Genomic DNA, 72089 nt, shown 5'->3' with positions numbered 1-72089 from the left:
GTTAAATAAATTTTTAAAAAATCAGATTTCAATTATCATTGCTCATGTTGCAAATTTGATATCAGTCGCTTTATTAAAGAGGAAAAACACATTGAAAAAAGAAGATTTTTGTGAACCATTCTTAAAAAAAATGATATTTCACTTTTTTCATGTGTATAAAATATCTGCTGCAAAAATAATATATTAAACTGCTATTTTGACACATTTCAAGTAAAAGAAATGTTGCAGCTTCTGCGATTTGTAAATTGCAGTGGGCCATATTGGGATTTAATTTTTTTTTTAATTGATGATAAAGTGAAAACACAACAAACACACAAACAAACAAACAAAAAACAAAATTAAATGATTAATAAAAATAAAAACAGATGTTATTATGGCCTTGGTGTTTGATAATCTGTGTTGTGGGAAGGTGTCCTGCCTTATACAGTATGTATTTGGCTATAAAGAAAGAACTGTATAGTTTTCCTGAAGAAATAAAAACACAAAAAAAGAGGGGGGTGAACTAATTAAACTGGCAATTTATTTTGGAAACAATAATGATAATAACAATAGCAGATATAGTAATAATAGTAGGTTAAATCATAAATGGAATTATACTCATAAGGTAAATCATAATAATAGTAATTATATATACATAGATATACACACACCTTCATGCATGCACCTGTACGCACATATAAAAACATATTTACACACACACTAAAAATCACCCATTATTGGGTGTTTTGGACGCCAAGTTTTGTTCAGTTGGAGTTTATAATCTGGTATTTCGACAACCATCGTGGCTTCTTTAACCAAAACTATCAAGATTCATATCCATGCTGTATGGCCTAAAAATATCTAGACATTATTTTAGTCCATATCACTCAGCCCTCATCCTCCTTTTACTTTAAATTAAATTTAGAGCACATCGGCTCTTATTAGTCCCTGTAATTGATTCTGTGATGACTACATGATTGAAGTTATTAATGAGGTGACAACTCTGGCTGATTGTACCTGTCATGCTTAAAACATGCAAACATGCAAGTTAGAAGATTTCCTAAAAAAACGTTTAAGAAAAATAAAGTAAGACGTGCACATGTCTGCACACCAGGAAGCTCCCATTTCAAGCATTTATTAATTGAATTATATATGTACTTACCTTTTTAAGTTTTCTTATTTTTTGTTCAATTTTCTTTCCTTGTAGATCCAAGGACTGCTGGGGGTGATAGGTGGGTGACCTTTTTTCACAGTAACTTTATGTCATCACATACATTATTACTGATGTACCCAATATATAAAACCCAATAAAATTTTCAAAGGCAATTTTAAAAAAAGGCATCAGGCATCTGCAAACTCGCCTGTTCTTTTTTTTTCACTTACTTTATGGCACCACAGACTCTTTCCTTGTGTCTCTACTGATAAATCCTCCTAATCAGGGAGTGAGCTGCAGTGAAGACATTTTAACTGGCTGTCACCAGATGATTCAGCACCAATCAAACCATGACACCGCTTCTGACTATCAGACAGAAAACAAGATAAAAAGCTGACATGCAGGTTCAGTATCCGTCTGTTTCATTAATCCTGGGATTTTTTGAAGATGTAAACATGTAATCTAGTATTTCACAATAAATTAAATAAATTGCTTATGGTTTTTATTTATTGTAAATGGCCACCTGCCACCTGCCTGCAGTACCTCCAGGGCCCATTAGAGGGCTGCGGCCCACACTTTGGGAAGCACTGGGCTTGAAATGTGTAGATAAAGGACCATGTGGAGTTTTCTATGCATTCTTTTACCGAGCTTTAGGAATAATATCTGTTTTTCTTTACCAAATCAACATGAATATATTGTTCATATATCTCTATATTAGCTACATAGCCTGTTTAAAATTATCTCAATATGATAAAAACAGACATTATTTCCCCAGCCTGGAGAAAAAAGAGTTTTCAGGAAAGATTTCCTGCAAGATCCAGCATGCAGACTGCTTTTCTGCTTCCTAAATCTCACATATTCTGTGCTAAATTTTCACCCATGTCCTTGCCTTTTTTTAACATGCTGCTACTTTAATGTTTGCATCTTATTTTATTAAGATGCTAAATGTTGAGTTTCAGGTGCAGCCCGACAGCCCCGAGAGATGCAGAAAAAAATTGTGCAAAGAAATGCAAACTCACCTCCAGTAAAGACTGGATATTTCAGGGGTAAATGATTTATTATTTTGGTGTTTGGATGTGTAAAGATCTTAGCTGATAAAGGGTCAGAGGGGGAGGAAATGCAACCCAGAAAATCTGGAAACTTCTCTGTGAATAAGCTGTGAAACACTTAGATTTTTTACATCGTCTCAGTGATTCTAGTGTGAAGCGAGTGATGCCCACCACAGAAGCCCTAATAACTCTGTGCATGAATAAATAACACACACAAACACACACTCGCACGGAGCGATCGGCCAAGCAGCAGAGCGCTCGTCTTGATTCCTAGACAGACACACTCATGCACTTTTAATGGGATCCTTCTCTAAAACGGCGGGATTCCTCCAGCGAGCACCGGCCCGTTCCTCTCAGTGTGTATGTGAGAGGAGAGTGAGAACACTGTGAGCCATCAGGGGTGGGAGTGAGGGTCAATCACCGGCCCTGGGGTGCGTTTTCAGCTTGCCGGAGGGAGGGATGGTGAGTGGTCCCAAGACCCTGAAAACCCCAAGGCTTGAAATCAAACCTCTTTACTCACAATCATCTGTAACACAGCGCACTGAGAGAGCAAAGGAAGACATCACTGAGCTGCTGCTACACTCACAGGTTTTAATATCTGAAGGAGGAAAATCTTGATTTGAGGTGTTTCTCTTTCATTTAGCTCCTTTAATTTCACCCTCTAGTTGCTTAAAGGAGCAGAAATCAGATTCCTCCCATTAAACAACATCACCCATTCTGGGTCTTTGTAAATGAAGAGCAATGATTGGTGTATACTGGGAGAAATATTCAACATTCATCAATTATCCCTCCATCTTTCAGTCTATAGAAGACATTTATAGATATCTTAAGCATCACAGATCTGCTGAACTGTCACAAATGCATCGTGCTGTCCCATGGATTTAAGTCCAAAGTGTTCAAAAATATCAAACATGTTAGGCTAATTCTGGGGGAGAATTGCTGCAATCAAACACATTTCACCTGCAAAATTGCAGCCTCAAAAATCATGAAATCTTAGCTCAGAAAATCAGTTCAGCAGCTCTTTTTTTCTTAACTACGATGATCTTCATCACATGGAAGAGTCTGACAAGTTGAGGAGTTTTCCACTGAAATATCAATAATTAAAAGTATGGAAATCTTACAGCGAGGAAGTTTTGTCAGTGAGGGTAGGTGTGCCCACGGAGCTGATAAACCCAGAGAATGGACCCTCCACAGTCCTGATTATCAATGCATGTGTGTTGGACCAGTAGCATTGATGCTAGCAGTTACTTCATTTAGGAGCCCAAGTTCTGATGGTCAAATTAATTCCTTACTTTAAGCCATTTTCACTGCTGTCTCCACCCATTTCAGGTTATTTTTGGCCATTTTGCCATGTTTGACCCATTTTCACTCATTTTAACCCATTTTTAATAACTTTAATCGCACATTTTTTGCCACTTTTTTGCCACTTTTACCTCGTGATCCATTTTTGCCACTTTTCACCCATTTTTCCCCTTTTGACCCATTTTTGACACTTTTAACCTGTGTTCACCAATTTAACCTATTTTTTCTTGAACTGTTTTTGACACTATTTTTCCACTACCACCCATTTTTGCCCCATTTTGACTTTTCTTTGCCACTTTTAACCCATTTTTGACTCACTTCTGCCAGTTTTACTCTATTTTCACAACTTTTAAACCATTTTCATTATCTTTAATCTCACGTTTTTGCCACTGTTTTGCCTCCGTAACTCATTGTTGCTTCTCTTACACCCATTTTTGCCCCCTTTTGACTTTTTTTGCCACTTTTTAACCACCTTTCACTCATATTTGACCCTGTTTTGCCTTACTGAATCCATTTTTGCCACTCTGTGTCTATTTTTAGCCCAATGTTTCTGCTAGTGTTTGCCACTTTGATCCCATTTTTGCCCGTTGTTATTCTCTTGTCTCTATTTATTTTCTCCTTAAAGTTATTTCAGTTTCTTCTGCGTTATTCTCTGGCATCCCGACATTTGTCTACGAAGTCTGAAATGACTGTCCTAATCATTTAGTTCAGTGTGTCCATCCACATTTTCAAAATCACTGATAAAAATGTAATTCTGTTTAAGAAAAATGTGTTAGATTTTAAAACAAGGCTTGACCCCATGAAAAAATAAATCATATTTTGTTTCTTTGATAAAAGTGATTCATATTCAGGTTAAAAATAAAACATGGTAAACACAGATTAACTTAATAATGGGCTGTGATTTTCCCCACTTCCATGGGTGTTTTGCCGCCTCCTATGGGTTTGGATCAAAATCATTTAGCAAGCTGGCCTTGCTTTGAAGATGTGTCCCAAGATTTATGATAATTATTACAAATATTCATTGAGTTATGATCATTTTCTTTTTATACCAACAAGTCAAAAATCTGGGAGTCATCAGGTTTTTTAAACATATTTCATTCTCGTTCAAAATTCAGCCCAACATATTTACAGACCTTGAAATCTCCTCTAGATTATGAATGAAATGATGGCAGTCACCAGTCTTTGATATGAACTAATGGTTTAAAAGGTCCTCAGGTAAGTAAGAGGAACGATGAAGAAGGTTCCTAAAACAATCTCTGCAAGCATTGGTCATGATTAGGAGGAAATTTCTTTACCAAAAATTTAATCAGTACTTCTGACTGTTTGTTTGTTTGTTTGTTTGTTTGTTTACTGTTTCCTTCAAGAAGTTGTAGAAACTGAAGTGGCTGAAGGCGAGTCAAATAGAACAACTCACTCCATAAATGACTGAAAAATCAGTGACTGAACTCTGCACAGAGTTAAGGATGTGTTTTAAAAATGAATCATTTCACAGTTCATGTTTTCAAAGACACTCATTACAGAAATATGAGGGGGAAAATGGACCAACGTTATAATGTCAACTTTGATTATTTGTGGTAAGAACCCTCACAGGTCTCCAGGTTTCTGGACTCTGTGGTCGGGGTCAGATTTATATCATGGAAAAATAAAGCGGTTTGGATCTCAGAACGCAAAAACCATGCAACAGAAGAAAGAGATGAAGCAAAGCAACAGGTTTTTCATTTGCATTTGACATGGTTTCTTTTGGACACCCCAGGGGCGCAGCTAGGGATTTAGGGCCCCTAGAAAGAATATTACACAGCCCCCCCCCCCCCCAACTGGCCAGCCAAGCAGAAAATGTTACCTCATTTTTACAAATAATCCTGCATTTTAATGTATTTTCGAACCATAATTTCCCCATTTATGAGCAATATTTTTACTAAATTTACTTGTACTTTTCTGCAGCATTGGACTATACCATTTGGACATTTTTAAGGGGGGAGCAGGGCCCCCCAGTATTGTATTTTACTTTATTTGATACTAGTTTCAGTCTGTTGCCCGACTCATTTAGCCACTTTTGATTCAATAATGACACTAAATGCTAAGGAAAAATAAATAAATAAAAACACCTTTTTCATTGCAGGCCTCTTAAGGGCCCCTCCCCACTGTGGGCCCAAGTAATCAGCACCCTTTCCCCCCGTGTTACGCCCCTGGGACACCCTCACAGCCCACTGAAAATTGCACCATGACCCACTTTTGGGTCTCGACCACTACCAGGTAAATATAATTTGAAAGACTGGATCCCTTTTATTTTTAATCAGAAGTGTATTTTAACGGCAAAGACCATTTAAACATATGGTAAAGCGTCTAATTCAGTGGTTTTTCAACTGGTGGGTCAGGGCCCAAAAGTGGGTCATGGAGCTATTTTCAGTGAGTTGGATATGTGCTCAGAGTCCACACTGTACAGAAGCCCTAAGAGGACATACATCAATATGTTTTATTTTAATCCATTTAGCCATGATAATGAGAAAATATGGGATGTATTTCCAAGATCTGGACGTATTTTTCTCATTGTCTCATGATAACTAAGTGTGTTTTCCAGTGATGATGTGTTTATTTCCAAGGATCTCTTCAAAAGAAAAAAAAGCCAAAATTTAAATTTTATCACAGGATGTAAGCATGCATAACATGATTTATGTTATTGTTTTGTTGCCTTTATTCTGAGGAGACAGGTTTAGATTGTGAAGGATGGAAAGCCTCATGATATGCTTTTAAATGTGATTGCTTTGTCTCACTTTGTTCAAATATGTGTTTATTTCCATCTAAACTCTAGACTGCAACATTTTTCACTAAAAAATGAAAGTGGATGAACATTTTAGATTTTTAGGTGACTGTTTCTCAGGCCAGAACCGCTGAGAAACTCTGATTTATTTAAAACAGAATAATAATCACTCTTCCTCACACGCAGCCATCAAGTTTTTAAAGAAGATCACCAGAAAACAAAAACTACATTAAGGTGTGTTTATTTTTAGACTGGGTGTGTTTGAAAAAGAACTTAATCATGACCTGATTCGATTCATAAGGATTTTTTTTTTTATATTTTAGTGTAGGTTTTTGTCAGGATGTGTCCTGATCTGAGAATTGGTTGTTCATTTAATTGTTGTTTTTCTCCATGGACCGTAGAAACTCAAGTTTGCAGAGCAAATTCACCTTTTTAAGCACAGAAGACACCATGAACCTTATCTTAGCATCATGAATTCACATAGAAATAAACTGCAGCGAATCCTAAGGTTAGAAATGCTTGAACCAGAGGGTTTTTTGTTTTATTTATTCTAATAAATGACTGTATTAAATATCAAACAAAAACCTGGCTGCACAGCATGAATTTGCGTCAGTATGTTCTGATTTTAAAGCAGGATTTTTTTTGTAATTTCTGCTCCATATTTCCATTGTCAACAGCTTTTATTTTAGGCCAAAGAAATCCAGATTTATTCCCAGTATTCCATCTTTGAAATGACACTGCTGTGGTGAGGCTGGATGTCTTGTGTGATTGTGTGTGCGAGACTTTGGGAGAGGCCGATCAGTGAATAAAAAATGAAATGATAAAGCAGCTGTTCCATATTTATTACATGGAAGGCACTTAAAGAGGAAATCTGTGCGTGTGTCTGCGGGAGCAGTGTACCAAATGTTTGTGGTTTTTTGCTTTTGCTTTATTTACTTATTCATTTATTTATTTGTTCTCTGGTGAGCGGGATTACCTCTGAATTATGGAACAGTCCCCTTTCTCTCCTTAAGTAAAAAATAACATCTGTCCGGCAAATGGAGAGCTTAGTGTTTCTCTATAATTAATGGTAAAAGCCTCCAGAGCCGCACATAAAATATACATCCTCCATGCAGGACCCCCGTAACAAAGAGAGCGAGAGAATGCAGAGAGAGAGAGGAGGAGGAGGAGGGCAGCGGGTCAGTGAGAGGAGATGAAGAAAAGCAGAGAGTAGATTAAAGAAAGCGCTCAGTGTCTTCACTCTGAGTGGGAGAAATGTGTGTTTAGAGGCGCAGGAAGAGCTGCACAAACATGACATGATATTATTCCATTCTAGCAGAGTTGAGCCACAGTATTTATTTGAAATGATCTGGTTTTATCTGCCTTTGCATTGCTGCTCCGACTAAAGGAAGAGAAGGCAAAATTATCAATGAAGCATGTTTTAAAAACGAGGTGATTCACAGCTTCTTACAAGACAAAAAACAGCAGCAAAGCTGGGGATAGAAACGTTAAAGGGTAGCATTTAGGAATGATTTGAGCTATTTAAACCACAGGTGTCAAACTCAAGGCCTGGGGGCCAAATCAGGCCCGTGGAATAGTTAAACACGGCCCGCAGGATGATCTGATATTTCTGTTCTAACTGGCTCATCAGTCTGAGGTCTGCAGATTTCCTCAAGTATGAAAATGTAAATTTATCTTTGATGATTTAAGATATCCTTGTTAAGTCACACAATCTGAAAAAGCAAGGAGTAAAAATATTCAGATAAGAAGTCAGGAATGTGGGAAGAGAAATTAGTTTGTGTTTTATTTTCACATTTTCAATTTAGCATCTCACAATTATGAGTCAAACTTAGGATTTTGACTTTTTGTTTCATACTTTGAGCATTTCAACTCATAATTTTGACTACTCAGAATATTTTGAGCATTAAGATTCATAGTTCTAATTTTTAAGTGATATTTTGACCTTTATAGCTAATTATTTTGTATTTTGCCTCATATTTTTAACTCCAAACTTTGATGTCATAATCCCAGTTTGACCTTTTAGACTCACAGTTTAAAATTTTGAATCATATTTTGACTTCTAATTTCATGATTACAAATTTTATTTCATATTTTGACCTTTTAAACTCATGATTTTGACTTTCTTTCTAATATATTTGCCATTAAAAAACATTTTTCAATTGCAATTTCATGTTTTGACCTTTTTGAACTAATAAATTTACTTTTCTCAGATTGTGAGCCTTTAAACTTTTCTTTTGAACTTTTTAAATGTCAAAATCTATCATCCGTGCTACGTTTTTATTTCATATTTTATTACTGGTGAAACAAGGTTGACAGTTTATGGTTAAAAAGGTGATGCTGTTAGGCCCTCAGGTTGGTCCTGGATCCAGAATCCGGCCCCTGCTGTGACTGATTTTGACACCCCTGCTTCAAATTATTAAAAATCAAAGAAAAGATCAAATGAAAGGAGGAAAAAAAGGTTGACCAAGGTTGGTTTTTGCAGGCTGATACAGAAACTGGTTGTATTTATTATGGAAAACAAAATGTGGCAAAAGTTAAAATGCATGATCAAGTCAAACCATCCATTTTCTATACCTATTATCCCGTTGGGGGTCGGAGGGGTGCTGAGGCCTATCCCAGCTGTCATTAGGCGAGAGGCAGGGTACACCCTGTACTGGTCGCCAGTCAATCACAAGGCTGACCTATAGAGACAGACAACCAGGCACGCTCAAATTCACACCTATGGCCAATTTAGAGTCACCAGTTAACCCCTAACAACCATGTTTTTGATGCTGGGAGGAAGCCAGAGTACCTAGAGAGAACCAACGCGTACACAGGGAGAACATGCAAACTCCGCACAGAAAGGCTCTGACCAGGACGTGAACCAGGGACCTTCTTGCTGTGAGGCAACAGTGCTAACCCCCGCGCCGCCATGTAGCCGCATGATCAAGTCATAAAGCAAAATTAGCAATACTGAGCTCAGCAAAGATCAATGGAGTAGCAGGAAACAGGAAGTGATTCCACACACTCAGCGTGGGTTCATCTGTGCATCCTCACGTCCTCGTTTTCCCTCCACCATGATAAAGGATCATTGAAATCCTCGAGCACACCTGCAGAGGATGAGGTGAGAGGAGTCAGCATTAGTCTTTTGACTGAAGAGTCTGTGCTGCATCTGCATCAGGAAATATACCGATGTGCTTTACAACTTTACAGAGTAATTTAATCTAAAAAGATGTGGCATGGATTTAAGGTTGTAGTTTAATTGGTTTCATTTTATTGAACATCATGAGTATAAATGCAGAGCCTCTGCGGTGGATTACTAGTGTTGGACTCAACACCACATGAGACACACGAGGTCAAGACTAAGACCATAAAAATCAAATTTAAAAAAACATGATATAACAGGCCCTGCAGGTCTGTTTCCTGATTGAACTGTCCTGTGAAAACCAGGAAAAAAGAGTGAGGCTGACAAAAGTAGAGTCTTCTTCCCTCGCTTCTGCCACTCTCTTTATTTCTCTTACATAGAGATTTGTATTTATTTCATTTAAACAGAAATTGCATCTTTGTTACTGCTTTTTTTTTCCAAGAAGCTTCCACATGTTTCTTTTCAAAACCAAATTGTGTACAATTGTGTAAAAAAATTAACATTCTCATATCTCTTTCTTATGCAAAGTTTTGCTAATTAAATCTTCAACATGTGCTAACAACTCAGATAATGGGAAACCCCTTAAAAGTATGAGAAATGCTGGTAAAGTTGACATCAACCATCTAATATATACTCAATAAAGAAAACAAATGGTAAATATTGACCTTTACAAGTTTAAGGAATGCCAAAGGAGCCTTACAAGGAAAACAAAAAGCAAAAGGAGCACTAAAACAAAATACAGGAGTCATAACATGCTGCTCATAAGTAGCGTGCTAGGCTAATACTCACTAGCATCTTGCAATGCAGATATTATAATGACCAAAATGCACATACTGGCACCAAAACTACAGTCATTACGACAGTATTTAAGCAAACTGTTAAAGTTGTTTCAACATTGTGTGTTTTATGATGTTAACTAACCTGTGAAAACCAGGAAAAAAGAGCAAGATGGACAACAAGTAGTGTTTTCTTCCCTCCCTTCTGCCAGTCTGAAGACAGGTGCTGCTGAGCTCATGCAGCCGTCTCCTAGGAAGGTTGAGCCCCCTAGTGGCGTAATCTGGAACTACAGCCAAACAAGCTGTATACAGACATTACAGTTAAAATGCTCCCATTCACAGACTTTTGCATAAAATTCAACACATTATAAACAAAATACATTAAAAATGGGACCACACATTTCTGTGTGTCACAATGACAAGGTTAAACAGTTAGATTGCATTCTCTCTGTAATTTTAGTTTTCTTTTTAATAGGTTTCTTTTGACAGATAAAAATAAAATGTCTGCAACTCTTTCAAAGCACGGCATGCAAAAATTTAAATCTTAACAAATTTGTTCAACTAACTTCTTGTAAAAAAATAAATCCTTGTATGTATTTAAAAGCCACTGACATGTCTGGAATTATATTAAATATCTGAAAATGAGATGTTTATCTAGATTTGTCAGGTGACTGAGGCCTAAAGTAAGTGTTCAGAGGTTTTTCTAAGATGGACTGATGTCTGAGCTTTTGCAGGTGTAGCTGTTTGTTGTTTAGCAAGAGCTTCTCCTTATTATCACATTAATGAAGTCGAAGAACAGCAGATCGGTGCTGGTCTCAACCAGTCTTGATGGAAAATTCTGAGACAAGACCAAGACATTCAAAATGTGGTCTTGAGACCAGTCTCAAGACCAAGACCGTTCTTGAGTACTACAACACTATAGATTAGTGTGCAGATCATGAGAATGTAAATGAATAAAAAGCCTCAGTATACATAATAACACAGATCTGTTCATGCATGAGGATATTTCAAAGGAAGCAACAATGATTAATCTCATCAACCAAAGAAAACCCACTGACAATCACGTGTGCCACATATTTCTAAGTTTCCCCTGGTTGGATCCCAAACAAGCTGCATGTAAATAAAGGATTATTTGTTTCTTTACGTCTGAAATTCCATACCGTATTTCTATGATATAATCTAAAATGCTTTTGTAATCAATCAGTCATCAGTACATGACATTTCTCAGATGGACGCTGTGAAGTGAAGGATTTCCCATGTTATCCTCTTTTTCAAAATCTCTGTGTGAGGAGCTAAGACATGAGAGACAAGATGAGTGAGAGATGCAGGCGGATGCAAGAATAAACTGAGAAATGTTTCCTTCATTCTTTGATTTTTCTCATCAACTGTGGTAGGTACATAAAAATGAAGTATCCTGTTAATCTAAAACCCTTTTTGTTTAATATCCCTCAAACAAATGAGGCTAACTAGAGGACTGATTCTTACTTTGGGTGCGAGAGGTCCCAGGTTCAAATCCCGGGTGAGCCCCCATCTGTTACAACCAGCTCTAGAGAGAAGTAACAAAAACCGATGGATTTGGTTAAAACAAAAGTTAAAGTTACTTGTTAAAAAAAAATTATAATATAACAAAAAAAGGGAGGGACATAAAAGAGCAATACTAAGGGGCATGTGTGTGTAAACTAAAATGGAACTAAATCCCTGACATGTGCCTTAAACAATCAAATTCTGAATGAAAACAATTTACTAAGATATGCACATTATAATTAACAAGACAAATGCACATGAGTTAGAACAATTCAAATGTAACAATAGCAGACATCTGGAGCTGAGCCACGCTGCCACAGACTGTTTTCTAGGTGCAGGTCCTCACTGATTGGTTAATTGCTTCAGTTCAGCTGCTCACAAACCAAGCCTTTCAGAATGTGCTATTTCTCATTCAAACACACATGTACACTCTCATACAACAGACCGGATGCACACGGAGATAATCAGCCAGCTTAAAGAAAGAGGGGTGGTGACACCTAGTGGTCTAAATATGTAACTGCAATACTCAAACAACTAGGGATTATTTTTAAAGTAAGAAAAACCGTGTTGTAAGTATATACGGATGATTTCTCTTAGAATTAATACATATATTTGGGGGAAAAGTCTTTTCAGTGCTATTTCTTTAAACTTTAAATGTCTTACTAATTAACTAGCTTATTTTTTTTTTTACTGTTGGACATTTTTACACTGCAATACAGTAACATGAAAAAAATCTTTGGAGAAATACAGGAAGGTCATGGCTTTTGAATATAATGTTTATGTTTTCTTTTACGATATTTTATTTTAACATGGGCTTTAGAACTGATATTTAAAAATGATAATCACATCATTTAACTTCATTTTTAAAATATATTTGTAGTGTCAGTAATAAACTTTTTATGTTGATGCTGATTATAAAAATGTCTTAGTAGTCAACAGAATATGTACGATCAAATCAGCTATAAAGTTGTCCCTCCTCTACTTTGTATTCTCCGCTTTTATTTTAACAATGTTTAATATTTTTGTTGGACTTTGATGTAATAAACTGCGTGACGTTGTCAGCGGAACTCGTGTTTAAGAATCGTTCCCCCCCGGACCTTCATAGATGCTGGACGGCAGCGATGGAAAGATGGCGGCGGCCATGGTACAAATGTCATGTTTGTACCGGGGGATGTTGGCGGTCAGGGCTACCGGCATCAGGCCGCTGATCCCCGGGCTGGTCCCGGCTCAGTTTCGGGCTTTCTCAGTGAAGAAGACGGATCCGGGTCTGGAGGAGAACCCGTACTACAGCAAATACCAGGACAAGATCCAGAAACTGCGCAGGTCAGAGAGCTAGCCTAGCTACATGCTAACACAAAACTATGTTATAAATGTGAGATCTTAGATTTAGCGAGTTTTTTCACTTTACAAACTGTTTAAAAACGTTTATCTAAATAGAGATAATTAAATAGTAAATTCTGTTAATAATTCAACCACCAAGGAGCCTAAATATGTGAACAGTCAACCTTTAACTGATGTTTTGACAGACAATTATTTAAAAAATAAATTATAAAAAAACATTAACAAACAGCTGTTTGGTACAATAAAACATAGGTAATCAATCTGCTGCATTGTTTAGATCTATAACACACTGAAGATGTAAAAAATTACAAAATGACATACGAACCATTTACCTGATTAAGGAACATCAGGAACAACTGAGGCTGGAGAAACACCAGGTTGTTGTTGGATAAGCGGAGGAAGATGGATGGGTGGGTGGATGGATGGATGGATGGGTGGATGGATGGATGGATGGATGGGTGTGATGGTGCAGGAGGTCAGGGAGGGGCTGTTGGTTTAGGGCTTTATGGGTGAAGAGGAGGATTTTGAATTGGATGCAGGAGACAGAGAGCCAGTGGAGGTCTTGGAGGACAGGGGAAATGTGGTCATGGGAGCAGGAGTGGGTCAGGAGATGTGCTGCTGAGTTCTGGATGTATTGAAGTTTATTGAGGATGTGCCATAAAGGATGCTACTGCAGTAATGTAGTGGGAATGTGATGAAAGCGTGGATGAGAGTTTCAGCTGCAGGGAAGGAGAGTAATGGATGGATGCAGGCTGTTTTTTTTAGGTGAAAGGAGGCGGTTTTAGTGAGCTGGGTGACGTGCTGATCAAAGGAGAGGTGACTGTCAAAAATGATACCAAGGTTGCGGGTGTGAGGTGAGGGGGACAGGGTGAAGGTTTGATTTTGGAGGCTGAAGTTATGGATGGATTTGGTGAGGGATTTGGGGCCAGTGAGCATGCGTTCAGATTTATTGTAATTTAGAGAAAAGAAATTGTTAGTCATCCAGGTTTTTATGTCAGAGAGGCAGTTAGTTAATGTGGAGTGTGTGTCTGTGCTGGTGGAGATGTACAGTTGGATGTCATCAGCATAACTGAAAATTAAGTTACTGAAGTTTAAGGTCTAAACTTAATTTAAATGTTGCTACCAATATTTCCTAAAATAATTAGTAAATATCAACATATCAGATATCAGCAGAAATCCAGAATTGTGCATCCCTAGCTGTGAGAGAATAATTCCACATGACATTTTAAAACAGCTGTTGTAGAGGTGGGACTTTACCTGGAAAACCATGTTTGGAGATCTGTATTCTCCTGTTGATATTGTCAATAAGGAAAGAGGATACTCTACTGTACAACCCCTCAGTACTTAAAGTAAACTGTAAATTAAATACTTTTTACTTTCACCTTAGTTGATTTATAGACCAGTACTTTTAATTTTACTGTAGTACATTTGAACTGGAGTAACTGCACTTTTACTTGAGTGCAAAATAGGGCTGGGAAATTAATCAAAAATTAGATTAAATCACAATATGGCCCGCAGGAATTTTCAAATTGTAGAAGCTGCAATGTTTCTTTAACCCGACATATGTGTCAAATTCCGGTTTAAAACTTTTTATTTTTTACCACAGTGATGTTATTCATAGCAAATCATGCAGTCATTCAAGTGCCTTTTTTAATAGTCTATACAAATTCCTACTTTCTTTATTTTTGTACATTTTTCTTTTAAATATTAGAATGACATAAAAATGATAACTCCTTTCAATACAACAATTCATATTCATTTTACAATGCAAGTCAAAATCATCACGATTTTTTTTTTTTTTTTTGTGCAAAAATTTCCACCCTAGTTTAATCTTGTCTTGTGTTGGTTTTGATAAAGAATGATTTATTACTTGTGTTTTTGGAAAATACTTGGGATGAGGAATTTCAGAAATAGCTGCATATCAAATCACAATATTGGTAAAAAATAATTACAATTAGATTATTTTTCTAAATTGTTCAGCCCTGGTACAAGATCGTGTACTGGTAAAAAGATTGAAAGAACCATAAACAGTAAAATGTGATCCTTCTTGACCACAGGGTAAAATGTAAATTAGGGATTGCCATTTTATTTATTCGGTTTAGGAGTATTTGTATTACTTATCAAAACTATGTAATTTTGATACTATGGCTGCATAAAAATAGAAGTCCTGGACACTCTGTATTTTATCAGGGCTGTCAAACAATTAACATTTCGATGCAAAGTTCATATCAGATTTTTGTAGTTCATCTTGATTATCTCCCTTTAAATTCCACTATTTTACTTTTAAAATTCTTGTTTAATTTTGGATTTTTGTATCATCTTTAACTAAAGCTGTTCACAAACTTCATGATTTTTAACTTGATTTTAGGCCACGTTGGTTCCACCAGTCGTAGGGGCATGCTGTGACTGTAAATGATAACTTATCTAAATAATCCTCTAGTGTGTGGTGTCTATGGGATTATTTCACAGCTCCAAATCATGTCAGAAATCATTTAAAAACTTCTTATGACTTTGAATTTGGTTTGTACTCAGTCTTTTGTTGTGGTAAAATGTTATTAAACCAGGTAAGCTTAAAGAGCATCTCTGACTCCTTTCCTCTCTTTTCTTTTTACCTTTTTTACTTTCAGTTTGTCTGTTAATTTAAAAATTCATAAATGTGGCAGGGTGAAGGAGACAATTTATTATTTGTCAACAAACATGTAAAAACCAGGAATAAAGTATTAAAAGAATGTATTGGAGATCAAATCTAAACTTAGGGCATCTATGAACTCATCGTACTTCTCTTAAAATGGTTACAGCAGCAGCAGAGTGGATGATTAATAAAGTTAACTCAAACTATGAGCATGTTTTATCAAACTGACTTCTCTTCAAAATTTAGTTATTTTAATAGCAATCCCAGAATAAAAAAGAAAAAATTACTGATTTTGTGTGTTTTTGTTTTCAGTGCCAAACCACAGGAGTACAAGGCTCGGCTGGAGAAACGGCACGAGACGAAGAGTGAAGTGCTGGGACATTCGAAGCAGGCAGAGTTCGTCAGGCTCATGGAGAAGGAGGTAGAGTATCCGTCTGGATAAATACTGGATAGAAAACTTACAAATCTGCTTTGAGATAAAGAGGAATCCTGGGAAAAAAGCAAAGAAATGTACACACAACCTTACTGTACACATAGTATTCCTGAACCATATGTAGCACGAATGAAGTGGCAGATATTTGTGTTCCTTTAATAGTTTTAAGCAGGGGTGTCAAACTCAATCACCGTAGGGGCCGGATTCTGAATTTAGGTCTAACCTGAGAGCCTGACAGGGTCAACATTTAACCATAAACTGTCAATAGCACCAGTAAAAAATGGGGTAACTAACTGAGCACTGATGATGAATGGTTTTCAGATTCAAAAAAGTCAAAATTACAAGTTTAACAGCTCAAAATCTGAGATGAAAGTCAAACTTATTAGTTCAAAGGTCAAAAACAAAATTTAAAGTCAAAACAAAGATTTTAAAAGGCAAATATATGAGATAGAATGTCAAAGCTGGGTTTGACATTCTGTTGAGTTTTAAGAATGGAAATATTACATAAAATTCAAAATCATGAGTTTAAAAGGTAAAAACATGAGTTAAAATTTTGAATTGTGAGTGTAAAAGGTCAAAATGTGGGTTTAAAAGTTAAAGGTAGGAGTTGAAAAGGTCCAAATATGACTTTAATTCACAACTGTGAATTTAAAAGGTTGGATTTTGATATAAAAAGTCAAAATTGTGAATTTAAAAGGTCAAAATATAAAATTAGAAGTCAAACAATAAATTTGATTGTGAGATGCAAAATTGAAAATATGAAATGAAAACAAATTGATTTCTTTTCCACATTCCTGACTTTTTATCTAAATGTTGTTAGTCTTTACTTTTTCACCTTTCAAAGGTTAGGTTTGCGTTTCTATACTGTAGTAAATCTGCAGACCTCATACCAGCGGGCCAAATACAATAGAAATATGATGTGATCGGGGACAACCGTACCACCGGCCATATTTGCCCCCGGGGCCTTGAGTTTGACACCCCTGGTTTAAAGAAACATTCCCGTGTAGACGTTGTTTGGAGTCCTCTTGACAGAGAAAGCTGAAGGAGAGATAGAAATGTGAAGTCACTTTTGATTTTGAATCGTTGTAGTTGGAGGAGAGGGACAAGAAGGCTGCCAGTGACGGAGCATCAGGAGGCTTCACAAAAAACAAGGTGAGATGGCGGGAATCAAGTTTTATCTTTGACTTTATTGTCGTCCTTGATTTTATTAAGATATAGTTCCTAATCTCTCAAACACTCAAGTTATTCCACATGCCTTGAAACAAAAAAAATGTAAATGATGTCCAAAAATTAGTATTTTCTGGTCTTGTCTTTTAAGCACAATCATGGATTTTTTTTTACATTTAAAATCCTTCTGAAAGAGTTTATCAAATTTCAGAACAGTCATGTTTTGGTTTGATTAGCTGACTCATTGTTTAAGCTTTTGCTGGGATATTCACGTCTCTTTTTTGCCAATTTTACATCTTTTCTAGTGTAATTATGGTCTCTGTTTGTGCATTTCTAAAAAAACAAATAGTCTTAAAAAAGACAGTTTTCAGGGTTTTTGCTGAGTCCCTTGTAGCTTTTATTTTTTAAGAAGCTGACGTGATGATAATGTACAAGTGTACTCTGCTAACACACTGTGTATCATGTTATCAGACTCTGGGCTCCATCCTCAACCTGGAGATGATCAAGGACAAAACAGGAGAGGAAATTTCAGAGGTGAGTCTGTGGAATCTTTTTATTTAACCATTAATGACCTCATTGTTTTCTGCTGTTTTTAATCCATTAGAAATGTTCTTTTTCTTCCAGCTTTGGATGAAATATTACTCAACTAAGGACACAATCAGCGCTGCAATCCCAGTGAGTTCAAGACCTTAGAATGAGTGTCATTATTCCTCAGCTAAGCTGTTACATAGCCGACTGTGGTTGCTTTTTCAAATAATCTAATAAACTGACACCCCTTATGTTGTCAGGCACAGATCTATGATGTGATTTTCAACAGATCGAGGTCATGTCAGATGGTAAGATCACCGCTGCTCACATTGAAACGTGATGAAAAATCTGCAGGAACTGAACTTTCATTGACGTGTTGTTAAAAGGTTATTACCCTCCCTCCTCTTAGTTCCTGTACGCTCTGCCTCAGAAGGAAGGTTATGAGTTCTTTGTAGGCCAGTGGTCCGGACACGAGCTTCACTTCACCTCCCTCATCAATGTCCAGGTAAAACCAGGAAAATCTGACTCTGGGCTTCATAACACATTTATTTTCAGGATTTTATGCCTTTACTAGAGAGGGCTGTGGTTATAGCAGGGAAATCTGGGTATAGAGCAGATTCACAGAGTTAAAGTGAGCTCAATAGAAGTTAATTTAGGTTTTTTTCCCTCCCTTTTGGTGTTTAGATGCTCGGTGAGAACGCTCCCAGTCAGCTGATCCTTTACCATTATCCAGAGCTGAAGGAGAAGAAGGGCGTCGTCCTCATGACAGCCGAGATGGACCCAAAGTTTATCGTAAGTCCTCTTTTGTTATGAATGATTACAAAAGACAAATGTACATCGGAAATGAGGCTGCTGTGATCTGGATTTTACTCTGTCGACAAAAGTTTGTAAGAGAAAACCTTTGCTTTCTGCTCACATAATGAACCAGTAAGACCTTGTCATTTCAAACATTTATTTTTCAGGTCTGTTTTTTATTTTTTATTTATTTATATTTATATTTATTTATTTCATTCAATAAAAAAAAAAAACTAATATCATAGCCAATGTTTTAGTTCAACTTCTAATATATTATTAATTTTCTTAATTTATGATAATTGTTTTTATAGATTTCTAAACATTTAAAGGATTTATTTTTCAACTTTTAATATTTTATTTCTATTGATTATTATCATTTTAAATTATTTTTATTTCGTTTTTTTGTAGAATATTTAAATTATTGTGATTATTATTTTATTTATTTGTATGTATTTTTATTTGATTCAGTTCTATATTGATTTTAATTGCTGTTATCATTTTGGTTTGCAGTTGTTGTTATTCATAATTCTTTATTTTGTTTCTTCTTAATTTTTTAAATCATATTTCTATTGTGTTTTGAAAATTTGGATATTATTGTATAATTTTTATTAATTTATCAAATATATATATATTTATTTATTTATTTTTATTATTATATTTTTTAAATGACTTGTTTTATCCATGATACCTTTTATTCTTCATACATACCATAGTGCTTATTTTGCATGTATCATAAGGAAATTATGTTTAAAATTGTTAACTTTGAGCCACTGTCAGTCATGATCAACTTTTTTTATTTCTCCATGTTTCAAAAGGATTTTTTTTTTAATTGTACAAATGCATCATTTGTTTGGTTCATAAATTGTTGAACAATAGTTTGCAAATGTTTCATCAAAGTCCCAAAAAACATCTCCTTATTTTGAATCAGATCATTTTGACTAAAAGTTATAATACTTAAAATACTGAAACCCAAAGTGATCATAAAAATGTCTATAAATGTTAAATTTTACCAGTTCCACTAGTGTCTTCAGCGCTGGGAAAGGATTAAAACTGTTTTCTCCAAACTTTCGTTTACTGTCTTTGAGTTGATCCATCTGTCCTTCCTCTCCAGACCGTCCACCAGGCTCAGTGTCTGGCCAATCAGGTGCAGCTGTTCTACGGCACGCAGAGGCAGGAGACGTTCCGGTTGGTTGAGACATTTAACCACAGCCCTGCAGACTTCAAACACATGTCGGTGATAGCGGAGCTGGAGCAGAGCGGTTTGGGTCCGGCGATTGCCCCCCAAGGATCATAGGTACGGACTGAGGACGCCAAGCAGCTCGCCTGGTGTCAGATCCCCAGAGACTTATAAAATAATTTAAACCCAACATGGCAGATGTGCTTCAACACACCAGTTCTTCATACTGTACCTGACGTCTGCTTTTAGGCCAGAATATTAAAGGAGCATCAGGAGCCTCTCATGAACTCTGTCATAGACATACTCCTGTCATGGCATCAGCAGTTCATCCTTTAAAAGTCTATAAGCCAGTGATTAGAGACGTAGTATTCTGTATAAATCCAGAGAATAAACTCCTCTGTACCCCACCCTCCATACCAGAATGGACAAAAAGGACTCTATTAGTCCTGCAGCAGCTGTGTTTCAACGTTTTACCGCCCCCTAGTGGTCATAATTCATTCAAGCGTCTCTAATAATAACAGCGTTTTCTGTACCTCTCTGATATGTTCATTCTAGATGTGGTATGTCAAATGTGAGACAAAACCGGAAACAACACAAAACCAGAACATGTGCAGGATGCTTTAATAAAAACTGAAACAAAACAAGAGTCAGCAGTAATATTTTAATGTGATAGACATCAGGTTTCATCACTGTCATTGGCTAAAAAGCCAATATATCTGAGTAAAATGTTATGGTGTTAAATGATGACATAAGCAATATAGTGATATCGTTCATATTGATGCCTGCTGTGATGAATACATATGCGGAACTTATTGTAAATGTTTTTGGACAGTTGAAAAGGACTTCAGTTTGTAACAAACTATCAACAAAATGCAGCTGGTGTTGTTTCACTTTTCATTTTTATTGTATTTACACAGAAAGAAATAAACACTGTGCAAAACCCCAAATGCAGTGCTTCAGGGATGGTCAGATTTTCAGTCAAAACGATTCCTTTTATACAAAAGACAACTTGCTCACACAGAGGATCAGATTTCCATCATTACAAGGACGCAACGTTGGTGATCTCAGTAAAATCGAACCTTGAACTTAGAAAACATCTTAAGGGTTTTAAGACTGAAAGTCTTAACGCAGTCTTGGCATAATTTGTCAAGTTATGCAAGGAACCAAAAAAAGTCAGCACTGAATGTTTTGTTAGGGCCATTGAAGATAAAACACATGGGCTGTTTGAAAAAAATTATCACACTTATAAAATAAACCACTCTGTGTGATTCAAATGTGTCCCTTCATCTGTTATATTATCTTAAAGGGCAGCCATAATCATGTAACAGTGAGTTTTTATGCATCATTTCAGGTCCAACCTTCGGCCCGGAAAAATGAAGCCAATGCAGAAGTGCAAAAAAATTGCAATACAGCGAGTGTCCACTTGAGGCTGGCTGCAGGAACACTGGAAGTCCCGTCTGAACGCCTGTTAAAAAGCCACACTAGTAATTAAATCCGATAGGAGGCTTGTACCTATTTGCTTAGTTAAATCGCTAAGAATGTTTTTATTTTTGCAAATTGAACACTTGGAATAGTTGTAAACAGCTCTAAACATGGCCTTTTGTAGCTTTTCTCTATGTACAAATCACTAGTGATAGCCAGATGAGGCTTTCTTGCCTCTGGGGGACAATAAATGTATAACAGGCAGAGTGATTTAGTGTCCGACGTTAAGGTTTTTAAGTCAGCACTGAATGTTTTGTTAGGGCCATTGAAGATAAAACACATGCACACACACTTCTTTCTTAAGAAAACTGTATTTATTCATATTCATATCGTATTTATCCATTGGTCCGGGAACAGTCTGTTGTTTTTTTTTGCCTCGAGACAAGCTCTGTGTTGAATTGATTTGTCATGGCTCTCCAAGTTCTGTTTTCTGTAGCTATCGTTGCTGCAGAAAAATGATCCCTTCTTATTGGGTTAATTATCCAATAGTAATTATCCGATAGGAGGCTTGTACCTATTTGCTTAGTTAAATCCAGGTGGCGATGTTTTTTTTGGCCAGGCATTGTATATTACAGCGTTTTCAGGTGTATTCAGTAGACTTGTGCTTACACGGAAATTTCTTGAAATGCCATGTTTGAGGAAAACTCTTTTAAAACAAAAAAGAGATAGATCATTTTTGTCTCTGTGTGGACAAGGCCTTTAACTCACTTAGAACCAATCAAAAAGATGGAGCTGAGGCAGAAGCCTAATGACAAACAGCCACAGCATGCTGACATGCAGTCTTATCAGCCATGCCCTAGTTAAGCAGAACGTTTACTCATAAAGCAGGTAATGAAAAATGTCATTCCTGTACAGCATGTGCCCTTCAAAACACAAACTATTCCAACCAAAACTGCATCAGAAACCACTGTAAACATGTTTATTCCTACTATGAAAATGGACATTTCAGCATGGATGATTATGTAACTTCTCATGCTTCTGCAGCCAGCTTTTGTGGACATTTGAGGAACTTCTGTTTCTTTTAACTTGTGTCACACACATTGACATTGCTGTTTTTTTCCCCTCATCTTATATTTCTGTTTTAAGCTTCAATGGCCCTAATATCAAATTTAGTGGTGGTGAAGGGAGAACAGAAATCTGAGTAAAAATTGTGCCTGTCCCCTCTGACTTGCTGTACTCTCTGTTGACGGACCAACATGGCACAGACATTTTCCAAAAAACAACAAAAAAGCTTTTTTTAAGCTGGACAGAACAATAATATGCTACATTTCTCACAATTCATTCTACATTGATGAAAACATTACAAAAAGGTCAAATAATGTTAATTAAAGGACATTTTTCTCCACAAGCATCCTTGTCTGTTTCCCATAAAATTGTTTCTAATATCAGCTGACTGTAACAGACAGCACAGTGACTGGACTTTAACAACGGTTTGTGTTCTCAGAAACATTTAAGATGTTATAAAATACACAGACAATATTCCCATTCAATATTCACAGTGCATTTAAAAACTACAAAAACAATAAAACCTCTGAAGTGCTTTGATGATCTAAAAAATCAAAGTATTCTTTTACAACACTGATCTGAGGTGAGTCTACTGTTAGTAAAGTTAGGTGTAAAGATCAGGTGATCTGATTGAATCTATTAAAAGAAAAAAGATCGCAGATGTTAAGTGGAGCACTTCAGTGGTTTAAAATGTGACTTTAACAGAGATATGTAACCTCAGAGACCACTTAAGGATGATATAAGACACAAGGAAGATGCTGAAAAGATTACTGTGTAGGCTCTCAGTCATAAAGGTAATGGTAATCTGAAGCTTGATCCAAAAGGGGGTAGCTGGGCTCGGTTACAGACAGAAATTTAAGAGTACAGGACCCCACATATACGGGTCAGTGCCTACTATTTGATGCCCACAGCCACTGCATGGGGGCATCAAATAAATGGCTAGGTGTCATCAAAGCCCTGCAACATACAGCTCAAAGGGTGCCTATAAGGACAGAGGGGAAAAGGAGGGACGAGCAGCATCTCATGGGGGCACTAAAGATGTGCAGCTACTCAAACTGGACCTTCATTAAAACCTCCAAGATGTAGAGGACTGACAGGTCAACATCAACGTCACTGGTTTGTGTGAGGGTGACAACTTGACGACAAAGCAAGAAAAATTCTGACATGCTAGTCTTGCTGAACCATTGGGCATCTTGGACGCATCATTAATGATGTCACACAACAAGATCATTTGTCGTTCCCGATCAGTGTTAATTTTGTCGACTAAAACTATGACTAAAAATGTTTGTCGACAGTCCTTTTTTCCATGACAAAAACTAGACTAAGACTAACAAAAATAGATCTGTGATGACTAAAACCAACAAAGAGTAAGTTTAGTTTTCGGCAGATGACTAAAACTAGACTAAAATGTAACTTAGTTTTTGTTGGTCATTAAAAATCCATGATATTTCTCTATTGTGGGTAAATCTGTCAAAAAACAATGCATCTGTAGCTATTCTACCTCTCAGCTGAAGAAAGCAGGGACCCCAGGTTTAGCATAGTGCAGAGAACACACAACCACAACTTGGTACCAGATTTAGGCAAGAAAATAAATGCTTGGACTAAAAGTAAAGACTAAAATGTGAGGACTTTTGAGGACTAAAACTGGACTAAAAGGTTTTAGAGTTTTCACTAACTAATATTAGACTAAAACTAAAGAGTAGAAATGACTAAAATGTGACCAAAACTAAAATGCATTTAATCTAAAGACTTAAGCTACTTTCACACTGCCTCTCTTTTTCATGTCTGTTATGCCTTCGATCCGCAACGCCGTTCTGTATGAAAGTGACCGTTCCGCAATGGGGGGTCAATCTTGCCCCACCTCTGACCCAGATCCAGAGGTAGTATCAAAGCCGTAACAGACTTTTCCGCAGCGAGTGTAAAAGGATGTCACAACATTCCCCAAGGGCGAGTGTGCGCTGCTGTCTCCATAAACGGGAGATTTAAAAACCAGCCCGGTGTAATCAAGAGGCATTTCATGGGAGAAAACAACGTGGATAAAACAAAGAATAATGTGGATTAACTGGAGAGACTGCGAGGTTAGAGAGCTGATCACACTCTGTACAGGAGAGGAGAGAGCAGACACATCTCTGCTCACAGCAGTGTCTGAAAAGTTCCATGATGTGTTCAAGTGAGCTCGGTACTCTGAAGTTTCCCACCTCCGACGTAAATATGTGCACTGTGGCACTGCTTAAAGTCAGACCTCCAACTCAGAAACATGGAGGAATCCAGAGTTTCGAGTTTCATTGAAAGCAGCAGCTCGGGCAGTGGCTGCCATCTGATTACGGGACGCTGGTGTGTGTGTAAGCTCTGGCGTGCACGGCTCTGTTACAGCTTTGTGTGAATTGCTCATTGCTGAACAGAGATAGACATTCCTTTTCACCTTTATTGCGGAATCTCTGTGTAAACACGGCTTAAAACTACAATTAAAACAGCTGTCAAAATTAACACTGTTCCCAATGTGCAAAAATTGCCAGAGGTTTAAGGATGAGTTCCGATGTTGCTGTCAGGCCAAATCTGGCTGGATTCGTGTTGTCCAGGCCAGCCTTTAACATTGGCCAAGCTAGCACCTGCTACCAGAACAGAAGGCAATCTTGATAAGCAATAACATGCAGAAAATTAAGTTGTGATGCCTTGACAGACATTTGTCATACTAGCTTGTCTTAAAAACTATTCAGTGGTGTAGAAATAGAATTAAAGTGTTCAAAAATATTTATTTATGCAGACGTAATGATCAGGTGAATTTTGGATTGGCTCACGATGGCTAGCACTTCCAGGATTACCAGAAAACAGGTTTAAGAAACACTGGTTGAGTGTGTAGTCTGAGAAATTGTTTGAAACTGTCCTTCTGTCTGCAGTTTTCCACATTTTAAGATTGTTTCACCTTTGGAAATCATCCAGTATGTAGCCTTTACCAAGCCCAGTTACCCCGTTTTGGATCAAGCTCTGGATTATAAAAAAAAAGATGAATGGAGCTGTCAGAGGTGATCTTAATTTTCACTTAAAGCTTTGCCAGCTGCGTTGCATAGTATCTTATCATGACAGATGTCATTATCACTAACTCAGACAAATTACAAAACTGTAGTACTCAATGTTCGTTAGCTGAGATGTGCTGAATGTGATTAAATATCTGCTTTTCTAAAGGATCAGCATTGGGGAATAAAATGATGGTATATTTGCTGTCATTTTTCTAACTTTTCACTTCTTTGCTGTAATTTGTTAAAACTGTCACAGAAGCCCTTTGGACACAGAATGAGTGTAACGGTGTAAAAGCAAAGCTCCCTCAAACCAGTCAAACCATGAAAAGCCAGAGTCAAATAAATACTTTTGTCTGTTGAATCAATGCACATGTTTTTAGCTGCCTGGTTGTACACAGAGCAAAGGAGAAACAAAAGTTTATCAGGTTTGTTTGAAGCTATTTAAGCTAGGTTATCCTAGGCCTGTGGGCAACAAACTCTGACAGAACTTAAGAGTTCAGTTTAAGTTCAAACATTTATAAATGTGGCCTAGCCTCTGTGTGGGAATTTGCCTTCATTCACTCCAACTTATGCCTTTTTTTCTATGAAACCACTCTCAACAACACTTAAGACTCAAAGGCAGCGTGGTCCAGCTGCACTTTGAGGTGATTTATCATCATTCTCAAGGCAGCAACATTTAACTCCTCCCTCTGTTTTCATGAAAAAATCATCACAATGCTACACATTACATTATTTTCTTTGACGAGTGCCTTCACATATTTACAGGCATTGCCAAATGTGTTGGTCTGTGCTTAAGTCAGAATAACAAAGCTAAGATACTTTGTTGCAGTGCCCTCTGCTGACATCTATCAGTCTGAATGCAGTCCTCATACCTCGTTGTGATTCCCTGAGTGGTTCCTCTGCAGTCTGCTCTCAGTACATGGCCTCGGTGTCTCTCAGGCTTCCAAACGACAAACTGAAAGTGCTTCCCAGTCTCTTCGTCAGCCCGCTGCCTTCCCTTTTCTTCTTCCTGTTCCAGTTTAATAAAGAGGCTGAGCTCTGGCCCTTAGCTGCGCCTAGCAGACGCTGCTGCCGGGTGTTTTCTTTATAACTGCCGTGGGACAGCATGAGTGCCCTCCTGTCCGCCTGCTGACACACACAGGTAATGTCATGGTGGAAATGTGGCTGAGCACAGTCTTTTTGAAACAGCAGTCAATCACACATTCACTCACTCTCTTTTACCTGTGTATCATGAGAGTGTAATGTGATCACACTGAGCTCCACTCCTCTTTCATTACAGTTCTTCAGCATGTGGACTACCTCACTGTGTTTGGACCATTTACAGTCCTGTCCATCCACTGCTACGATATAGTCTCCCTCCCTCAGCCCAGCCTCCTAAAGAACACAAACATCAGGGAAGGATTTATTTCACATCAATAATTTGACTGATCTGGTCTGAATCATGGACTTATTTGTTTACAAGTGGACCAAAATGTGTGATATGAATTTCTGGGAGCTTGTGCAAGTATGTGGGTATAAAATTGTATTATTATGACTTGGATAAATACATAGGAAATTAAGATGAACTGGTCTAAGATGAGCTTGCACACCTACTGACTCTGAACATAATAATCACACAAAGCACTGCAGAAACTGATGAGTCAGTGAATCCCATTTCTACCCCTTAACCCTTCCCCTTCGTCTACCCCTTCCCCTTGCAACAGAGTGGTAAGGGTAGGGGTGAAAAACTTCCCCTAAGAAACAAGACGCCACTTGATTGCAGTTCATCATCACACATTGCCGATAAACAGCTTTGTCATTGGAGGTGACTATGAAGCTTCAACCATCTCGTTCATACTGCGTTGATCTTCTCCACTTATTTATACAATTAATAACCCTTGTTTACATATGTAGATATCAAAAATAAAATAAAATTTAATCCTCAGTGGCTAAAGATTAAATATATGAGAAAATACAACTGTTGTGTTTTCTATAATCATTATGCCAAAAATATTTTTTCATTTTTATGCGCCTCCTTCGTAGTTTGTTGTGCCATTTCGCAATTGAATGCAGTGCATGGAGGGGAAATTCATCATACCCCTTGGTTTCAAGTGTGGTCCTGAAAAATCTTTGTTTCAAGGGCTATGTAGCAATTGGCCCTTAGCCCTACCCCTCGATTCAAAAGAGAATTGGGACACCACTTCACCTGATGTGAACGCGCAAAACCAAGGGGTAGGGCTAAGATAAGTGCTAAGGGGTAGAAATGGGATTCACCCTAAATCTCAGAGGAGTTTGTCTCACCGCTGCACAGCCTCCAGGCACCACTCCAGCCACCAGGACGGGGGAGTCTCCTCTGAGCGTGAGACCCAGTCCTCCCTCTCCCCTCTGCAGGCAGATCACACGCACAGGACCCCAGCGAGCCCGTGCACAAAACACTGATAGAGGCCCCTGCAGGAAAGAAGAGCTGTCTCAAGTACCCGAAGGTGCTGCACTTTTTCATGTTTGTGGGATTTTTTAGCCTACTTTCTCATACATGAATGTCTTACCAGTCTTTGGAAAATATCAGACACTTGGACAGTAGAAAAGTTGGGGGGAATGATGTCTGGTTTGTGGTGTGTATGAGCTGCAAGCACAATAAATCATCACTTATAGTTAAAAAAACATACCGTTGTCTTATTTAAACCACCTAAATATTATTCTGTACTTACATTGTATCTCTGGAGCCTCTGCTGTTTCATCAAAGTCGTCCTCCCGGTCCAGCTCTGAGTATTTATCCAGAGAGCGTTTATGTGTAAGAGAAAGCACATCCTGCAGGATGTCCATCTTCCTCAGGATCTTGCAAAGACCGTGGACACGCATGGCCTCCTCATGTCTGATTACTGCCCGCCGCAGGTGAGCTTTACCTTAAGACACATTGGTTTAAAAGACAATGTTAGAACAAATAGTATAAGATTAAACTGATTCTTAACACTTCTTTTAGTAATGAACTTTAAGCAGCCACCAGATATTTTTCTTTTGTAATGACTCTCTGCTGTGTGTTTTGACTAAATAGAACCATATTTTTTTAACTCAAGAACTCACCAAGCTTCCTCCTTTTTTCAGGGTCTTGTAAAACCTGGATGAGCGTTGGCTCTGCAGGAACATTAACGTAGAACTGGAGGAAAGCTTTCTCTGCTTCCTCATTACCCTCCTCTTCAGCAGACACTACAGAACAAGACAAAGTAAGGTAATACACAAGGATACAGTATGACAACAAATATTTAAGGTAAAAAAAAGTTGAAATGATTGCATTGCATCTTATAGTTTCAGAGTTTTCACCAATAAAATTCTGTTTCAAACACTTGAAATGTGTGGGTTAAGTTGAAACAGATATTTTTTTCTTCATCTCTGTAGATTTATCTCAAAACTTTCCCCTTAAACTACCTATGGTGCTCAGCCTGATGTCTTATGGCCAGATCAGACTACTCAATGTTTTTGTCTTGTGCGATGGCAGTGTGTCAGACTATACAACCAAGGTTTTGTGCTGTCTGTACCAACAGACTGACATCTAGCCTTGGACTAGTCCAGGCAACTTAATATGACTCTACAGAGGGTATACACAGAAAATTTGACAATAAATTTAAAACTTTTTAAAAGCCTTACTCATGTCTAAATTGATTTATCCACTTTTATCCACGGCATGAAGCAGCTTCAACGCTCAGGCCCTTGGACACTGTCTATCACTCCACGCTTAGATTTATAATTGGTGATGGATACAGCACTCATCGTTGTGTCTTATATGAGAAGGTTGGTTGGCCTTCCCTTGAAAACATGCGCAACAGACATTGGTTTTTATATATTTTTAAAGCCTTCATTGGAGAAACTACCACCATACATCTTAGACTTGTTGGAGTGGAGTTCAAGCTCTTACATGTCCTGCTCCACTGATTGGTTAGTTCTGAGTTCCTCAAGCTTGCAGTGAACTTGGTAAAACTGCATTTTCCTTTGATGCTCCAAGCTCATGGAACAAACTCCAACAAACTCTAAAGATTGAAGTCCTACCCTCTCTTGCAGAGTTTAAGACCTTGGTTTCCAGTCATTTTGTTTCTGTGATTTTTTAAATTGATTTCTGCTCGTTTTGACTGATTGTATTTGACTGTTATTTTTTCTTGCTTGTCCTGATGTGCTTGTAATCTTGACGACATTGGAAATGAGGGAAACCTCAATGTCCTTTTGAGAATAAATAAAGGTTTCAAATGAAACTTTTAATGCTTTTTAAGACTCCACGGACACCTTTTCTACAGATAACAATAGGAGCACTGACAAAGAATATAACAGAAATCAGTAAGAGTGTCTTACATGTGTGGTCACAGAGAGCAACAGCGGCATAGTAATGTGACAGCGCACGGAAGTGTTCAGATTTGACTTGAACCATTGATGCCCACGAAAATGGCACGTAGTCCTTCATGAGCGGCTGTGTCATGCTCTGCTGCACTAACAGGTAGACGTCTGACACCTACATGACAAATACAAATATCACACATATACATGTTCAGATTCCCAGGAAGTCAACACCAACGACACAATCAGAGGCGAGTTCACTTACCCGTGCAGCTTCCTGTGCCAGGTGGAGTTGGGAGGTGAAGTGTGTGTCTTGAGTGGTGAGTGTGATACGTTCAAACACACACTCCTGCACCTGAGCGACCATGAGTCGCACCAGCATGCAAAGCGACGGGCAGCTCATGTCCAGACTGGGAGCATTGGAGAAGTTCTCTTTAAGGTAATTAAACGCACCTGAAAATACACAACAAAGATATGTTCATAATTTTTCATAGCACATTTATCAAGAAAAATTTTGATTTTGTTGAAAATTTTGGAAGATTTGTTAATTTCTTTGTATTAAATCTTGTTAATTTAGGTGTTAGATGGGTTGTACTGGTACAGTATTTGTCTGTCATAGTTAGGTGCATGCAGATGCACAGTGAATACATCAGTGGGTTAGGGCTGGAAATTAACCACCCACCAATGTATTTTTGTGCAATTACTAGATCAGTCTGCTCAATCTACCAGCCAAAGTGGAGAATAAATAGTGGAACACTGATTTATGACAAAAAAACACGCAGATTGACAAAGAAACCCTGCCTAGCACTGACAACTGACCCCATAACCGTGGTAAAACTAAACCCTCTCCAGTGTGAGCCATTAAGCTCCTAGTGTTGTACAGCTGGTCAGACAAAAATACTTTATTTCAGGGACTTTTCTTATGGCATAATGCTTATCTAACAAAAGTGATGGCTAAATACACTGATGACAAATCAACAACCACAGGAGAATATTAAGTAAAAGGTTAAGATAAAACTAGCCAAAGAGCAAGACTGACCTAGCTGTTTTCTGTGCAAAACAATTCCTCTTTTCTCTCAGTCATCCTGATTGTGCTTCAACTAAACAAAGGTATAATGCTGCTGGAACGTTCAGCTAAGTATGTGCTGTTTCAGTACCTGCAGCCCTCTGAAAGGCATCTATAGCTTTGTCTATGCCAGCTGTAGCAGAGCGGTCCTGTCGTGCCCCGATCTGTGTGTACAGAGCGCCGATGTTGAACAACACACTCCCCTTCTCAAAGGCCAGTGTGCGCTGACAGGATGGGACACCGGTCAGAGAGTCATACCTGGGGGAGAAACAGAGGGAATAAATTGACTCGGTGCGTCCTGTTTGGGTTTTATGTATTATTATTATGTTATTTTTAAGGTTGCATTATCTAACCATTTAGTTGGCATTAAATTAGATAAGAAAATAAAATCTTCAAATTAAAGACAGTCAAAAGGTGTTCAAACACATTCATCCTGCCACTCCTAATGAAAGGCAAGAATCAATTTATCTATTTAATATACTTAACTTGTTTTTCTATCAACAAAGTGTCAGTGACTGTTACAGCTGTCCTAAACAATTTCTCTACTCTCTCAACATGATGTGAAGGTGAGTTTTTGTCTTTGATGCAATCAAACTGACACATATCCTTGTTTTTTCTCTGAGGCAGCACCAGGATTAATGTCTTTACATAAAGAAGGTCAACCGTTTCATTTTCTCATACTTTACACTGTGGGCTTTTAAAAAAGATATTTCTCTTAGACATTTACAATACCAAGACAGACTTTTATTTACCCGTCAGCTATTAATATATCAAATCAACTGACGAGTACAGCATGCTGCGATAATAGTATGGATTATCAAAACACTGCTATTTTGGTTCTGCCTTTGAAATTCCTCTATTATTGATTACTTGGATGGATTATTATTGATTTGTAATTATAGCAGTGGTAGGATCAATCGTCGATGGGTGACCTTTAAGAAGACAAAGTGGCAGCACATCAATAGCTGCAGTTTCACAATCCGACTGAATTTATTCTGAGCAGAGATTTGAAGTTCTCTGTTCACACGGACGCTAAAAGATATGATCCGACTGAGATGTGTGTACTCATGTATCATACATTTAATCTGAATAAAACTGCTCTGGCATGCACAGCATTGTCTCACTGGTTAAAATCCACTGAAAATTTCTGTAGAGGGAGAAATTCTTCTTTGCCTTTGGTGTAAATAAACAGCTGGGCTGGCACTCACTCTTTTTGTCAACTTCTACTCGTGTGAAATATTGGATTGTTCTATTTCGTATCTGTATCTTATATTATCTAATCAACAATTTGATACTCTTTCAAAGTTTCGAGTAAAAAAGCTGTCTCAGCAACGGACCAGTTTTATTTTGCTCCTGCCATGTTTCTGCCTGGTCCATCCATGGGACAGACATGCTCAGAAAGACAAAACTTACCCCTAACAGGGAGAGATGATCAGATTGAGTGATCTGAATGACTATCAGCATAATAAAATCTGAGGATTTTATTCCAAATAAAGTGTTTATATGAAGCATTTTTATTCAGATCAGGCACTTATTCTGATTACAAGTGGTCTATGTAAACATAGCTAAAGAAGGAAAGATAGTCACACATCCACGTGAAGCGGACAGACTTTTACTTGGGTTAAAGTTAAGTCCCTGTCTTTCTTGTTGTCAACAGAGACTGCTGCTCTACTGCTGATCACAGTAACAACACAGTAACAGACTGGGGTGACAAACAAAGGCCCTGATTTGGACAAGAGTGGCATTTCGACACAATATCCCACACCGTCCTCCTTGACCGCCTGTCTCACCATCTTGGAATCACTGATACAGCTCTCTCCTGGTTTCACTCATATCTCTCACAAAGAAAACAGTTTGTTACCATCGGCACCTCTCACTCATCCCCCGCCCCAGTTAACCAGGGCATGCCTCAAGGCTCTGTTCTTGGACCTCTCCTTTTCACCATCTACATGCTTCCCCTTGGACAGATTATTCACAAACACGGTCTCAGCTTTCACTCTTATGCAGATGACACCCAACTCTATCTCAGCACCAAACCATCCACTCAGCTCCCTCCCCACTCCCTGGTAAACTGCCTCCACGACATCAAAGCCTGGATGACCTCTAACCAACTCAAACTCAACAGCAATAAAACAGAGCTCATGGTGGTGGCCCCCAAAGCGCTGCTGCAGAAGGTTGGAGATCTCATGCTCGATGTGGACGGGACCTCCATCTGTCCATCCTCCGAGGTCCGAAACCTGGGCGTCATCCTGGACTCCACCCTCTCCTTCCAGTCCCACATAAAGTCTGTCACCAAATCTGCCTTCTATCATCTCAAGAACATCTCCAGACTCCGACCATCACTCCCTGATTCTGTGGCTGAAACACTCATTCATGCTTTCATAACCTCCCGCCTGGACTACTGTAATGGAGTCCTGTCTGGAGTTCCCAGCAAAACTCTGGACAGCCTTCAGTACGTCCAAAACTCTGCAGCTAGAGTTCTCACCCGCACTAGACCCTGGCAACACATCACTCCGACCCTCATCCACCTCCACTGGCTCCCTATCAAGTCCCGTATCAACTACAAAGTCCTCCTCCTCACATACAAATCTCTCCATGCTCTGGCTCCCCAGTACCTTTCTGATCTCCTCCATCCATACACACCATCCCGCAACCTTCGATCTTCAGACACCGGCCTACTTTCCATGCCCAAAACCAAACTCCGAACCTATGGAGACAGAGCCTTCAGTGCTGCAGCTCCCACCCTCTGGAACACTCTTCCTGCAGACATTCGTAGCGCTCCATCTCTGGACATTTTCAAAAAACGTCTCAAGCACCACCTGTTCACCACAGCCTACAGTCTTCACTAAACCACCCCTTACACTCATCCTACCCCTCACATAGTTTGTCCATGTCTATGTGTTCCTGTAAAGAGTCCTTGGGTTTCTTGAAAGGCACTATATAAATTCAAGATATTATTATTATTATTATTATAGAGTTTGTGTAAACATACACACAAATGATCATAACTTATCTAACCTAACTGCCCCCAATAACCATTTATTTTCAATGTTAAAAGGTAAATGTACTTAAAAATACATTAAACTGTCTTTGTGGGGCAAAGATTGTTTAGCGAACAGGTCGCGCCCAACTGCCCAGGTTCAAGTCCAGCCCTTAGCTCCTTTCCTGCATGTCATGTCTCCCTCTCTCATCCCTGTTTTCTCAACTATCCACTGTCCTCTTCTATGAAAAAAAAAACACCTAAAAATAAATTTCCAAAAAAATCTGTTTTGCTATGGTTGAGAAAAATGTTCTCCCCTATGCAATAAGAGCCAAAACAAATAATTGGTCAGACTTATAACAGGTCTCCTTGGGCCATAGATATCAGATTTGGCAGTTTAGTATCTGATTAAATGAAGAACAAGTAACACATGCCATTATCTTCCAACATAAGGCTTTTAACTATTAATGCACAGATCAGGTATTTTCATGAAGAAGTGCCCATTTCTCACCAGTGGAAGTGCACGCCCAGGTTTCTGTGGAGAGGGAAGAAGCGCTGGTCCAGGTAGTACAGCTGGTTGTAGTACTCCATTAGCAGCTCCAGGCCGGCCTGGTTACGACTGGGTGTACGCATCGCCTGGCACAAAAAAAAACACACACACAGGAATTTACACTTCCTGTCACTGTCTGTGATGATATATGGAGACCAAAAGTTTCAAATGCAATAATTTCAGTGGGTTTTTTTTTTGTTGTTTTTTTTCTGATTTTTAAAATCCCGTTTGTTCTGTAAACTAACTTTCTCATGACAGGAGGGATTTGATGATTTTCTTCAACTCACTTAATGAAAGATTTTAAACCAAACTAGATTATCCTCCTTTTTATGAAGTTATATGAGTGGATTTATTAACCTGTCTGAGCTCCATAAGCTCCTTGATCTCCTTGTCGTAGAGGGAGCTGTCTTCTCCGTAGTGCTCGCAGATGAAGTCCTGGGAAAGCAGACATCAAGCAAACATGAAGCAAAGTTGGTGAAATTCTCTAAAATTAATCAAACTGCAGGAACATTGTAAAAAATCTGGATTCACATAAGGAAAAAAAGATATCAGCTCATATAAGTCATAAACACATCAACTTTCATGACAGAAATATATGTTAACAGTCCCTGCATATCATTTCTGCTATGTCTTTTCATATCATTGTTTCTATGTTAATGTCAAGCTTTAAAATTATATTTATGATGTTAAGTTTGTCGGCCAATTATCTGATGAAATGTAACTTCTAATTGCTAGTTAGTTTGTGGTCTTTCATGCCTTTATTGTAAATAAGACAGAGGATATAGTCAGACACTGAGGAGAAACACTGAGGGACAGCATGCAGTAAAGGAACCACAGGCTGGATTTGAATCCAGGCCACCTGTTTCAAAGATAAGCCTCTGTGCATCAGGCGCACCAACAACAAAGCTGCAGGGGCCCATTGTTTTAACACAAGGTATCAATATGAATGCACAGTCATAATGATGGCAGAGCTGAAACGCTGCTTTACGCAAAACCAAGGGCCGATACTTTTAATGCATTATAGACCTTTTAACTCAGGCCTCAAGTTATTTTTGTCAACAGCTGATAGGTGTGATAAATCAGGTGAAAATAACATTCTAGTTAGATTTAAGTATGGATGCATGTCTTACCTTGACAGAAAGAGTGAAGTCCACTTCTTTGGTTTCTTTTAATCCCAGTGGGATCATGGGAACGTTGATAGCCTCGCTGTAAAAACACACAAATACAGTCAGGGTAGAAAGTAACACGACTTCTAATTTGGTGTGGAGTCTTTCATGTGCTTCCTGGCTAACCATAACATGCTAGCTATTAGGGCTAAATAATAAATTGCAGTTTTACTGTTATTATAAGATGAGCATGTGCAACAAACACATTGCAGAGGTATGTGCTTTTAGCAAAAAAATCTAGAAAAAAAAACATCTAATTCAAACAAGCCATGCTACCTCGCTCTGCATGTGTACTTCTTGTATGCTATCACACCAGCTTCATGCAGTCAGATGATATTCAAGCTAGAAGACTTTTAGAATTTACAGTTTCCTGCCCAGACCCCTCATGAACACTTCTTTTGTAACCCCATTTATTTTTACAGTTATTATTTAAAACAAACTGTTTGAAAGGTGACCAAACACATTTCTGTTTTTATAATAAGTTTCTTTCTTTTCAATTTCCATCCAGATCTAAAAACTCCGTAAGATCTAATTATAATGATTTTCAGTTGTGAACACGACCCCTGTACTGTATGTTTTTGTACAGCTTGTATGTGTGTCATGTCTTCCAGGTTACACTGTGTAAACACAAACATGTAAACACACACACAGTCAACTGTCAGGAGTGAATTGTTATCTAATTGCCTTTAAACCCAGCATGCTCCCTGCTCAGGGCTTCATCCTGCTAAGAAGCGAAGCTAAAGCCAAGAATTAACTCGTTACCTCCCCATGACGCCCCCATCCCATTCACAATGACCACAAACACGCACACATGCCACAGGTTCCTTAATGACAGTCTAATCAGGATTTATCCCTCCCATGAACCCGGGCAGAAAAAATCTCCTGCCTTTGAAGGGCTACACATATTTGTTTTACTATTTTTTTGTGCAACCTCAGACAGAAATTCCCATCCTTTCACTAAAACATTAACTAAAACTTTGATTTGAAGCTAATTTGAGTCTTAACCCCCGAATAATGCTTAGAAGAACAAAGAGTCAGATCAAATGTCCATGAAGTCCATGGGTAAACGTTGTGACATAGTCATATTACAGACTAATACCAACAGCAATGCATCATTATCCATAAACAAAAAATATATGTCTCTTTTAGTCCAATAAGCTCTGCTCCCCCCTTTTTTTTAAAACACAGAAAGTACCCTCTTATAATAAACTGTAGATTGTAATATCATGACACATTTTAAAAGGGCTTTTACAGAAGAAAAGCTTACTAAATGTGATCTGACCAGAATTAAAAATCAAAACAGAAGAGAGATAAACCATGACAGAGTATCAGGACCATGTTAATGAAATAAAATATGAGATTGTAAAATAAAGGTTGAAATTAGGGCTGCTAGATAATGGCAGAGAAGATTATCATGATTATTTAAATTAATTTTGAGACATGATTATCAAAGATGATTACTCACTAATTATATAAAATCTACATCAAAAGCATTTATTGAACTTTAACACTCAGAACACTTTGAAAAACATGCATTATATGCCTACAATCATTAAAATGACTACACCTGTGATTTATATATATTTTAGTTGAGTACATACATTACATCTATATCCCTTATATTTTTCACAGCCTAAGAAATCCTTATTTTCTACATTTGAAACAGAACATGTCTTGTCATGCTGACTGCCATGAAAGAGCAACGGTAACAGACACAAAATATTGACCACTGCTGTGAAAATGATGGATGTTATATCCAAGGCTGCTATACAATGAAGATTTAATTGTTACTGGGAGCTTTGTATGTTGATCAGAAAAGCTCGAGTCTGTGGATTTGTTGTTGAAAGTGTGTTTGGCTGCCATTCTTGGACAGGTCTCCCTAGTAGAAGGATGTATCGACACGTGTACGTGCAAGTACTCAAGTTGATTTCTTAAAACAGCGCTGATAGACCTCATGTGTCACTATTATGATGTCATGTACTAGGAATCAACAACCTGTTTTGATACATTGCTATTTGGAAGAGTCATTTGCATATTGTTGTAATTTTGTTCGTGTTATTATGTTTGTTCCCTGGGTTGACAGAGATTTAATTGTTAGGGAATTGTATAATATTGTGATTTAAATGTTTGTCGGTCATTTTTTTCGGCTGATGTAAAAACCATCCTCAAAAAGTTGTGTTTTGGGGCGCAGGTGGCCGTGCGGTTAAAGGCGCGCCCCATGTACGCGGACAGCCCAGGTTCGAATCCGGACTGGGGCCCCACGTCTCTCCCCTGCTCTCGTCCCTGTTTCCGACTCTATCCACTGTTATCCTCTATCAAATAAAGGCACAAAACTGCCCCAGAAAAATCTTAAAAAAAAAAAAAAAAAGTTGTTTCATTGTTTGTTTTGATTGTATCAGTGGGTTCCTCATTGGACTGTTCTGGCGATTAGTTGCCACCTGGTGTTGATTGTTTATAAGTAAGTGTCACACCTACAGGTGCTGTGGAAACACTGAAGAAAGCCTCAGGCTGAAATGTGTCCATTTTTGTTTGCTGTTATTACCCACGCCGATGAAATCGGCAAGGGGTTATGTAAAGGATTCTGTATCTTTGTTCGTTTGTTTGTTTGTTCGTTTGTTTGTTTGTATGTGTACAAGATAACTCGAGAACAGAAAGTCGGATCTTCACTAAACTTTCAGGGAATATTGGGATAGTGACAGGGAAGAATTCATTAGATTTTGGTGATGATCCGCGCACCTGTTCGGTTTTTCTCAGACTTCGACATTTTGAACACCATAGTAATCAACGGGAGCGTGAGGTCCTCGATGGCGCTGCTTAGGCATTGGTCTGCCGCCTCAGATGGCCATTCTAGTATTTTCTTTAAAATAAAAAAGTGTAAAACTTTATGACGAGTGCTGATCGGTATATTTTACTATTATGATGTCACTCCTAACAGTGGTCGGTGAAAGTGCCACTGTTGACCTTAGTGTACTTCACATTTTAGTCAAGAAATAAGTTTTAGGTGTATTTGAGATCCGTAAAATTAAGACAAAGTTTACAAGACTATCTGCCAACAAAACATAAATTTCAATGACTGTCAAATGAGGTGAGACACCTTGAGGTTCAAGTTGAAATTGACCCGTAAACACATTCATGTTTTAAACTGTAGTATTGACGTTTGCTAACGTTAGCCTTTGCCCATTCAGTGCCTCTGTCAAGAATGAGGTGATGTAGAAAATGCTGTTTTAAACTTGCTTTGATTTGGAGGGATCTAATACTGACATTTCAAGCCTTTTAACTATCCGTGCACAAAATGTTCACTACGCAGATTATGGTGGGGGTTTTCATCAGGAGTATTTATCCAACGCTGGCATCCCTTTTGCCATCCAGATGAAGGCGAGGCTGGACAGAAAACATCAGATACAGAAGGTCTAAAATGAAAGTCATCTCCTGTGGCTAATACACTTACTATTGACAAGTATCTCACTCACCTCTGTTTCAAAAATATAAACTACTCCTCTGAGAATCTACCCTGCTCACTTGACTAAAAAATAGCCTCTCTTTACAGGTAACAAAATGGTTTTCACATGAACATCTATAACATATAAAACAGTGCTTAGTCTGAATAAAAACATGAAATGTAACCTGGAATGGGGTGGAACAAATAATACTGGAACACGATTCTCATGTGTGTTTTTGTGTGACATATTTGCCTGTCCGTCTGGTACACCTCCATGTTGCTGTTGAGCTCCTCCAGCTCTTCTTTGAGCAGCTGCAGGTTGGAGTTGACAAAGCTGAGCTCCAGAGCGACGGTCTCCCTCACTTTGTTGTTGCTTGTTGCCCTGCAGAAAATAAACAAAAACACAATTTAGTCAAATGTTTAATTTTTTGGTTGTGACAAAGACCAAATATTAATTTATTTATTCTACGCAAAAGAATGAATAAAAAGTTACTTAGACTTTGCCTGATGTTAACAATCATTCTTGGCACTGAGCAGAAGTTTCAGACACCAGTATTACAGCCTCCCCTTTCAAAAGGGGTAAATAACTCAATGACCATGAACTTGTTTTTTTTTTTTTGTTTTTTTTTATAAACTTTTTTAATAAACTCTGCATTATTTACTGATTTGCAGGTTTCACTGCACTGATGGGGGCATAAATTCATGAATTCCCTAAAAAACAGACTTATCTTTGATTAAAATAAGTCTGTCATTATCTCTTCTCCCTCATCCTTTGTAATACTCTACTCCTCCTCACATCTCACAGGGAGGGTCTTAGTGCTGAGTAAAGCCAGCTCACTTTGCTGGGGAAGGGGAGGTGCTGACATTAAAAGCACACAAGGTTCCTGTAAATCTGAGGCATCACCAGGATGCCGTGGTAACTGATGATACATGCTGTGTTGAAAATGTGGCCCAGGAAAATCCCCTTAATTATGCAATGACTGAGGTTTACTGGCTCAAACACAAAGCTAGTGTGCCCAATCAGGAGAAAAAGCCTTGATAAAATGTCATAAATAGACTGATTTAGCACCAGAAAGAGTAGTATCACGACAATCTCCTCCTTTTGTGAGATAATGATAGAAAATAAAAACTGTTTTCAGTTTTAGTTTGGATAAAATTAAAGATTGAAGGTCTAGATGAGTGGGTCATTAGATGCATCAGCAGGTGGGAGATCTGGGGAGTTAAGTCTCGAGGATAGAGGGAAAACTTGGCAAGACACAGCTGAATTAAAAACATTACAGTAAAAAGTTCATTCACTAAGCAAACGACCTGAAACATGATAATGATTGTAAAAATTTGCAATTAGATTATTTTCCAAAATCTTTCAGCCCTATTATACACTTTGAAAAGGCTGTTTGTAGTTGAGGGGTCACAACATCAGAACTTTAAACCTAATCAAATTTGTAACAAAAAATTCTATCAATATCTGTTAAATACTACAACAAAAATAGAAGTCCTTGGCATCCAAAATTGGGTGATCTGTCATTTTCAATAACGATACAGGATATTGGGTTTTGTCCCTTATCTGTTAGGCCAAACCTTCCAAATACATTTTTATCAATACTAATGTCATTACATATATAATAATTTATTTTTGACCTAAAACTTCAGTCCTGAAAACACACTTTAAAATCTAATAAATGAGGATGAACTAAGAAGAAAACTCTAGCTGATGCAGCTCTTTTGCTTCTACCTGAAAACTTTAAATTTAATCCTATGCAAAGTGGTTATGAAATCCAAATAACTTCCATATTTTTTATCTCAATGAAACTGAGAGAAAGGGAGCAACAAGATTTCAAAACAGGCTTGGTGTCTTTGAGATGATCTATTAAAGAGATAATCCCAGATCTCCTGTGCAAAGATTCTGACTAGGGATGTACAATATTATCGTCACAATAATGGTAATGACAGACACAAGCATGGAGTTTCATATCCGTATCAGCAGATATGAACATTTCTGCAGCATAAATCACATATTAGCCTTGGCATTGGCAAAATAGATAGCAGTACCATCAGGTAGGTGGTTGCCAAAGATGCCACACATTCAAAGAGGCCCCCTGTGAGCCCTGAACATTTTGGATGAAGACCCAAAAATTAAACAACCACCAAACTGTGTATCTCCCTGCTTCTCTCACAGCTCCACTTTATTTAGCCTCTCTTTGCACTGGTGACACTTTGTGTTCTTTCATTTAAATAAAGGCGTGTGCATATCTGTATTATATCAGCTAAAATGAGTTTGGAGATATCAGCAAAAATCCAGTGTTGTAGTTTCACTGCCTTTATTAGTCATGCTAACAGTGAAACAAAATACTAAATATGCCCAAAAACCACAAACAAAAAAAAACAATTTAACAATGAAAGATTTTTAAAAACACAGTGACAGAGCTCTAATATTGAAAACAGTAAAACAAAAAACAGCTTTTTAAACATTACATTTTCCTTTCTCATGTCTCTGATTGTGAATGTTTAGTCGACATTCTGATTGTTATTTCTACTCTTTCTGTGTCAGACGGTTCGGTTTTGTTTTTTATCCCTGAATTGATCTCCAGCTTATTGAAATATCATATCAGTGGGCTCAGACATATTGATTATGCCACCAAATCAATGGCTGTGGATGTAAACCCTGGAGAAAACGGTCTGTGGATACTGCTATAAGACTTTCCAGAGTTTTAACAAAGAAAAATTAGGACTGTTTGTGTGCTATGTTTAGCATTAGCATCTTAGCTAAATTTAGCTCTTAACTTTAGCCCTGCCATTTCAACACGGAAAAGTTTTGTGTTGCCGTTGCACTCTGCACTTTTCTCTAAAGCATACAAACCTTTGAGAGTTATCTTTCATACATATCCACATGCCACAAGTCCACGTGACTTAACTTCTGAGCTGGAGAACTGTAAGACGCTTCAGCAATGCTCTGTGTAACATACCTAGATATTAAGTGAGCACCTACTGCTAACGTGACTCTCCTGTAAAGGTAAAAGGTCATCGTGAGTCGTGTAAGATTGAAGACGCTAGGATAACAAGCAGCAGAGCTCAGTGAACCACTTTATCTTGTAAAGCTGGTGCATCAACCAACCAATCAACGCCCACAGACCAATCTGATTCAGTCCAGTTTATCTTTACAACACTTAAATTTGATAAACTTCTGCTACTGTTTTCTTCTGCGATGACAATTGGTGACCTCTGAAGGAACTGTAAAATGTGATCGTTTTAAGTCATGACTAAGCACAGCTCAAACAAGCGGCTGAAGCTCACCTTTGAGCTGCCGTAAATAATGTTAATCAGTCCAGTCAGACCACTCTACCTTCACTTCTCTCTTCATCTATCCTTCCCTCGCTCCCTTAGTCACACACACACAGGCTAACACACACACCTACATCTAGGATCAAGCCAAGGGCAATCTGATTAGTCAGCTTTAAATGAGCTGCCAAATATCCCCTTCATGCACAAAGCCACTTGCACGCACACCATTCTGCAACTTTTGGGGAAAAAAATGACTCTTTCTTCCTCTGTGAGTGTGCACTGACATGTTGTATGAGAAAAAATGTGAAGTTACTGTATTAGTGGACCTAAATGGCATGAATACGGGGATTAAACCTTGTTTCAGCCAAGTTCCCACAGAGAAATACACCCTGCAGCTCCCATCATGACGTCCCCATCATCCAATCACAAATCCTGATGAGTTACTACGCCGCTTTGTCTCTAATTAGCGTCTTAACCTCCCCTTAACCCCTCCACCTCCTTCCAACCATCTCCATCCAGCGACCCATTTCTACTACTGTTTCAGAGTGAGTGAAGTGAAAATGAAAGCCTGAACCTTTGTGTGTCTGGGGACTATTCCAGCTGACCGGAAAAGGGGAGGACAGAAGGAAAAAAAGAGAGTCTGACAGTGCCAGACAAATAAGTGGGGGATGAGCCTGCTCTGTTGGGAATCTCTGCATGGGAACGGGACGGGAGGCGGACACAAAGCCGGCTGATTACAGGGTGGCGGGCTGTGTGGGGGTCCTCTTTGTCTCTGTGACCCATCATCCCAATAGAAAGGGCAGGAGCGCTTGTTTTATTTCCCCTGAACTGAGTCATCAGCTTTCACAGTAACTGGCTGAATCCTGTCTAAAGTGGAGTTTGGGAAAAAGAAATAAAAAGACTGAAAGACTAATAAGAACGAGAAGTTTTAGAACTGATTAAGATGAGTTCTTCAGCCAGCAGCAACGACACAGGCTGGTATGGCTGTAACGCAGAATCTTTGGTTGAAAATGTACCCCAGTTAGTTTGCCAACTGAAAGTGTTTACTTTTGCACAGGCAGGCTTGCACTGTTATTCTTCGTACCTGATAACACACAGAAAGTATCCCTTCAGAGATATTTTCAAAAGGCAGATTCTTTTTTTAATCCAGTTAAGCCTCAGCCTTTTCAAACCCACCAGACGCAACCACCACAACAGCAACTTTACCTTGCAGAACAAAGGAGTTGCTTGTCTGCTGCTCATTCCTACAATAAGTTATTTTTGTGTCAATGATATTTCGTTCTGCTCAAGTCATGATGTTTGTTTACCTCCTGGCTATATTGGCTATTCGGTAACATGGTAACATATTTAGAAATCATAAAAAATCGTATTACTCTTCTGCAGATGTAATGTATTCATACAAATGCAAAAGAACTGTACCTATTGGTCCTTAAGACCCTTTGCTCTGTATTTGAAATAATGTTACATGAACAGCTGTTAATAGTTCATGTTTATCTGTTGTCATATCAATTTGATGCTGGCATCTGGTATACTGGACATTCTTTACTGGGAGAAAAGGAACACCTGTTGGGCAAACTCTGGTTTACTTTTGTGGTCAAATACAAGAGAAAACATTGGCACAGTGGTAGTCTTAGACCAAAGGAAGTCATGAAAAAAGCATCCGTATCAGCATAGGCAAACAGCGAAGTTGTAATTTTGAAATAAATATCAGTATTGTTCTAGATTTTCAAATTAGTGCGTCTCTAAAAAAACCTTTGGAGATTGCCCAGTTCCAGATTCCAGATGTAAATGTAAAGAACTGCACCCATTTTATGAGAAAGGGTCACTTCTGGCAGTTAGATTCATCGGATGATATTCTGGATAATATCTTGGTCTTTTAGCCCAGCATGCCTTCAATTAAATTCTAACCAGAAGTCTATAATCCAGAGCTGTTAAAGCTTGATGATTTTGTACACAAACTGAGGTAGTAAATCATCCCAGATTTTGAATTAAACTCTTAAATTCTAGTGCCCATAGGGCATTTATCACATTGCTTGTAGTTTAAAGGATTAAAGTAAAACCTCAAAGAAATTAAAATGTTTTAGCAGAATCAGTCCTGGGATGGTGCCAAGGGGTGAACACTGCTTGTCCTTTACTCAAACACGCTGTTGTTTTCTGTGTTGATCTAATTAGATTCTCACTTGACGCTACAGAGGAGGAAGAAAGCAGCCCCCTGGTTTAATGAAGTTCTTCCAGCTCCTCCACCTCCTCTTTTTACTCCCAGGATGAATCTTTATGAGTAGAAGGAGCGGCAGGCAGTTCAGTCTAAGTGGGTTTTACACAGTGGTCTATTCATGTTGCAAATGTTCTCAAAGCTACCACAACAAAGGTGCAGAACTAATGCATGCACATACATTAAATGTAAACTTGAAGCCTGTGTAGTAACCGACCTCTGAGTCATAAGAAACACGAAGAGCCTGAACACTTACAGGAGAAAGTTAAAGCATAGACAAATGAAGAGAGAGTAGAGGGGATAAAAGCTGATGTTAATGATCTCAGAGAGAACACTTTGATGCTCTGCCACCATTTCTTTTTTTTTTTATCTCCTTCATTTCTTCAGCAGTAAAACTCATGTGCTGTGGTGTGAGTGAAATCTTGAAAACACAAAACTATCTGAGCTACAAAAAAAGAAAACACAGAAAATTGTGAGAGAGAACACCCAAGCAGAGTAACAAATAAAAATGTGTTCACACAAACAGGGCCATAAAACTGGCAGGGGTGCTGCTGCGTGTAGTTAGGAGGGCAGTGATCTCTGACCTTTTCCCATCACAGGACACCAATACAAATGTGACAGAGCCAACAAGCTAACAAAGAGCAACCAACACTGAAGAGACAGAAAAGCATTCATCATGGCAAAGACTTCCCTAAAAAGTCAACGAGTCAATCTATCAGTCCAGGAGACCGCTGTAGTCGGCTTTCATTTGTCAGAATAATCTCTGTGCTTGTGTTTCTTATCTGTTTCTGTGAACACAGAGAAATGCAGGAGCAGAAGTATGGGAGGCAAAGTCTTAAGACCAGCACAGACCAAAGATTTGTGACACAGCAAGACTGTTTTAGAACGTTGCAGGAAACAGTTGCCGCAGGTTCAGGTGGCTGATAGTGTTGCTTGCTTGGTGTTGCTTTCTCGAAGTAAAATTCCCATTCATTTTCTCCCTTTGTGGATCTGACTATGATCCATACTGTAGCAGTGTTAATTTTGGCAGCTATTTTTATTTTCAGTCTGAGTCTTTTGATTGTTTGTTTTTTAGTTTTAGCCACATTTTTGTCATTTCTACCCTTTTTAGTTCTAGTCTAGTTTTTGTTGACAAAAAAGCCTTATTCTGGTACCAAATCATGGAAGTGTGTTCTCTGCACCCTGCCAGACTGAAATTCTGAGACCAATTGCAATAAAAAGTTTATGCCATCTGACAGCCCAAGTAACAACAGGAGGATTTTTCTAATGTAGACACTAAAATAGAGATCAGTTAGTCATGTTGTTTGAAGGCTTGAAAAACTATCTTTAACAACAAATAAAACAAATCCCAATAGACTTCAGGAGTTCTTTAACCTCATGGAGAAATGTGTACACAGTAGGGCTGAGCGACATATTGTATTTCTACCGCTATGGCATGCACAGAAGTCACATAGCAAGGATGTGTGATTGTCAATCATACATTTTCAACCAATTCATGATGTGTACCAGTATTGAATTCGTAAAACTACTATAACTATGACTGAACATGTTCGTCAACAGCCTTTTTTTCCATGACAAAAACTAGACTAAGACTAACAAAAATAGATCTGTGATGACTAAAACTGACACAAAGTAAGTTTAGTTTTCGTCAAGAGGAGTAAACTAGACAAAAATGTAATGTAATTTTTGTCAGACATTTGAAATCTGTGATATTTCTCCATTGTGGGTAAATATGTCAAAGAACAATGCATCAGTATCTCTTCTGCCTTTCAGCTGTAGAAAGCAGGTACCCCAAGTTTAGCAGAGTGCAGACAACACACTACCATGACTTGGTAACAGATTTAGGCAAGAAAATAAATGCTTGGACTAAAAGTACAGCCTAAAATGTGAGGAATTTTTAGGGGCTAAAACTAGACTAAAATGTTTCAGAATTTTGTTGACTAAAACTGGACTAAAACTAAAAAGGGTAGAAATGACAAAAATGTTACTGAAACTCAAAGACGTTTCATCTAAAGACTAAGAATTTAATTAAAAATAGCTGCCAAAATTAACACTGATGTGTACATAATATATAGTTAAAACAAATATTGTGTGGATTGCAATTAAGTCACCAAAAACCACCAAACATTTATCTGAGTCTGAGAATTCAATGAGTGCTTGTTGAGAGCTCTTCATTTGCTGTGGAGCTTCGTATGAGATGCATGAACTGAAGCTGGGATGAGAGTAGATTGAGTTCATAAAGACAGCTCTCTGATTTCTCTGCCTGAGATCACTAAGAGACACAAAAATTGATAAACTCTAAGAATTAAAGTTTGATGAGATCTCCTCCTAGACTTAAAAGGAGACTAAACTGAGATTTAGTGCATCTTATTGCTCAGGAGAAAAAAAAAGGAGAGACAGGAGAAATACACCTAAGTCTCAGTTTGGTGTCACACAGATCACATAGTTGTCTGGGAGAATTAAATGAAACATTTTGAGATCTATTCAAATTTTCTTTTCCTCTTGGAGGCGACCTGGTGCATGTCACCCTGTCGCTTCCATGCTTTTGGTTTTAAGCCAAAATTGTTTTCTTGTTTCCGTGATGAATGTGCATTTAAGTATCTGAAATCCATATCCCTAATTCAATAAATATACATAAAAGGCACTTCGTTTATCTGGTGTCATTTTATCTTTTTATTAAAATAACACAATATATATTGAGAGAAAAACTATTGCACTGTCTGCTTTTTCCAATGTTGTTCAGCCCTTATACATAGTCTTGTACCTTTGCCTGTTACACACTACTGTGTCCTCTACCAGCTTTGCAGATAAACAGGATGCACAATGCTATGCTAGCTATTACATGAGAAATCCAAGGCTGCAGTGGATAAAAATATTGTTTTCATTAGATGTCTTAGTTAAGACAAGACTTAGCTGGCAGGCATTTTGTGTTTTTATGTGCTGGGAAATTGTGCTGTGGTGCTACAACTGTGATGACAAAGGGGCATTAGTTATGACTGACTCTCATGCAGGAAGCATACAATCTAATGTTACGCATCATTGTTATCAACAAGTTCTTTTCTTGCCTTTACACTAGTCTGTTAATCTGAAAGTAAACGGGCACTCAATGGACTTCAAAATGAAACTTTTAGGACCAGGCTATTCAACTGGAGCCCCTGGGGCCAGATCAGGCCCCCAAGGTCATTTTTAGTGGCCCTTTAAAGATCCAGTTTGTAGAATTTCTGCCCCTAAATATCTATATTAATTTAAAAAGTGTCCATTCCTATATTATTTAATTTTTTTAACTGAGGTCTTATAGTATCTCAGATATTTCCTAAACCTCCACAGTCTCCTTCTCTGTACTTCTGACTCTGTACTTAGTTCTGAGCATTGCTCCTTTAAGAAGGACTAACTGGTTGTACCGGCCAGGAAGTAAGGCTATACATTAAACAGATGGGTACAGTTTATCTCTGGAATTTAGTGAGTTTTTTGATAAATTGAGCCACAAAGCTATCAAAAACTTTTGAAGTGTTAAACCTAGAAAGCCTTTGTATTTTTGTCATTATTTTGCAGTGCAAGAGCACACAACCAATAGCCAAAGCCTGGAAATCCCTCCAATGTGGCTGGATTAAAAAATATTTTGCAAAGAAGAAATGACCAAAATTCTTCCACAATGATGTGAAAGACTTATTGTGAGTTATCACAAACTTTTGCTTGCACAACCAGTTATTAAGTTTAGGAAGAGGGCAAATACTTCTTCAAAGCATCATGCACTGTCTCTCAGGATGGATGCTTCTTCAGGAAGAGACCCCCATTCCAAACCAATCCAAACATCCCTGCTTTAGAACATCCTTAACACGGGCAATCTTGCACAGAACCTCACCTGAACAGGTTCTCTGCCCCGGCTCTCATGCGCATCTCCTTGTTGATCTGCTGGTTGATGCGAGCTCGCCGGTGCTGCAGTTTACTGCGCTGAGTCTGAGCAAAAGGATCACATCCCTGCACAGAAAACACGGAACAACAAAGGTCAAACTGTTGTACAATAGTGTCATTTGAAAAAGGAAGTTCTCAGTTATCACACTATGAGCATCCTTAGTGCTGCACAACCAGAAATACCTTCAAAAAATGTGGTTACATATAACACTGTTAAATTTTACATTGCTTCAGATTGCATACAGTATAGACAGCAAAAGATGGTCTACTTGTGTTTACCTTGTATTTTCCTATTTCACAGACAGACAGCATTCACCAACATAGGATTAATGAATAAATCCACAGACTACCTCACAAAAAAAATCTCTGGCAGAGACTAGAGATTAAGACAATCAGAGGATCACGGTCAATTTAATTAGAGAGATAAAACGTGACTCACACACACAGGTACTATGACAGGGTGTGTTCAATGGTCTACTCTAGGTATAACATTTAAGAGTACCCATCCCCCTCATTCATCCAAATATTATTTCTTAAGAATTCCTTCTATTTAGTAGCACCTCACTGTTCAACAATCTCAAAATCAACATATCTGCAACAAAGTTTAAAGCTTTTACATCTATTAACTTTGATGATAAATGCTCTTATGCATTCTAGAAGAAGCCAAGTATAGCACAGTTACAGATTATTTACATTTTGACTGACATTTGCAAGTGTTTTGTAGCTTGAGAACTATCACTGAAAAATCTCTTGCTTTTGCTGTGCAGCCAACAAAGTTACTAGCTTTGATTGTTTCATCTGTCTTCTTAAAATTGAAACCACAACCCCTCAAAACTCGAAATGGAAGAAAGAGAACGAAACCTCTTTGTTGCATCATAATGTTATAACCCCTGCCTTTCACTTACAGCAAATTCTCCTGACTTTTACCCTCTGCCTTCAGGCATCAACTTACCCTGACTTCAAGGAAATTTTATTTGGGGGCTGAAATGAAAAAGTGCAGTTGTGTGTGTGTGGGTGTGTGTGTGGGTGTGTGTGTGTGTGGGGGGGGGGGGTAGTACAAATAGGGTTCACACATGTAGTTCATCTTCATTAATTTGCAAAACTTTAGGAGTTTTGCACATGTAAAAACAAAACTCTTTGTTCTTCCACAAATAATAAGTTCATTTTTCTAGACCACTCAAAAAAAAACTTTTGCATGGGTATATTTTGACTATATCAGCTTGGATTTTGAGTCTTTGCTTTCATTGCAAACTAGCTCTGACACTGTGCGAAAAACAAAATAAAAAGGCAAAATACAAAATAACTGGACATGGACTATGGGGTTATGGGCATGCAAGTCCCAAGTAAGTTTTCAAATCTCCCCTTGCTAATGTAATGTTTTACACTGGCTATAAACAATTGTCCCTCTGATACCAGCATAATGAAGAAATATAGATACTTTAAAACTTGGAACATAAGCCGCACTGGTACGTAGGATGTTTGTTTTGGGGGGTCTTCAAGAGGGAATTAAGGGATGCATGATGTTATAAACATGATATCAGCATCAGCAGATATTAGCTTAAAAAGTCCATTATCATTATCCACAAATATTCATTCATGAGGCTTGACATTTACAGTCTACATATCAGTTGTAAATATCAGAAGAAATCTTTGGGATGTAATGGTTTACAGAGGTTAAAGTTTAGTTCGTACCTTGGTTTTGGGGTCAAGGTTCGGTACAGGTTCGGTTCATCGATAAGAAGATTTATGATTCTAAATGTCCCTCACTTATTTTTCTTTTACTAACTTAAGTGCAGCTTATACTTCTCTACATGTTTGAAATACACATTTGAATCAATCAATCAATACTTTGTTCCATCTGGTGTTCTTAGAACTACCAGTGATAGTTGGCACAGCCTGAGATATATATTTAACATGAGACAAAAGGAAGGACACCAAAAGAAATATTCAAAATAAATTGCAAAACAATTTGAAAACCAAAAATAAATGCATCATATGCAAATCAAAATGTGTGCTTTTAGAGCAATGCATCATATTTATGATTTATGAAGTGTGCTGAAACATCATATAAAAAAAACATTCAGTGATTACATGTGCAAAATCCTGACTCGTGTATATCAGTGAAGGAATCCCAGACTTGATCATGTAAACATTGGATGGGAAGTTGCAATGGAGTCGAGCAGAGCGCTTACAAACACATCCGTCGTTAGTATTCTCTACTTCTAGCTGTGTATAGTCTTTTAGCTACGGTAATTTCTTCAACCCTCTGCTTTCACATCCGGCGACTTCTAAAAAAACAGCTTGGAGAGGAGAGGGAGAAGAGTGCAGCGAGTCTCGCTGCTCTGCCTCTCTTGCAGGTTGCAGTGGAAGCATGGAGTAAACTTTTTCTTTGTGTGTTTTAATATGGCAGCTACTTCCTCTTCTTTGTTGGTGGATAATTACAGTCACATTTGTGTTCTTTTATTTTCTTAATAGTTTGGACATATTTGTTGCGTGATTATTGCACCGAACCGCGTGACCCCCGAACAGTGACGTTTTGGAATGAATATAAAAACCATTTCACCCCTAATATCATGGTATTGGTACTGGAAATGATGAATCTATAAATACTGGCATATTGGATATTGGCAAAAATTCAGTTTTACGCAGCTCTAGTTCTAAGTTTCATTCTGCAGCTCTTCCACAACCATCTGAGGAGTTTACACTCCTGCTATCTGTAGTATGACAGTGAAGCTCACGGACTACAGGGGCTGCTGTGATACAGGCTACAGCCAGACAGTTGCACGGCCCACCTCAGCTTGCTTCTAAAAGAGGAGTCTTCACAACAAATCAGCAAGGTGTACACAAATCAGCAACAAATACGCAGGGTTTTTCTAAATAACTGCATACCACTGTTATTTTAATGAAGGATAATGACCTAAAGAAGCAAAAAAAAGCTTTTAAAAATGGTGCCAAATCCAACCAGTGTGGTCTTCGTAGCCATGTATCCCTGTGTGATCTGAGCAATTGTACAGCCATACACAAGAATGGGAACCAACTGTAAAAAGCATTACGTTTTACAGCATCCCTCTTCATTACTTGTGGTAATGAAGAGGGATGTCTCAGCATTTGATAGTGTTAGTGTCTTCAGTATATTGGACACAGCCAACTTTTTGGATGGAAAAAATAGGTCTTAAAAGTAGGGCTTAATGATCTGCAAAAATAATCTAACTGTGAACTTTTTCCCAAATATTGCGACTGTGATTTAATATGCAATTATTCTTGGGTTAATCTTATGTATTTTTTTGACAAATTCAAGCCATAAATAAGACCATGTGTGTTGAAAACAATGAAATTATTTCCAAAGCATCTGAATATGCGGGTGCAACAAGCTTTAAGCTATAAAGGAGACAGCTAGGGTGAGGGAGGGGAGGCTGGCTACCAGCTGATTGTAGGTGGGGTATGACTTTTGTGAAGTAACGCTAGGCTTCATCAGTTTTAGATAGAATGAGCTAACTGTTTTTATAATGTGCATAAAATCTCAGCTGCAAAAAAAATTGCCCTAATTAAAAGCACATCTGATATAACTGGTTTTACAGAGTATGGTATAGCATCACAGAGGCGCACTGACCCACATATTTGCAGGTAAACTAAACTGCATCTAAAGAAATATCTGGGCTGAAAATTATTCCAAAATAAGTATCGCCATTGGTTATGGAACAATTTAAGTTACGGGTGAAGATATATTTAATGTTTTCCTTGCTGAATCTCATTAGCCAACAGATTTTTTTTCTGCTGGAGGACACTGCCAAAGCAAGGCAGCAAAACGATTGAGGCTGCCTGTGCTACCACAGTAACTCAATTTTCTTGCTCAACAGCACATGCTGGGGACTACCTCATTACACTAATTGAGCATCCAAATAAAACTTGAAAGAAATTCCCTTTAATCCTTACTCAGAAAAAGATAAGAGTTTCAATAATATATCTCATTGGTGACCTTACACATCACCCTGGACACAAAGGTTCCTGAGAGGCTTACTTCAGGGCAAAAAGGAAAGCATGCCAAAGATGATGATGAGTGTATCACAGAGCGTGTCAGACTGAGAGGAAGAGGAAAGCCATGACGAAGTTAAAGGGATCATAATCTAGATTGTTGTTTCAGCAGAAGAAGAGTCTTCCCACAGAATGACAAACTGTTTGCTAAAAAGTTAGATCTGTGTGAATATCATTGTATAGTCTGAGAACTTCATTTTAACAGGAATTTTGCCATATCACCATGCCAGCTTCCCCACAGCTTACAGTTAAATAGCTGCTCACTGAATCCCACAACCTACCCTACAGTTTACCACTGTTTCACACTTAAAAGTTAAACACATGTTCATTACTCGACAGATAAAGCAGCTGTGCAGTAAACATTCTGACACTCCCTCTCTTCACCCCTGTGTCTCCCTCCTTCACCTTCCCTTTTCCAGCACATACAGTTCCTAATTTTCTCACAGCCTCTCCCTCTCTCTTTTTTCTTTCCCTCTTACCCAGTTAAGTTGTTTGTTTAGCATGCATACGTCAAAGTAATCCTCAGAGTGCCAGTATGGATTAGACTTCTGGCCAGGCTCCCACCTCTGCTCCACCATCAGAGACGTAGGAGGATGGAGGCAGATCGACATCTGTGCAGGTAAAGTCTAAAACCTTTGATGTCCTGGTGACTTTCTCTGAGCACGGATGTCATTGTTCAGCTGTGTGAAAACAACCGTGGAATCACAATATGCAGCAAGTGACGTGCCATAAAGAGAATCCATGTCTCTGATCTTTAACTAATTTATCTAAATTCACCAATTCAAACCACAAACGCAGCCAGCAGTGATGAGTGAGGAGACAGACCCGGGTCTGCTTCACGGCAAATTTCCATTTAAAAAGCTGCGTAATGGGCGTCTGGATGAAACAAAAGTTTTGTGTACTTACTGCAGTGATGAACTGTCTTTACACTGAAGCACGAGTCTGAAGTACCAGCTCTGGGCAAACGCATCTTTGCTAAAGCTAGCAAAGACGCTAACAACAACATGGGATCAAGCCATGATAGCTAATGTTGCTAATGTTAGCAAAGAGGCTAACAACAACACCGGATCAAGCCATGAGAGCTAATGCTGCTAATGTTAGCAAAGCTCAGTGAATGAAGACACTCTGATTTACAAACCACAAATAAGTTTAAAAACTCTAGTTTGTTTACTATTTCTTCTTTTAAACACCATATATGTACTAATCTGTCTCAAACAAAAATGCAAGTAAATGGTAGTATTTAAAATTTTAATTCATAGAAAATAATAATTATAATAACAATAATATTTTTTTTTAATCAAAAGGCACTTTCAAAAGGGCTGTACATAAAAGTTAAAATAATGAAAATAAATACTTGACAATAAGAACGTAAAAAATCTAAAAGTTACGAAATCTAAAGAAATGCTGTGATTAATCATGATTAAACCTGATATCAGTATCTGTAGATATCAAAAAATATCTGCCAATATTTACATCCTATATTCTGGCCATGAATATCAGCATATACTGAGTGTAAAATTTGGCCACATACTAATGAATTAGAGGAGTTTTAGGCTGGACCAACAGACCTATGAAAGTTGAGGTCTTTTTCTCTATTCATCCTAATTTTTTAAACTTTAAAGTGTGTTTTAAGTTAAAAAGGTTTGTTTCCTTTTCCATCCTCAAACCTTAAAATGTGTTAAAAGAACTGAACGTTTAGTTATGTAAAACATATTCAGTATCGGTATTGGTAGAGCGAAAATGAATGTGTAAATATCAACATATCGGATATTGGCAAAACTCCAATATTCAGTATTTCCCAGAATTGAGGTAAATACAACTGATAATAACAGCAATATAGGCATACAGTGTGAAAATGTGTAAATGTTGTAGATTATCTAAGTACCATGATTATTCTTACTCACCTGTTTTACATTATATTATAATACAGAGGGTACTAAAAATGGGGTGGCAAAGTAAGCCTCTGAAAACTCCCATTTGCCAATATTGTTATCTTACCCTTTGGGGGTAAGGGGCTTTGGATTAGCTCCACACGTCTGATGTACCATCCTATTTATTATATTGGACAGCTGTAGGACCTCCAGGAGAGGTTTTGGATGTTTTCTTCTACTTTAAAATAGCTCTTGGCGTGTTTACATGTATTTAATAGTAACTAACTAGTAGGCTCACCTTTCTGACGCTCCCGCTGTAGATGCCGTCTGTCGGTAACGTTAAGGGCAGGTCGTCGTCCGAGGCACCGTCTGACAGGGACATCTCCGACTCTCTGTGAACGGTAATGTCAATATTTCTCTACTGTCTACAACCTAAACTAACCCAAACCAGCCCAGTCTTACAATAAATTCTTATCTTTAATGGATAAGTGACAGGAATCTCTCATGTCGACATAAACCAGCTAAAAATGAGACGTTAAGTTAGCTAACGTTTATGAGTCGGGGTTTTACCACTTGCCTTGTCGCAGGTTCCTCCATCGTAAAACAACGACGAAAGCGGCCAAATAGCTCCTACATCCCTCCTTCCTTTGTAGAGCTCAGAGTTTACACAGTTATCCGATTGTATTTTAAAATTAAAAACTTTTCTCCACTCAAAACATGCTTTTTTCCACTTATTTATTATGCTACCACCTCCGTTCGCCTTCTCTGACCTGCGTGCAGCTGCAAGAGCTTATCCAGTGAGGCGGGCCGTACAGGCCGGAGCGGACCAATCAGGTTGCAGATTCTGGGACTGATAGATAGATTTACGAATCAGAGGGAAGATTAAGACCGAACGACAGCACGAGATAGCCAATCACAAGTTGCTCTCGGCGTCCCCCTACTCCGCGGGCCGTTGCTACGGCAACGTCAGGGCAGTGGCTTGTGTGTGGGCTCCTAAATGAGAGAAGAGGCTCCTCCCCCCCGTGGGACTGAAAACATCAATATAAAGGTGTTTTATTTTCATTTCTACGGAGACTTAGAAGGATCAAGTTAAAGATTTGTAGTGAAAGTTATTTTAAGCATTTGTGATGGATTTTCTTTTTTTTTTTTTTTTTTTTGCTGTAACAGATTTCCAGTTAAAGGAGGCGTTTTGTAGAGAATATGCTGAAACATTAAATAGTAACATATTATGACAAAAATGGTTTGTATTTATATTAATTTCATTAATACAAAACCCTTTGCATAATCTTTCCATCAAAAGTTGCTGTCTGCTGCAAACTACTGATTTTAACTTGTCAAATTGTGTACACATTTTGCATGAGCATTTTGCATTTGAAATTTCCTGAAGTTTTATATACCTGTCCTTATTCTATTGCACAACTCCTCAAAATCAATACTTTCATGTAAAAATCATACACAAAAATATTAAAAGATTTAAGACATTTTTGATACTTCTTGTCCTTTTTGTTGCCTCTTTGACCCAATTGTTGCCACTTTTTAACTCCTTCAAACCACTTGCCACTTGCCACAAAGCCACTTTTTGTCTATTTTTGCCACTTTTTATTACTTTTTCCCACCATTTTTGCCACTTTTAACTCATTTTTAATGTACTTTTTGACCCTTTTTCCTTTTAAACTAATGGTTTGCAACATTTTAACCTCTTTTCACCACTTTTCCTGCAAGTCTTTTCCCTTTGTACCACGACAACCCCTTTGGACACTTATCGCCTATTTTTGCTACTCTCTAACCCATTTTCACCACTTTATCTGGCCATTCTTGCCATTTTTGTCAGATTATGTTACTATTTACTGATAATGGCTGACAAGTGAATTTCTGTGAAAACAGATCAAATGTTAGTCATTCTAAAACTATTTCAATATTAATTATTGGGGTGGATTTAACAGCTGCAGACATTTAAAGCCAAAAGATACTCTTAAAACCATATCATCTTCTTTCCTGCTTTTCTGAATTTAATGATCTTCTGGAGGCTGGAAAGGAAGCTTTGGGGGCCTGATTTGGCTGCCAGCTGATGATCAGTGGTGTAGTAGTTTGGCCTGGTATCTGTACATTGTTTCAGTCAGGCAGAGGTTTATCCTCCTCCTCAGAGCTGCTTAATTTATCCGGTCATAATTCCATATGGCAGCGGCTCCTGTCCTCATCCCTGGCCAAGCAGGTAATTAGAGCACCTCACTAACTGTCCACGCAGGCAGACAGTCAGGTGTAGCTTACTGCTGTTGAACGTTTTGGCTGCAACTGTGAACTTTAATACCAGCTCACCTGTGGGGATTTACAGGGACAGAGGTCATGTGTGGAAAGATTAACAAGAATTTGATTGATGGATGGAGATTCAGGCTGCAGATCAAGAAAAATCATGACTAGAAAGATGAATTTTGTTGCTATAGTTTGGAGAAAAACGCAAAAATATATATGTTGATTTTACTTTTTTTTATCAACCTGTGCCTAGTTTGATATGAATTATTTGCTCTGTTCAAGAGTCGTGTAAAATCTTTATTTCTATTGCAGGTACAAGGGCTCTATGTGGGAATATTGGTGCTAAAGAGGAGGAAAAATGGGAATCGAATGGTTTATAGCAGGGGTCATCAACTCCATTCACACAAGGGCCAGATTTTTCTTGACAGACATTGTGGGGACCGGACACTGAAATAAACTAAACTAAAATAAATATTTTGGTCAAATGAACATATTCTTGTAAAAATGTTATTTTTTTTATTAAAATGAATGGGACTTTAAGCTTTTAACGGTGGGGCATTACACTCATCAACTCTTTTATACTTCATCACCTATACTGAAGCCAGCCACAAGGGGACGATCGAGATATTTTTGCTGCATATTTCTGGAGCCCTCTTGATGTCTATCACTGAGTTTGATGCTAATAAGATGTGACGTGATTGGTTAAATACACATCTAGAAAACAGATCTTTTGTGTAGATTCTCAGAAAGGGAAATTGCACTCCCATAGAGCCTTAAAAATGAAGCTTTAATCAAGACAGCAATCTTAAGTATTTTTTTACCATGCCAAATTACAGAAGTGCAATACCTATTTGCTTCTTGTTTGAAATGGCGCCAAGCTGAAGGTGAATTTGATGATCACTGGTTTATAGTAACATCAGCTGGATCAAATCAATAGATTGAGAAATTCTGAATTTAATTTGTCTTAGTATGACCAACCAGTTCCTTTTTTTATGTTTTGTGTGATAAGTTAAAATTCTCAGGCATACAATCCTTGAGTTTAAATATTTATTTCCAATTTTGGTCCATATAAGTGTAAAGCAACAGCTACTTTGGCTCTGTTGGCTGCAGATAACCAGATGCAGATAGGATTTTTACAAATATGTTAGTGTCTTTGTTACATAAATTAAAATCTTTAAGTACTTTTCTCCAAGTCAGTCACTTTATTATTGGATTATTATCACTGGCAGATTAACAGTAATCCATCATTAAACTTGTGGGCTGCACTCTTGAGCTCTAAGTCTGGATCATCTTCAGGGATTTTGTTTGTACATAGAGGTCTGCATGCTGACATTCATCAGCAGTTACTAGAAGACGGTGAGAGATTTATATATTCATATATTATTTTAGAGTCATTTTACACCTTTACATCTAAAATTCACCCTTCTGCTTTTCTATTGTTTACAGCAGGGGTTCTCAACGTTGGGGTTGGGACCCCATTGGGGGTCACGATACACTTGGTGGGGGGTCTCCAGATGCCTTAAAAAAACTAAGAACAATTTTGAATTACACTGTTGCCACTTTACACCAATTATGCCTGATTTAACCCATTTTTTGTTACTTGTCCCATCGATTTTGTCAATTTTAACATATTTTTGCAGCTTAAAACCCATTTTTTTGTCCAGTTTAAACACTTTCACTACTTTTTTTCCTGCCTGTGTTTGCCACTTTTAAACTAAATGTTGCCACACTCCGTCTATTGTTGGCACTGTTGATGCATTATTGCCACTATTAACCCCGTTACCAATTTTTAAGCCACATCTCACAATTTGATATGCCCATTTTTGCCACTTTAACTCATTTCAGACTATTTCTGCCTCAGCTAATCCTTTTTTTTACCAGTTTATATCAATTTTCATCCCATTTCAGCAGATTTCCAACTATTTTTGCTTCTATAATGTCATTTAAGCCAATTTTGAATCCCCTTTTACCACTTAATATACCCATTTTTTACCACTTTAGCCCACTTTGTTGCCAATTTTTGGGATATTTTTTGCCACTTTTATGTAATTTTTGGCATTTCTAAACCATGTCTGCTCCTTTTAAAATCCAATATCCCCACCTTTCCCATCATTTTTTGCCATTATTAACCCATTTTAGTTGTAGTTATCATATTATAATTCTGTTTGAACAAAAGGATTTACATTTTTTTAAAGGGCTACTTACTACACAAATGAATTAAAATTTGTTTCTTTGATGAGAGTGGTTATTTTTCAGGTAAATATAAAATACCACTGCTTATCTTTACAATGGACCATCATTTTTCTGGCCCCCAGTTTGTCTGGGCCCCAGAAAGCTCTCCCATTTCCCCCCTAATGTACGGCCTTGTCTGCACTTGACTATTCTTGATTGTGCATGGCTGTGTTTAATCTCCTTCAGGTACAGTAGGGGTCCCCGGTCTCTGGCACCTTAATTTTGGGGGTCGCTGGCTGAAAAGCTTGAGAACCCCTGGCTTACAGTATTGTTCCAGTAGTAATGATGTTTAACTTTGCATAACTTTTTATTGGAAGAGAAAAGGTAAGTCAGATATTTTGAACTATTTGTCTTTTTTACAGTGATAATCATATATATTTCTTGTGACAAAGGTGAAAAAAATAAGCGAAAAGGGGCAAAATGGGAAAAAGTGGCATTTAAAAGGAAGCTTAAATGGGCAATAAAGGGACAAAAAAGTGCAAAAAGCAGGATAAAACAGGCAAAATGGTGGAAAAAAATCCAAATAAGGGCAATGGAAATATACAAAAAAATACAGGCTGACAATCAGGTTTGATTATTAAAGCCAAGTGTTTAAGTGCAGGAAACAAACTGATTTGGATGATTTCTGTGGTCAGTTTCCCTTTTTTAAGGTTGTCTGGGGGAATAGTATTTCCAATGAAGTCCACAAATCATCACAAAAGAGCCACATGTGGCCCAAGAGCCTCTCCTTGAGTATCACAGTCTTAAGCAATAGTTAAACAAGTGCAAGAGAAACAAATAATTCATTTTTGAAAAGCAAAACAACGTACACATTAACCCTTTAAAGCCTGAATACACAAATTATACCCAGAAAATTCACATTTTTTAGAACTGAAATGTTTATTTCACTTTCTACTGGAATCCCAAAAAATCCAAATTTACATGACATTTTATAAATAAATAAATATATATATATCTATATATCTATAAATAGATATATATAGATATATATAGATATAGATAGATATCTATATATATCTATATATATATATATAGATATATATCTATAGATATAGATATAATATATAATTTTTTTTTTTTTTTCAAGTATTTGAAAGTTGGTTTTGTCATACTTGATTTTTATATGAATTATTCAGAATCAACAACAATGCTGTGAGATGCTAAAATCTTTTTATTTTCTTTAAGCTTTACACTTGTCAAAGTGTTAGGGCATCATCTGTGCGTGCACACACACACACACACATATGTATTCCCCCGTGGGATTAATAAAGATCTTTCTAAATCTAAAATTCTTTTTTCTTTAGCCTAAAGCAACAAGGACCACATATGTCTATGGGGCTCACCTCGGTAGCGGCTACCATGGGTGTAGCACAGGGGGGGGAAAGGGTACTTATTCCCCAGGCCCACAGTAGGTAGGGGCCCTTGAGATGCTAGTATGGAAGCCCATTTGGGTCAAAACAAAAAAAACAATGTGAAAGTACAGCAATTTGTGAAAAAAAATTCTAAGTCATAATTATGAAATAAAAGGTCATCATTATAAGATAAAAAAAGTCATAATTATGAGATAAAAAGTCAGAATTAGAGGAAAAAGTAATAATGAGATACAAAATCAATATTATGAATTAAAAAGTCAAAATTATGAAAATTAAGTCATAATTGACTAAATGACTTTTTATTTCTTAATTCCAAATTTGTAGCTTTTAATTATGATTTTTTTAATCAATTTTGAATTTTAATCTTAGAATTATGACTTTGGAATTCTTTTTCATAGATCCTTACTTCCACATTTTTCTTTTTTAAGTGGCAGAAATGGGCTTCCATATGCCTACAATGAGAAGTGTGTTTTTATTTAGCTTTTGTTATTAATTAGTGTCATTATTGTATCAAAAGTGACTAAATGAATCGGTCAACAGACTGAAATTTCTATCAAATAGAGTAAAATGACCAAACAGTGTGGTCCAGCACTAAAAGATAATGCAAGTAAATTTAATTTAGCCATAGTTAAAAAAAAAGTGCTCATAAATTGGGAAATTATGGTTAAAAATACATCAAAATTCATACATATTTGTAAAAATGATGCAACATTTGTTGCTTCCCTAGCCTGCTAAGGGGAGCTCTGTGTAATATTCTATCTAGGGGCCCTAAATCCCTAGCTACGCCCCTGCTGGCTACGCCACATGTTTTGTTGCTCTGATTGGTCCGTTAACATCTGACAGACAGAACGTTCATCCAATCACCCTCCGAGTTCTTTTCATGCTCTTTCCCACATGACATCCATCTGATGTGCCAGGTTAGTAACTGCCATACTTAGAGCATAAAATCAGCATATAAAAAATGGTAGAAAAGGTAAAGAATGAAATAAAATCTTATGCAGATGTGGGTAGATTTGCATGGATTAATCAAACATACAGAATGGTCTCCAAAATTTTCCAAAATCACAGACCAAACCGATTGTCAGAAACGATGACATCTTCAGTGTATTTGAACCCTCAAACATCCCTCATTAGTGTTCTGCTGTCCGGCCACTAGAGGGCACTTATTCCCTTTTCACAACAGTAACTATCACTCTGTGAAAAGGTCTATTCACACTACATCCATTCTTTCTAAACATCTAATGTTTTAGAGATAGTTTGGACATACTTTATTGACAAAAGAAACAATTAAAACTGTTTTTAATGAGATGATGCTGATAAAAGTGTAAAGAATTATATACTTAAAAGACTTAAAAGTAATAAAGGAGAAGGCCAGAAACAAAATAATATTAGTCGTCTGTGTCGCAGCACTCAGCAGATGTAAATAAACTGTCTGTCCCAAGTCTACTGCAAATGTCTGAGGGCCGGTAGATGGACACACGTTTGACAATGCTCACGACCTGAGGCGTTGAGGAAAACACCGAAACTCCAACATTGTCTACAAAATCAAAAAACGGGTTGGTAATTATGTTGGAAAGTATTGCTGCACATTTTGGTGAAATTGTGAGATTTCATTTACAGTGGCTATGAAAAGTGTTTACACTCCTTCTTGCCAATTTTCACTCATTTTTGCTACTTATTTTTTAAAGGTTTATTTTGGGTATTTTTATGCCTTTATTTGATAGTAGAGGACAGTGGATAGAGTCAGAAACAAGGACAAGAGTTGGGGAGAGGCATGCTGTGGGGAGCCATTTTTGCTACTTTTATCCAGTTTTTACCCTTTTCTCTCATCTTTGCCATTTTTTTTAACCTTTTTTTGCCTTTTTTTGGCACTTTCTGCCCACTTCTGCAACATCTTTCTGTAAATTTTGACCTGCATTTTCCAATTTTTACCCATTTTTGCCACTTTTGCCTGTTAATGCCAATTTTTTTGCCAATCTATATCAATTTATGCCCATTCCATTTTTTATCATTTTTGCAACTTTGCTGCTTTCCCACTCTTTGTCCATTTTCATCCATTAATGACACTCAACCCATTTTTGACAAATTTGGCCAATTTGTGAATTGTTTTTTTTTTTTTAAAGGGGACATATTTTACCCTTTCAAGACAAGTTTATATTGTTCTCAGAGGTCCCCAAAACATGCCGTGAAGTTTGTTCCTGAAAACAAACTTCACTTGGATTTTTGTATGTCTAAAAACCCCTCTGTTTGAGCCCTGCTCAGAACGAGCTGTTTCTGTGTCTGTGGCTTTAAATGTTCATGAGCTGTCTGACGCAGAACTTTCTTCCATCTGGGGAAGGCCAACCAAACCTGGGGGCGGATGCTTACTAGCCATGTGACATCATGAGGGTAAAATCTGAGAGGGGGGGGGTTCTGGTACTTGAGGGGATTGTGGACAGGCCAGGGGCACAGATTTTTGTTAGAAAAGGCTGAAAAAGTGAATTTTGCATAATATGTCCCCCTTAAGGAAATGGGTTTACATTTTAAAAAAGGCATTATTTTTTTTAGCATAAATATGTTAAATTCATTTTTGTTTGATAACAGTGGTTATTACTTAGGTTAAAACATGTATGTTGTTATCACAGCCTAACTTCACAGTGGACCATGGTTTTGCTGACCTCCACAGACCCCCAGTTAGGCTGGGCTCCTGAAAGCTCTCCCAAAGCTCTCCCAAAACTGGTGAAAAAGGGCAAAAATGGGTAAAAAAAAAAAAAAAAAAAAGGAAACAAGTGGTATTAAATTACAAAAAGCAGCTTAAATAGACAAAAAAGTGACAAAAATTGTGAAAAATTGCAAAAATTTGAAAAAAGTGGCCAAAAATTTGAAAAAAGTAGGAAAAAGTGGTATTTAATGACAAAAAGATAGTTTACGTAGATGAAAAGTGGCAACAAAAGGTAGGTAGGGGCAACAAAGTTTCCCTTTTTCAAGGTTTTCGGGGGGACTAATATTTAAAATTAAGACATAAAAGAGCCACAAATAATCACAACAGAGCCACATGTGGCTCTAGAGCCACACGTTGAGTATCACTGGTTTAGCCCAAAAGACCAGCATAATAGCACGTCCACAGAAAAGAAAGAGCCTTTTAGGTGCTGCAGTCCTGTCTGATGGCTGCAGACTCAGAGGTACTGAGGTACAGGTGAGGTGACAGCTCTCAGGACGGGGCTGCTGAGGTGACGGGAGGTCTCAGCGAGCGAGCAGAGAGGGGAAAGTTTTTATTTCTGAGCAGATGGTTCTCTGGGTGGGCAGGGTCGCTCTCCATCCTTTCATTAGCTCCTGTGTCATGAACTTCTTTAATAGGAGGGGAAGCTGACAGCTAACCAGCACAGGAAAGTAGGACGGCGGAAATACTGCAGACAGTGCTTTGAGGTGATTAAATATTAAGATAAGGCCTGGTTGTGATGAGTGTGCCGTCGAATTAAATACATCTTTGTCGAGACATTAACCTTTTAAAGAGGGGATTTTAATTATGTGTAGGTAATGTAGAGGTGACTGAACCTTGAAATTACATTTGAGACGCTAATTTTCCAGAACAGACTCAGAATCTGATCCACCTTTAAACCATTTCAAAAATCGATTTACTCAAGATAAACGTTGTGAATGTACGCCAAGTTAATTCTGCCAATTCTCAATCAAACCTAGGCCTTGATTTGAGTAGACATGACCTCAGAGCTTCCTTCTAGCTGTGTTGTTTTCTTATTTCAATAGTTAAGCAAGCTGAGGAGTCTACATCCATCTAAACTGGTCTTGAATGATGAACTTAAGTGTGCCAGACTGGGGCTGCATGTGGCCAAATTTCCTCAAGAGAATTTTGGGTAAAACATTTCAACCTGGGGAGCAATATCAACCCAAGAGAGGCTAAAAAATACTGAACGAGTGGACTCAACGCATGCATGCTTTGCATATCAGTTAGTGAGAACAAATTTCTTGACCCAGATGTCCTTTTACCTGTGATGTGGTACAACACGTGTGGCAGCCTCATTAGTATTTCCTCCGCGTCCTCACAGCAGTTGGTCGCCGCATCGAAGAACCTCTGAGGCGGGATGTTGTTACAGGCGGGGTGGGTGACGAAAAAACATAAGGCAGGATTTTTCTCCAAGGTCATATTCCAACAGGAACGTCTATGGATTTGATGGTTTTATGATAAAACCTACACGCTGTGCATTCCTGATTCTCTCCTCAGCTCTTTTATGCACTGTAAGAAAATGTTTTAATGCTTCTTTACTTCACAAGAACAGTGGTAAAATGATTTTGTCATACCTTTGACCTCACTGTTAATAGATGAATTTGACTTCCTTTCACTTTTAGAAGCCAGACTCTGACAAAGGGAAGAAGGCTACAAGATCTAGAAAGAAAAAGCAACACATCATGGCTCCATCTAAAGAAATTCAAGAACAGGTGAGAAACTGAGGCCCCATCCATATGGAGACGAATTCAGGCATATACACAAAAGTTTTTTGTTGTATCGGCATTTCATCCACATGGAAATGGCGTTTTGGGGGACTGTAAATGATACTTTTTGAAAACGGGTCCCAGAGTGCATAAATCCGTAAACGACTACCATTTTGTCTCCGTGTGGACGGCTACCCACATCTTTCCTGAAACGATTACGTCACACACAGCGTAGCTCCCTTAAGGCGCCTGTGCGAGTCTGGCCAAAACAATAATAGTGGACTACACGGTTGTGTTTGTGCTGCAGAAGCTACTGAGCTTGTTATGGCTTTTACAGAAAAATCTGATGCTCCTTTACCACCACTGCGAACAGCATAAACCAACGTGGAGAACAACCAGAAGGCCAACTAGAAGAAATTTTGTTCAGTTTTCTGTGATGTTCTTCGTCTATTTTGGTGCATTTCCATGGCAGCAACACAGTGCCACGTACATATGGTATATGCACTACAGCGTTTTCAGTCCTTTCCAGTGGTTTCATGCTTACGAGGATATTTCCTGAAACGATCCTGTCTTTACGGAAAACTTTTTCAAAACGAAATGGCAATATATTGTTTTCGTCTCCATGTGGACAGGGCCGAAGTCACTGACATCTATCAGTTTGAAAAGGGTTACAAAGACCTTTCTAAGGCTTTGGAACTCTAGCAAACCTAGGTGAGAGCCCTTTTCCGCAAAAGAGAAAACTTGGAACAGTGGTGAACCTTCCGAGGAGTGACTAGCCTCCAAAAATGACTCCAAGAGCATATCTATGACTCATCCAGGAGGTCAAAAAAGAACACAGAACAACATCTAAGGGTCCTCCAAGGTATGTGTGGAATGTTAAAAAGCTAGCAGGATAGCACAATTATCAAAATCAGAAGGTTGGTGAAGCTGGGGATGTTGGGCCTTTGTCCCTCCATTCCCTCCAGGGAAACCCTTGCTCTTCACCAGTTCCGTCAACTTTTTAAAGTTGCCAACAAAGGGGAAGAATGTTTAGTATCAAGCTACTTCCAAGGCTTTGGGACCCAAGGGAACCACAGTGAGAGCCATTATCCACAAACAGAGAAAATTTGGAACAGTGGTGAACCTTCTGAGGAGTGGCTGGCTTCCTAAATGACTCCAAGAGCACTTCAAGGGCTCATCCAGGAGGTCACAAAAGAAAACAGAACATCTAAATACTTGCAGGCCTAACTGGATTCAGTTAAGATCAGAGTTCATGACTCAACAGTAAGAAAGACACTGGGATAAAAGGGCATCCATGGGAGAGTCCAAAGGCCAAAACCACTGCTGACCCAATAAGACACGAAGGCTTGTCTCACATTTGCCAAAATAAACATCTCCCAAGACTTTTGGGAGAATATTCTGTAGTCTGACCAGACAAAAGTTTTGGAAGGTGTACGTCCCGTTACATCTGGAGTAAAACTAATAAAGCATTTTATCAAAAGAGCATCATACCAACAGTCATACTTGTTGGTGGCAGTGTGATGGTCTGGGGCTGCTTTGCTGCCTCAAGACCTGGACCACAATCCGTACCTGATGGAACCATGATATCTGCTCTCTACCAGAAAATCATGAAGGAGAATGTCCGACCATCAGTTCATAACCTCAAGCCTGAGCACACTTGGGACAATGATCCTATACACACCAGCAAGTCCACCTCTTATACAGACTTTATATGCTGGAAAACCCTCCAAAGTGTCTGAATTTAAACAATTCTTCAAAGAAAAGTGGCCCAAAATACCTCCAAAGCAATGTTAAAGACTCATTGACAGATATCCCAAACACTTCCTTGCAGTTGTTTCTGCTAAGGACAGAGCAACCAGTTATTATGTTTAGGGTTTCAGGGACTTTTACACACTAGTCAGCTAGGTTTGGATGTTTTTTCCCTTAATAAATGAAATCATCATTTGAAAACTGACTTTTGTATTTACTCAGGTTATCTTTGTTTGATATTAAAATTTGTTTGATGATCTGAAACATTTAAGTGTGACAAAACAGCGAAGGGGTTCAAAAATGAGAAAAAAGAAAACACATTTGCCTTTGTGTATTTATTAGCTTGAAAGAAATACAGTGGTGTTGGCATCGAAGTGAGGAAATCAAAAAACTTTTTTTGCCATTTCATGTTTTTGCTTTATGTCTGGAGATTGTTTTCACTGCTGCAGAGTTTTAAATAATTAAAATAGGAACATTTTCATGTTTATCCTTACCCCTATTTACTCTAAGTTAATCTCAAATATGTGTTTAGATCATAAAGCATGAACTTTAGGTAGACGTGGTATGTGCAGAGCAATGATCACAGCATGAACTAGCTCTCAGTGCTGTCACAGACTCATCAACAGTCCATAGCCCTTAAACAGTGAGGTAATAAAGGTATACAAAAGCTCTGCAAAAAGATGCTTTCAAAAAATATTCAACATCAGAAAAAAAACACAGGAGGTGATGCAAGAAAACAGAACTAGTAAGAAATAGGATTCAGCGACTGAAATGACTGATCTGATTTCTTTCATACTTCTTTATCTTGATCTTTTTTGCTATCAAATGTGACCAGAGCAAGCACTTTTTAGCACTTTTTCACATAAAGACAACATGACGCAGCTACATTTTTTTTTTCTATTTTTTGCCATTGAGGGTGACAGAATTGTTAAAGACAGTGGGCGGTGATGGCATTTCCAGTTTTCCTGTGACTACCTCAAAATTTAAGACAATATTCCCAGGGTGGACGTGCTTCTGTGATTGGAAAGTCAGCTGTTATCATCTTATGCTGCTATGTCAAGATCCTGACTTTTGTTTTTATGTTATCGCCTCCCAATTGGAAAGAAATTGAGAGATTATGTAAAAATATGACTCCTTATTCCAAAAAAGTTGGGATGTTGCGTAAAATGTGACTAAAAATCAGTGGTTTGCCAATCCTCTACAGCCTGTATCCAATTTAACACAGGACTAAAGCAAAATACACTATCTTGCCAAAAGTATTCGCTCACCAGCCTTGACTCGCATATGAGCTTAAGTGACATCCTCTTCTTAACCCATAGGGTTTAATATGATATCGGTCCACCCACTGCAGCTATAACAGCTTCAACTCCACAAGGTTTAGGAGTGTGTTTATGGGAAATTTTTGACAATTATTCCAGAAGCACATTTGTGAGGTCACACACTGATGTTGGACGACAAGGCCTGGCTCTCAGTCTCCACTCTAATTCATCCCAAAGGTGTTCTGTCGGGTTGAGGTCAGGACTCTGTGAAGGCTAGTCCAGTTCATCCACACCAAACTCTCTCATCCATGTCTTTATGGACCTTGCTTTGTGCACTGGTGCACAGTCATGTTGGAACAGGAAGGGGCCATCCCCAAACTGTTCCCACAAAGTCAGGAGCATGGAATTGTCCAAAATCTCTTGGTATGCTGAAGCATTCAGAGTTTCTTTCACTGGAACTAAGGGGCCAAGCCCAGCTCCTGAAAAACAAGCCCACACCATAATCCCCCCTCCACCAAACTTTACACTTGGCACAATGCAGTCAGACAAGTACCGTTCTCCTGGCAATCGCCAAACCCAGACTTGGCATCAGATTGCCAGATGGAGAAGCACAACGCTTTACACCAGTGCATCTGATGCTTTGCATTGCACTTGGTGATGTATGGCTTGGATGCACCTGCTCGGCCATGGAAACCCATTCCATGAAGCTCTCTACCATTGTTCTTGAGCTAATCTGAAGGCCACATGAAGTTTGGAGGTCTGTAGCGATTGACTCTGCAGAAAGTTGGCGACCTTTGCGCACTATGCGCCTCAGGATCCGCTGAGGCGCTCCGTCATTTTACGTAGCCTTCCACTTCATGGCTGAGTTGCTGTCATTCCCAGTCGCTTCCACTTTGTTATAATACCACTGACAGTTGACTGTGGAATATTTAGGAGTGAGGAAACTTCACTGGATGTGTTGCACAGGTGGCATCCTACCACAGTACCACACTGGAATTCACTGAGCTCCTGAAAGCGAGCCATTCTTTCACAGATGTTTGTAGAAAAAGTCTGCGTGCCTAGGTGTTTGATTTTATACACCTGTGGCCATGGAAGTGATTGGAACACCTGATTTACATTATTTGGATGGGTGAGTGAACACTTTTGGCAATATATAGTGTATTTAATGTTCAAACTGATCAGTTTTATTACTTTTGGAAATTCATACACCTTCTGAATTTGAACACAGAACCTCACGCCATCATTGTTTGTTACTGACTGAGCCTTTCAGGAGTACTCTGGTTATGCCATTATCACCTGTTAACCAACAAACCTACTGACCATTTGAATGTTCTAGGTGTTTTTTTTTTTATAATTTCACAACTTTCAACGTCTTTTCTTGCTACCATCCCAACGTTTTTGCAATGTGTTGCAGGAGTCTAAGTTTGAATTTGTGTATATTTCCAAAACAACAATGAAGCTGATCATTTTAAACATTAAATATCTTGTCCTTGTGTAGTATCAGTTGATTAAAGGTTGAAAAGGATCTGTAAATCACCGTTTTCTGTTTTTATTCACATTTCCTTTTTCTTGTCCAGCTGATCTCAGTCAAACACTCACTGGTTTCCGAACAAGCTCTCCAAATGATCCAGGTGTGAAAGAACCCAAAGATTCTCACTCTGAGTGGGACATCCGGGGAGCCTGGTATCAGTGTATTCCAGAAAGAATCTTAAAGTGTCTCATTGAAATTTTTAAAAAGTGGGATTTTTATGAAGCTGAAGTGTTTGCTATAGCAGTAATATCACAACAAGCTCTGCCCAGTGTAGTGTTTCTATGTACCGTATATCTTAATGATTATATGAACAATTTTCACTCATATGAAACAAAAAACAATAATACAACAAGAAAGACATGAAACAACAGAACAGTTACTCCTTATTTTTCTTGGTCTGATTGTTCAATAACATCTGAAGATGTTACTCCACTAAAATAGAGTCCTTTCTGATGCAAACAGTGCATCCAATGTGACGCCAAACGAGGACAAGTCAAAGTCCCTCTCCAGGTATCACAGCCCACCTGCAGTGATAAAACAGTGGATGAACCTTCAGTCCATGACAGACTTGTGAATCCACTCCAACAAGAAATGTGAGCAAATCCTCCGCTTTGTTTCTCTCAGGAAAGGTGGTCTAGGCATAGTTAGGTCCCAGAGTGGGTGTCTGGAGGTCGCTGCTGCAGCGCCTCATCGATGGCAACGATGACGTCCTCTGGTCTGTTTGAGTTCAGGTAGGTAGTGTGGTTCAGAGATATGTAGCTCATTTCTAACAGACGAGGCCTCTCGCCTAACTCAGTCATCTCATTCATGTTGTTGGTGATGCAGTTTATCTCGGTCTTGTTGCGGTTGGGGATGTGGCGAGAGCTGAACACCAAGTCTGAAAGAAAAAGAACGGGATAATCGTGGTGTTACTCTGGGATTTAGTGCACATGGTGGTTAGCTTTGGTTTAAACAGAGCTATCAGTCATACACACTTTCTAACAAGCCAGCTCTGGGGCTGGTTCAGAGCCAGAGCTTGATCTATTTTTTCTTGTTTACTCCAGCCAAAGAACCAGCTTAAGGCAAGAAAACTGGTTCCAACATGGCACCAACTCCATGTTGGTTCCAGGTCTGTGTGCTTATGTTGGGTGAAGTTCAAAGAAAGCTGAAGGGGGCTATGGAGACAGATGCTGACGTTTACTGCACCGTAATGGCCTGGCTGTCTTGCCAGTTTCAGACGGTTTAAAAGCAAACTGGTCTTCAGGCAGTTCTTGACTGAACTTTCAACCAGCTCCAGCTCCAGTCAAGCCATGGAACTGGTTTGGTGGAAAAGGTTCAGTATCCATCTCTACTGTGTGGGGGAATGGGTACCAACAAACATGTCCAATACAAACTGAGCAAAATCGCAACAACAGGGTTTGGTACTTCGTTTTATTACCAATCACTAATCTCCGAGCCAGACATGACAATCTTTATCTCTAGGAAGCGGCCCACTATTGCCCTCTAGTGGCCATGGAAAATTTTCAACATCCTACACATTTCTAACCTTGCAAAGCAGATGGATACGCCTGTTTCCATGTTTCTCACAGTCAAATCCATCTTGTAAAGCTCCCATCTGAACCATTTGAGCCCGGTTAGAAAGTGACAGGACCAGTCAGCGTTTTTTCTCTGCAGAAAGTTGGCAACCTCTGCGCACTATGTGCCTCAGCATCCGCTGACCCCGCTCCGTCATTTTACGTGGCCTTCCACTTCATGGCTGAGTTGCTGTCGTTCCCAGTCGCTTTCACTTTGTTATAATACCACTGACAGTTGACTGTGGAATATTTAGGAGTGAGGAAACTTCACTGGACGTGTTGCACAGGTGGCATCCTACAACAGTACCACACTGGAATTCACTGAGCTCCTGAGAGCGAGCCATTCTTTCACAAATGTTTGTAGAAACAGTCTGCATGCCTAGGTGCTTGATTTTATACACCTGTGGCCATGGAAGTGATCGGAACACCTGATTTCAATTATTTGGATGGGTGAGTGAATACTCTTGGCAATATAGTGTAGTAACAGTGGACAAAATAGTGCTGGTGTTAATGCTGCTATACATGCGGACAACAAGTCCCAGGTTGAATCCCAGCAGGCACCTAGCCAAGCGTCTCCCCTTATTATCCTTGTGGATTTTCTGCTGCTTCTGTAATGGTGCATATGGCTCCCCTCTTTGTAGCTTCGGTCACACCCAGCGCTGTCAGGGCTTTGTAGAGGGAATGTCCCAGGAATGCAAAGTTCAACTCCTGCATAAATTCTATGATTTTTAGAATATGTTTCAAATTCTGTTGTTGTTTATGACAAGCCTGCACAAATGCATGGACTGTAGCGCTATAAAGCATGGCCACTTGCTGGAACATTCCAGCTCAAAGTGGATGAAAAGCACCCAGAGTGTTTAAAACATGAACAGAACAATGCTGCAAACTTCATCTGACAAGTCAAAGTTATGATGGCTTCAGCCTGGGTAATTCCATTAGGGGCAAAGCACCATAAAATTGTTTCTGGGAGAGATGTGAGCAGTACGGCAGCTCCGTGGTGTGTGGTGAAGCCTTTTTGAACTGGGACACATCAATCATTGTTCTGTCAGATGAATAGCTGAGATTATGTACAGCAGCTGAGGCTGAGTAACAGACTCCTCTCAGACAGATCTGTGCCGCCAGATTATCAGAACGGCAGAAATGAAAGCTTCTTAATACCACAACAGTGGGCAGTAAGGGGTTAACCTCAAGCTGGTCTTCTCCCATGATGTCTCACCATGTCAGGAGGATGAAGCATCCTACTGTGGACAAGTCCTGACGGCATCTTAACAACCTTCATGTGGTGAGAAGGAAAACAGCTCCATAACACTCGCCCTTCACATTTACACCTCGGGAAAACTCCTCAGAGAGTCGACACTGTGTGTTTGTGTCGATATGTACATGTGAGGTAGTGTGAGAAGGTGAGAGGATCATGTCAGGGCTAGAGTCAGTCAAGAAAGCTCTCACTGATGAACAGATGAAGGTCCACATGTCTCAGTTGCAAAGCTAAGTGCTGCTCACTCCGACCCATATGAGATTTTTTTTTTTTTTTTTACCTGGTTCACTGGATTCACCGCCATCACCTTCAGCAACGATCGGCCTTCCTCCACCTTCATGGAAAGAGGAAGAGAACAGACATGTTAGTGGCTCGGTCTGCACCTGTATTTCTGTGGACAGTAAAGCAGAA

At 38.4% G+C, this 72089-nt stretch overlaps 2 protein-coding genes across 4 annotated transcripts; one reads left to right on the top strand and one right to left on the bottom strand.

The window, feature by feature from the left end:
• The first annotated feature begins 12768 nt into the window (after window positions 1–12768).
• On the top strand, window positions 12769–21216 carry atpaf1 (ATP synthase mitochondrial F1 complex assembly factor 1). 2 transcript variants are annotated; one of them, XM_041791908.1, is made up of 10 exons: window positions 12769–12988; window positions 15951–16059; window positions 17161–17223; window positions 17710–17772; window positions 17863–17913; window positions 18027–18074; window positions 18176–18271; window positions 18451–18558; window positions 19673–19855; window positions 21090–21216. In XM_041791908.1, exons 1-9 carry the CDS (start codon window positions 12771–12773, stop codon window positions 19853–19855), a joined length of 939 nt encoding a protein of 312 aa, XP_041647842.1. In that variant the 5' UTR covers window positions 12769–12770; the 3' UTR covers window positions 21090–21216. The 2 variants fall into 2 exon arrangements, with proteins under 2 accessions (XP_041647842.1, XP_041647841.1); XM_041791907.1 differs by lacking the exon at window positions 21090–21216 and having other exon boundaries at window positions 19673–20379.
• Window positions 21217–23826: 2610 nt separating this feature from the next.
• On the bottom strand, window positions 23827–54816 carry rhpn1 (rhophilin, Rho GTPase binding protein 1). 2 transcript variants are annotated; one of them, XM_041790689.1, is made up of 16 exons: window positions 54626–54816; window positions 54347–54440; window positions 48096–48211; window positions 38996–39124; window positions 35268–35343; window positions 34495–34572; window positions 34099–34223; window positions 30699–30865; window positions 29807–29994; window positions 29560–29716; window positions 28303–28425; window positions 27930–28124; window positions 27768–27844; window positions 27523–27669; window positions 26464–26616; window positions 23827–26370 (listed from the first exon to the last, which is right to left on the bottom strand). In XM_041790689.1, the coding sequence occupies exons 1-16, from the start codon at window positions 54643–54645 to the stop codon at window positions 26155–26157; spliced, it is 2061 nt and encodes a 686-aa protein (XP_041646623.1). In that variant the 5' UTR covers window positions 54646–54816; the 3' UTR covers window positions 23827–26154. The 2 variants fall into 2 exon arrangements, with proteins under 2 accessions (XP_041646623.1, XP_041646624.1); XM_041790690.1 differs by having other exon boundaries at window positions 23827–26367.
• Window positions 54817–72089: the final 17273 nt, after the last annotated feature.

This window comes from Cheilinus undulatus, linkage group 7, assembly GCF_018320785.1.
Source record: "Cheilinus undulatus linkage group 7, ASM1832078v1, whole genome shotgun sequence".
Classification (NCBI taxonomy): domain Eukaryota; kingdom Metazoa; phylum Chordata; class Actinopteri; order Labriformes; family Labridae; genus Cheilinus; species Cheilinus undulatus.
Note: the sequence above shows the minus strand (reverse complement) of the source record. Positions and strands in the feature narration are given on the sequence as shown.

Bases quoted from the DNA above. Each gene is read 5' to 3' on its own strand.
- rhpn1 (XM_041790689.1), bottom strand. From the start codon at position 54,645: ATGGAGGAACCTGCGACAAG. The intron at 39,125-48,095 runs GTGAGGTTCTGT...TATTTTCTGCAG, and splicing joins GGGGCAGAGAACCTGTTCAG to GGCAACAAGCAACAACAAAG. The intron at 30,866-34,098 runs GTGAGAAATGGG...TTTCTCCCCCAG, and splicing joins CTGGGCGTGCACTTCCACTG to GTATGACTCTCTGACCGGTG.
- atpaf1 (XM_041791908.1), top strand. From the start codon at position 12,771: ATGCTGGACGGCAGCGATGGAAAGATGGCGGCGGCCATGGTACAAATG. The intron at 12,989-15,950 runs GTCAGAGAGCTA...TTTTGTTTTCAG, and splicing joins AAGATCCAGAAACTGCGCAG to TGCCAAACCACAGGAGTACA. The intron at 17,914-18,026 runs GTGAGTTCAAGA...TTATGTTGTCAG, and splicing joins CAATCAGCGCTGCAATCCCA to GCACAGATCTATGATGTGAT.